General features: G+C 35.6%; 1 protein-coding gene across 1 annotated transcript; it reads left to right on the top strand.

Annotated features, from left to right (window-relative positions):
* The first annotated feature begins 547 nt into the window (after nt 1-547).
* LOC149528395 (NADH-ubiquinone oxidoreductase B18 subunit) lies at nt 548-43,002 on the top strand. The gene is made up of 2 exons (XM_089809827.1): nt 548-943; nt 42,715-43,002. The coding sequence occupies exon 1, from the start codon at nt 643-645 to the stop codon at nt 934-936; it is 294 nt and encodes a 97-aa protein (XP_089665953.1). The 5' UTR covers nt 548-642; the 3' UTR covers nt 937-943; nt 42,715-43,002.
* Nucleotides 43,003-72,089: the final 29,087 nt, after the last annotated feature.

Below are 72,089 nucleotides of genomic sequence, written 5' to 3' on the forward strand. Positions count from 1 at the left end.
ATGAGTGCTTTTTAATGACATCCATGAGACCAGAGCGGTCTAAGGCAGGGGCGCCATGGAAGGGGCTTGGGCTTTATTTTTATGGAGCGGGTGGCTTTATGATAATTTTTTTGGGGGGGCTAAATGGTTAATTGGAATAATTTTTCTACAAAATAGGAGCCCCAAATTTTTAGTCCTCTTAATTCGAGCGAGTGAAAATGGGGTGAGGTTGGATTTAGCCCCACCAACTTAGGGAGAAATTTTGCTATTTGTCAACAATCTACACTTCATTTTTCCACCAAACAAATTTATGAATAAATTTAATTTTTAATTTTTAAAAATTCACAAGACAAACAATTTCGTTGAATTTTGTAGCTATTTTTCTAAAAGCTGATTCACTTATAAATCTATAGGAGGACTTCCTTTTTTAAATATTTCTAAAAAATCTCAGCAGCACCTGCTCTATGTTTTTTTTTGAGGAAAAGGGTGCATGGGACCCGGCCTAAGGAACCGAAGAACAACTAGGAAAAGCCGAAAGGAAAAATAAGGAAAACTGTAAAACAGACATATTTACGAGGAAGGAAATGAGAGCGATGTCAATTAGAGGAGTCACAAGTGTGGGTCATAGAATAGGCGGGCGAGAAAATTTCAGAGAGATAATCTATGGCGGAAGAAATTCCCCCGAAGCAGCAAATTGCCACGCAGGAGGAGATGATGAGAGCGCGTGTACCATTGGGATTCAGAGACCAGTGCGCGCATATCCTTATTCCTCTGAACGAATGTAGGGTCAAGGAGTTTTATTTGCCATGGAAGTGCGAGCACGAAAGACACACTTATGAAAAATGCGAGTATGAGCTGTTCATGGAACGCGTCAGGAAGATGCAGAAGATCCGCAAGGAGGCTAAATTGCTCGGCAGGGATCCCATGGAGTTGCTGGCCGAACGCGCTGCTACATAATTCTTAGGTTAGAATTTTAAAAACATGCTTTCGAGAGAATATATTTGGTTCTTGTTTACTAGCATTGCTCACGGTTTGAATAGCAATGGTATGTTGAGGCATTGGCTAGGGTTTGGAGTCGTCATATTTATTTTCATACCGAAATTGTCGTGACAGGGCTGTAAATAGGATTTGGATACTTCGATTAACAATTGTATGTTCGAGCATTGGTTAGGGTTTCTAGACTTATTTTTTGTTGCAATACGGGCATTGTAGTGATCGGGCTGTAAATGGGATTTGGAGACATTGACTATTGACCGCAGAACAATTGCACGTTGGAGAATTAGTTAGGATCGAGAGACTTTCATTTCATACATAAATCGTCATGATTGGGCTGCAAATAGGGTTTGGAGAATCTTATTACGATCTGCAGAACGATTATATGTTTGGGCATTATTTAGGGTTCCGAGACACTTGTTTTTTAATATGGAAATTGTCATGATCGGGCTCCAAATAGGGCTTGGAAGCATTGATTATGGTCGGCGACTCAGCAGGACATTTATACGAATGGGCATTAGTTACGGTTTCAAGACTTTTCTCTTTTCTTTTTCCAGTATATAGATTGTTGTGATCATACTAAAAATGGGGTTTGCAGACTTTGACTGTTGTCTGCAAAACTATTGTACGTTTGGGTATTGGCCTGGATTCCAAGATTTAATAGATCTGGCATTAATTAGAGTCTGGAGATTTCAATTACAGTTTCAAGTGCAATTGTTAATTTGGGAGTCAATTAGAGTGTTTGAAATTGTTGCTTGGAAATTGGCTAAGGTCTGTATACTTTGGAAAATATTTTGCTGCAGAAATTGCTATCTTAAAATGAGTACATTTTGTGTGGATGTTATGCATTGATTATAATTTTTGAGGGATGTCGTTGACATTTCTTTTGTTCAGGTATAGGCAGTGTGTGTGTTATGGTTTCTTTAATGTTTTAAGAATACATTTGCTGTGTGGTTTCTTCCGTTGATTATGGTTTGTAAAACAATTGTAGCCGTAGGATTAGACATTAATTAGGTTTATTAGATTTTTTTCCTTCCAGAAACTGTTATGATTAGGCATTAATTATGATTTGGAGAATGCTTGTATGCTTGGGCATTACAGAGGGTTTATGAGAAGCTTATAAGACTGAAATTGATGATCTGACAATATTTAGGGTTTGAGGACTTTGATTTCAAACTTTCAGTCTGCACTTTTTTTTGTTCAGGCATTGGTGATGAGGAGGCAAGAGATTGGATGGACACAAACCCTTACAAGAAGGTCCCAGAGTGCTCTCTTACGCAATGAAGGGTGCATCCCCTTATACTCTTCTCAAACATGACTCATCTTGTCTACACATTGGTTTTTAGGGTACAAATCTCCTACTTGTCTTCAAAGGACTCCCTTCAACTTGAAAATGGATGTCCTAGGTCATTCCCCACTCTCTCCATCTTGAATCCCACGATGTCCTTATAACTCCTTAAGGAACCCTTTAATGCATTGGGCTAGCTTAGGAGTTTGAATGGCCCACCTACACCAACACTTTCCTATACCACTGAAGGAGGGTTTTTGTAGCATTTGACAACAGATGTAACTGGTTCCAATTTTCAAAAGTGGCCCTAACACCCGACTTTTGGTTAGGTTTCCTAATTAGGCCTAGTTTGTCAATTAGCTTTGCCTAATAAGTAATCTGCTTATAACTTTCCACACACAGATGATCCCAACAAACTAAGGGCACTTTCGGATACCCTTTTGGGCTCCTCAAACAATATTACAAATCCATGTTTAGATCAGATCAACAACTCGTTTAATGCTTATTCCATTTGGCCTAAAGGGCTAATTAGGCCTAGGCTTACACGGCAACACCAAGGTTTTGATCCTCCACAACCAAACCAATGTCTCCTTTGGTCTGTGATCCACTTGACAACACCCAAACAACCTTCTCCAAACATTCAAGCCCCTTCTCTCTTCCATTTAATCCGTTTTCAAATCTGATTGCACATCCTTTTGCCTGTCACATAGAGGTGCCAGGCCTAGGCCTTCCTGCCAAAAATCGGCATTTTGTTGGAGCACTCTGAGAGTTGCATGCTCTAACAAGGCATAGGGAGACCCATCAAACCCCACAGTTTCGAGGAAATTGGTTGCAGGATGATAAGCCAAAATTCATGACCTAGCTCTGTGAGGGTTTCAGATCATCCAAGAAAGATGTTAATACCAAATTCAGCCTAAATCACTTGAAGACTTCAAATCAATTGGAAATGAAAGTTAACACACAAGAGATTACAGATCTATAAATTGATCATGTCTGCCAATCCAATCAGTATGAAAAAACTACAAGGAAACACAGAAACTCTCAGAAACTTCAATGATTTTATTTCTCCAAAACTGCAACAACCAAACATGCCTTGACTCCTAAGGTATTTATTACCTTGTTTTGACTGATCACCAACTTCCTTCAACCAATTTTTTGAATTAGGTGACCATTATTAGTGATTTTGCTAATGGGCACTTAAAAGTTGAAAAGTTGTCATGATAACTTATTGAGTACTTTGCAACATTTTTACAACTCGCCCTTGGGACTTCTTTGTGACCTCAAAAACATCAATTTGACATGTTTATGATGGAAATGCCCTAATGTACATGTTTTTAAGTTGGTCTTCATCATTTGACTACTTTGACCCATAATTCACCAGAAATCCCTAATAGGTCCTAAAGCCCAAATTTTGCTCAACTTTGGCTTACAACATCTTTGTGTACTTACATCATGAACACATATGACCCCTTGGGTCTTATGACAACATCCCTACTCTACTTACATCACATGTGCAGATGTGCCTTTAGGCTTACATCAATTTTTAAGTTGCTCTTGCACCAATTGGTTAGGATTCGCAGACTTTCTCTTAAAACATAACTTGTTTTGAACCAGCATTAATGATGTGGAACAACTGTTATGTTTAGATATTCATTATATTTGTATAATGCTATCCCGAATCAGGTACCATGAATGGGTAGCCAACCTAGGTAGTCATACAGACAAAACATCAAGATATTCTTTTTTTTCCCTCAAAACTTGGATTATAGCCTTGCCCCTGGGCAGGCATACACAGTCTAACTGTCACATGTGGAATATTTTTCACATATCAAAAGGCAACTTGTTATGAAAAAAAATCTGAAAATACTTATGACAGTAATAGTATATGGGCTGGAGAGCCTCCAATCTATTTACCAAATTATCATCAATCAAGGCTTGCAGCAATTACAGGCTTCTCCAGTTTGGTTCTTTATGAGAAAATTCATACAACTTCAACTTAAAAAGTAAATAGTGGTGCCTCAGTTCTTCGTATGGCAGCCCATATTTTCTCATTTTGAATTTTAATTCAGAATTCAAACTCTTGCCTGTTTTCCTACCACAATATGGAGTTATTTTATGACTTAAAATGAGGCACACTAATAGACTGTTGCCATTATCAATGCTGTAGGATATCATCATGAATATCTAATAATGCTAGGCAATCTATTTGTTGGTGTTTGAAAATGCTGGAGGGTTTTCAATTATCCCGATGAGAACATGATGCATCTAGGGGCAGCTAACTCCCATTATCAACACATCATTTCAGACACCGGGCCAACTATAAGGCACGACCCTTCTTCTACTTCAGGCTCTGCTAAACTTAGGCGGGTAGACCTGAGATTCAATTGATACCGTACCAGTGCAAAAACATATCCCTGAATCTATTAAGCAGATGAAACCTTTATATCTCCTAGTTACTCCTGAAATGACACAGATCTATAGTAGCAAATTGCAAATCTAGAATATTCACAAGCTGAGTGAGGGTATAACATTTAGGTCCTTTAACATACAACGTAAAGATGATTTTGATTTGATTTTATGTGGGTGGGGGAAAGCGGATGAAAACCAAGCATAGACAACAACTTAATGACCTTGTATTTGATCAGTGCCTGATCCATTGGGCAAATTCATGAATCTCCCTCATGCATTTTGATATCTGATACTTATTCATATATTCAGATATATGATCTATCCATTCACCTTGCAAGTAGACATCAATGTTCATTTCAAATCTCATTCTTACCTAATATCCTTCTCAATAAACCTGCAACCTTGTTGAATCTTTGAAGCATTTACACAATTCCTTGAATCATCAGCAACAATGAAACAACATACAACCTTAAGGAACTGCAACTATGACCTAGGCTCATTGTTCAAAGATCATAAAACATTACAAACTCACTAAGAATGGAGACAAGATTTAAACTGAAACTAAAACCTTGCTGTTCTTTGTATTTATGTCCTTGAAATAATACATGAAAATGCATGAAATTAACTCACAAATCACCTAATAAACTAGACTGTATAATAACATATGCTGTCATACAAGAGAGAAAATGGCAGGAATGAGAAGCTGATGGGATGGGAAGGAGGTATCATAGCCAAAACAAAGCTTCATGGTCTGGAACCGGCACATCCCAGATCTTCCATCCAAAATGCATCAATTCCAAGGCTAGTTCTATTAACTATCTTCATTCCAGAGAAAACTTTCCAAAAATCCTAACCCTTACAAAAGAGAAGAAGAAAGCATAAATAGAGAGGAAGCAATTCCCGGATTCATTTTGCAATTGACATGTGTCCCTCAAAATTTCCTCCTAAGAAGATCAAAAACGTCTTTCTAACTTCTCCTTCTAACTGAAAATCAAATCTCCATCATGTTACCCTTCAAAGGCATCAAAATATCTCAAAACGTAATCATGAAAGGATGTAACTGATTTTGGAGTTAAAAGGAATTCACCAAAAAGTGAAAATCAGTTATAATGTGGCCTTCAGAATGCAATGTAACCTTTCATGCTTGTTTTCTCCACAGTCAGGCTCTACCAAGCCTTCAAAATTGCCCTGTAACTGATTTAGATGCTTAATAATCGAATCTGCTCTTTCTGTTACCAATGTCCCTGATTTCGCAAATTGACCTGTAGCTCAAATTGATGAATACTTGTGCATAATTTGACTCCATAAATGGAAAATTTGGATTTTTACGATTCCGACGGTATATGATAAGGCATATCTAGCCTCTTGGAAATGCTTGAAATCGTCGTTTGAAAAATGCCCTTCTGTTATGAAACTCTGGCTTCTCTGCAACATTTGATTTTAAATTTTTGAAAAATTTAAAATATTCTAAGGTCAGAACTTTATACTAAAGTCCATTCTGAGTTTAAAAAGAATTGCACGGGCATCCATTTTGCATAAAATATTTTAAGAATCATTTTTTAATTGCCTTCATAGCTTCCTTGCCCTTTGAATCTGAGGTCAAACCTCTGTTGACCGGATGACACGTGCCACTCATTTATTTGCTGGGGCTTGTACACATCATCGCTAACTCACTATGCTAAATCTCGTGCATCTTCCGCTTGGCGAGTTAGCGACGATAGCTAGATGTGCCACGTGGCACGATCTCATTGCGACTGATATGAACTTGCCACATCACCTTTGCTCGCTGCCACTTGGCGTGATCTGATTTGTTGCTTGCACCATATGCGGGACCCATGACCATCTTCTGTCTCTCGTTGGTTTCTTGAGTTTTCCGGCTAGTCGCTATCTTGCTAGCCGGAATTTCTTGGATTTTTCGGCTATGGATTTTTAGCTTTTTCAGCGACCTCATGTTTGCTGACGTCATCAATCATTGGACTGCGTCTTTGTTCAAAATTATTCTTTATTGTCCAGCTGACGTCACTCCTTCTCGAACCCCACCTGCGAATTTGGCTTTTCAAAAACCCTCTTGTTTTGTTGACATTAAGTCCATTGAGTGCAAACATATTTAAAAACAATAAAAAACCCACCCATGGACAATGTGGGATAAAGGGTTTGAAAGGCTGCTTTGCTCTGAAGCTGCTGATGTTGATCCCGTTTGTTGCTTTTGTGTAATACCACCATCCTGAACTTTGGCCTAAGCATTTGAATGTGAAACCCCTGCATTCGGATTTCCTCTAGATTGACCACCAGGTCCGTTATGTCGCTTGCCACAAGTGTTAAAAGTGCTATCAGGGGAAGGCCCTCCAACACTTCCTTATGGAGGATGAGCAGCAGCACAAGCGCCCGATTTTCCTCCATCACCTGTCCTTCTGATCGGGGCAGCATCGTTCTTCTTTGCTGATTGCGTGGGATATTTCTTACTTCGATCTGCTGTTGCAGTCTCTTGGCGTGATATCTTGTCTTTTACCTTTGACTGGCGTTGATTGATGTGGGCTACTTCTCTATAACGTGCCCTGTTCCTGCTTGCAAAGGCTGCTTTCTTCGACTGGCATGGCGTGTCTTCTAAACTTGGCCTGCGGCTTTTCCTTGAAACGTTGGAGATTCTTTGATAATGCATGGAGCAGCTTCCTCTAGAACATTTTTAATGCCTCCAACCTGGACCATGTTTTCAACCTGCGGCTTGGTGTTGCCGGGTTCTCTGCTAACTCTTGTGCGTGAGACGCATCTTAACAAGCTGCGGCTTCTTCAAATGCGTTCTCTGCCTCCTTTTATTTGTTGTTTCAATGCGTTTGCTTTGGCTGCATCTCTTCTGTTTCTACTACTCCATATTTGGCTATGGGTTGACTGGAGCTTTTACATGCGAGTTCTCCAGCAACTTCTTGTTTGCATATGAAGATTTAGAGGGGATATGAATTTCAAATCAACAGATCATCAATTATCATTGCTTGTTCATCTTTCACTATTGTGTCAATTGTGACTTGTTCTATGTTAATCAAAGATGATAAACCTTCAACATAGCCCATCTGTCCAGAGTTCAAAACCTTTTGCTCCATCTTCATAATGATAAATTTTGTTGTTATCAGGATGGGATCTTGGGGGCGTTAAAGATGGTTGTTCGCGCTTCTAATGAATTTAGCCGGGCCCCAAAGTGGGTCCGGCTAAATTTTTTTTCGTTTTCAAACACTTGATTATTTAAATAGATCCATTCATCATCTGATACTGATCCAAATCAAAATCCATCACTGAACTGCTAATTAAGACTCAATTTACCATTTTCTGCACACTGTCAATTTAATGCCAGAAGGTCCTTTGAATGGCCTTAAAAACTGACCAGAACACCTAATCGAGCTCTGAAAACTGGCAAACTGAATCTCTGTTCCGCATACTTTCACCCTGTCGAATCTCGTCTCATGACGACTTCCCAGTCAAAAGATATTCATCGTCAAAGTTGACCCTTTAGAATTACTTGCAAGAAAATACGTTAGAAAACAACAAATTGGGTTTGGATTTGGCTCAGAAAATTGGGCAAATGGGCACATGGGAAGACGAAAATTGGGGCGTTGGTTCTCTATCATGAGGACAGTATGAATATGCGATTTGGGCTCATGACGAATAATAGGACGCAAATGGCGGACGTTCAAAGTAGGCTACTTGGATTTTGCAAATTGGAAACACTGACAGAAAACATTTTTTGCGAATGGAATTGACCTAGAAAAGTGTGCAAATGGATTCGTCAATACATGCAAACTAACACACTTGGAGTATTTTCAGAGGACAACATAGGGGTACAATCCATTCGATCTTACGAATCACGGGTTAGGAGTTATGACGTCACGAACAAGGGTTCCAATCAATCTGCAAATACTGACACCAGTAAAACTTTAGAAATTCCATTTGGAATCGCATTTGAAAACTGATCAAACGGATTCGTCAAGAGTTGAAACTTGAAACATAACAAGTCTCTGATATCTACAATGCAATGCAACAGGAATTTCGACATTTCGGTCAACTGGTGAAAAGTTATAACACGTCAAACAGGGCTTCCCATAATTATGCGCAAAGTGCAAAAACATGAAAACAGTAAACTGCCAACTTTGAGGGATTCAAAACCTAGTCAAACGGACTCGAAACGACTCGAAATCTGAAACATAGGTTCTCGGGTATGGATACTAGGTACTCCCAAAGTGGCGGGTCATGACATATTTCTGGGTGCAAGATATTCAAATGCAAACATAGCCTCCTGTCGCTATTTGACACTTATGTGAAAAAGCAGATTTGGAACTAGCTCGAAACAGGACTTCGCCAAACAGCTCAGAATGATGATTTATCTTCATAGAACAGGTAGACGCACTAAATGGAGGGTGTTAGAAACATTAAACACCTAAGGGGCCTCATAGGTACAGCCGGGTACACATGCAATTATGGGCATTCATAGGGCTTGATTTGACTCAAAATTTTAAATGGTCGCTCAAAATGAGAACGCAATTTTGAGCACCAACACTATTGATGTCAACTAGATCAGGAGTGGATTTGGTGCAATAAGACTCCTGATTTTATCTTTTCTGCCCATTTAAAGGGGAAGGACTCGCTTCTTGTGAGCCTATGAGTCCACAACTCCATGAGCTGATAACTGTTCACCTGTTTCTAGCCAGCATAACAGCAAGCAAAAAGGAATTTATGTGAATTTAAACCATTCGTTAGAAACTTCTGCTGGGAATAATCAGAGCATTACACACAGTTTTGGTTAAGTCAAATGAGCCTTCAGTTACGCTAGTCAAAGAGGTAATAAATTAATAATAGATAATTTTATTGCCATGTGGAGTCCAGGAATCATCAGTAGTTGTTAGCTCCGTCAAAGTTTCTATATACCAATAACATGACTAGAAAAGGAGTTAGCTGCTTTAGGAAGATGGATGAAGGAGATCTCTTTAGAACAGATTAGTTCAGCACATAAAGACTAAAGAGCAATATCTAACAAATTTCAAACAGAGGAGACCATAAATAGATCCTGCAAACACAAACATAAGACAAGGAAAGTAGACCAGAAAAAATGAGGGATGATTTTTTTCTGATGTGCAGGATTGCCTTCAACTCAGATGTTCCTGCATCAATTTGAGACATTTTTTGCTGCCAAAATTGTTTTGCGTGTATTGAGTAGGTTTGGATACTTTGTAAACAATCTGCTACAGAAATTGATGTCTCAAAATGAGTGGGTTTGTTATGACGTGCATGCATTGGTCAGGAATTTTAAGAGATATTTTTGACAGAAATTGTTTTGTTCATGTTTAATTAGGGCTAAGATTAGAAATAGCCTTATATTCTGCTCGTTTTCTTCCATTAGTAGTGATATGGAAAATATTCAAAGGATAGAATCTCATAGAAGCATAATTTGTTTGGGGAAAAATTGGCAAACCAAATTAGGTGTTTTTTGGAAAAAATTGGGAAAAAATTGGTTTAATAAGATACATGGAAAATCGATGAAAAAGTCAATAACTACTTTGTTTAAAATTAAAGGACATTTCTATAGCATAGATGATAAATAACCTATATAAATGATTCAAAGCACTTGCACAACCTTCTTGTGATATATTTGTAACTTGGAGGACTCAGTTTTAACATTGATTTTGCTATGATTTGAAGTAGCACCAAAATATGATGTGGGTTTTTAAAGTTTTCAAACTCAGAATGAAGCTTTCTTTGCAAAATATGTCAATAAAAGAAAATCTTCATATTCATCCAAGTAGAATTCATTTTCTAGAATTCTCTCAAGTTACTTTTTTTTTTGAGCGAAAGTAGCAAGCCACTAATACATATTACTAACAGTAAAAATCCTGGTTCAAGAGCTCATGGAGGAAAGAACCAGTGAAGAAAACTTTCAATCCTTGCCAAATGCAAAAAAGTTCCATTCATGCTATCGGAATCTAATTCAACTGATAGATACATGCTGATGCAATACTACAGCTGTAAAAGGAGTATAAAAATGGCCTTACAGATGTGTAAAATATTAAAATACCCCTCCTACAAACCGTAGACAAAACTAAGCTATATCAAAGACACAAATAAACATCACCTACTAATCATTGAGATCTACTATCAATCACATTCAATACACTAAAATGAAACCTGAAGCTAAGGTTATTGATCTTTGAAAGGACAAAGCACCAAGTATGGAAAAGACAAAAAGGCCATCAAAACCAAAGGTCAAGCCTCCTTGGTGTCGCTTGTAAATTGTACATAGTCACCAACAGATGGTAGCCAATTTGCATGAGCACAACCGTTTCCTTAATACAACACCATCAAAGCCCCAAGGATTGAAGATTGAAAATTTCCGGGCAAAATTAGGAATCATATATCACTATACATCATATTGCATAGGCTAGGTTGCAAATGCATACTGATTTTGTATTATACCTCGCCTTCAAGATATACCCATGTATTAAAACTAAAACCATTAGAGGCTCTATTTTCAGAAGTATTCATGGAGCCTTAGCAAAAAAATGAGCAAAAATTTCAAAAAAGGTGCAGCTAGGCTGTTCAATCCTCCATTGGGGTAGTATCCCTACGATTATCCTCAGCACAAGGGTCATCAACATTGTCATCTATAGCCACTTTCGAAAATGTTTATGTGTCTACCTCCAGTATGCTTCTATGGGGAACCTCCATAAAAGCAATGACCGTCTGTTTTGAAGAGGGAGAGTTTGTAGATGGGCTGTCCTGTTGAGTGTTAAATCTTTGCCAGCAAGTACATTGGATGAATTAGGGAACAAATGATGAGCCTGGAATCACGTGCCGATGCCCTAGAATAGTAAGAATGGCATGAACCTTTGTAAAGATTTTACTCTTCAACTCTAACTTTAACATTATGCCATATGTGTGCACAGTTTGTAGAAAGTTCCAATTGCTCTGCTTAACTAATGATCTCTTTATGCTGTACACGATGGAAACATATTCACACTGTTCCTGCTGAAGGATCTCGTGCTGATGCCTGGAATCTTGTACATTGGATGAATTAGGGAACAAATGATGAGCCTGGAATCTCGTGCCAATGCCCTAGAATAGCAAGAATGGCATGAACCTTTGTAAAGATTTTACTCTTCAACTCTGACTTTAATATTATGCCATATGTGTGCACAGTTTGTTGAAAGGGCCAAATGTTCCTGCAGAAAGTGCCTTGAAAAAAGACCCCTGACCAGAGTAGAGCCACTCCATAGATCATAGCTTTGGATAAAGTCTATGAGTTTTTCTCCAATGTGGAATTCTTCTTTAACAACTTTAGAGACCATATTCTCCAACAAAGCAAAACATTGCAAGAAATCTATATGATGTTTGAGAGATAATTGGAGAGCAATTGAGATGGGAATATGGACCTTTTTTTCTTTAGGGTAAAGAATTTCATCCCCTTGAATGTGTGTTATGCTACGTTTGCAATACTGGCAAGCAATCTTGAAGGCTTGTTTCAAGATTATCTTCAAACAGCTGCTCCTGTGTTTCAATTTGCAGGCAGACTCTGTAATTCCTCAGACCATACGCCATTTTTGAAGCTCTCCTCAAGATGTGATTCTTCTGCAGTTCACCAGTTTATTCACCAATGTAGTCTGTTGAGGAAGTGCATTGAAAAATACCGCTGAATACAACTTTTTACACCTTCTGTCATATCTCCAGTATAATTTCCTTGTCATCATTACTTAACAGTCCTTCTCTGAAATAGCTCTAGTTATGGTACCTACCTGTCATGTTAGTAAAGTTACACACATGTTCCATTATTGAGCATACATATGCCCTATTAATGAAAGTTGCAAATTGGAGTAGTTTTACTGACATACTTGGGCATTGATATTATGGTTCATTAGCGCAGGAAATCTAATGTGACAGATAATAAAGGCTCCTGCTACCCGAACGAGCCGCAACAAATTTGATATGTTCGAAGATGCATATAAACTTAGGATTTCGTTTCTACTTTAGCTGCCTTCCTTTATAGATAAGTCTTATCCTGCCTCAAATTCTTTCCGCCTTACCCACATGTACTATTGTATGTAATATGTCTGCTTTTTGTAACTCGATTAAAGAGTCTAAAATTGATCACCGTGAAGTGTAGCTATAAATGTATCCCCATGAAGACTAGCTAAGTCTATACTTGCCTAGTGAAGAGTGGCAATCTTAATTTTCTTGGAATATAACACTATGTAAGAACTTATATGTCATAAATGGCAAGCCTAAAATGATTATAATGATTATTGTAGGATTCTTTCTTTTCTCCAAAATAAATAAGACAAAACTTTGTTACCCTGTTCTTTTTGATCATGCTGCAACAAATAGATAAGGCAGCTTTGTTACTGTCTTCTTTTGTTTCATATTGCAACAATTTAAATATTTGAAGTTTATACAAACAAAGTCAATGTTAAAATAGAAATATGGTCTTCTTTTGTTTCAGATTGCAACAATTTAAATATTTGATATGTATACAAACAAAGTCAATGTGAAATAGAAATAGTATGAATCAAGCTATATGATATATTCAATGTAGAAAGAGAGGAAAATTTTATTTGTAATTACCTCTCTCCCATGCTACCTCCCAAGTCTGCAACACTTCCAGACTTTGCAACACATTTAACCCAACTTTCCCAGTTGCGTCTTCGGCATCATGAGTGATTTTGTAGAGAATCACGTCACATTTTGTGGGTTTTTTCTCATCAACGTCACTTTTAGGGTTTCTGTGAGTTTCCTGCGATTTTTTGCCAATTATTTGCTTGAGAAATTGCAAAACAAATGTTGAAAGTTGTATTGATGTGATTTTTGTTCCACTACAAATGTAGAATCAAAGACTTAGTACCCCAAGATGAAATGCCAAATTTCCAACTCTCTCTTGAATAAGGATCCTTATATGCTAAACAATGTATATGAATTGTGTGATCAAATTAGACAATCTCTAGGTTCCTTCGTAATCGTGGACTTAATTCAGTTATAATGATGTGATATGCTGGTTATCACAAAGGGGCTTATATTATTCATTCAATGGATATCAACTACTTCAACTTCTTCCAACAACAAACTGCTAAGAGATGAACTGTTTAGAGAACTACTTTACTTCTAGAATGTAAAAATTGTGGATGTCTTTGTGACTCTACTAAACTCAGTTTAGCCGTTGACATCAACCAAGCTAGTGCAATCTCCTAAGGTAGATTTAAGGTGTTTAAACTATCACCATTCCATTAACACCATCAATGGATGCATATAAATGTGCAAGCAATAGTTGAAGTAAGCTCATTAAACTTCCAATTGACCACGAAAGGCAAATTAATAATCAGCAAGCAACTAGTGGTATGAATTAGGTGAGCTCCACAAAGATTGATTCACAAATACTTCCACTCAACTGAACTACTACTACACAACATGAAGTGAAATCCTCAGGTAAGTGAGGAAATGAAGAAACCATGCAAAACTCAAAAATGATACAAACAATTCACTATGAAGGCCAACAATGAATTAAGAACAATTTGGCAGTATCATAGCAACAATTTCAACAAGTCTCCTACTTTACAAATGAGGGGTGTGGTTTATATATGTTGGTAAACAGATTTGTCACTTTTAAAATCTCTATATTTTATGCCGAACCGAAAACAGTGACAAACTATATCAACAACAGATGAATAGATCACTTTGATGATCCTCTTGTGCATGTGAAGAGGCAGCTCGCTTGTTTGATTCAATTTTTAGTTTTTCTGAAAATAACTTATTAACTAACAAAGATTTGTTTCAAAAGTTTCCTGATAATGAATTTACAAACACCTATCAAGTACTCAATAAAAGAACTTGCTTGCTTTCACCATTGGGAACCACAGACTACACATAAATATATCTGTTAATTCTGTAACTCTGACATCATACTGGTCTGATTCTACAGATAGTACAGATCTGATAAAGCATGAATTTCTTTATATGAATTGGTCTTTAAGCTATACTAAATTATAATGCAGATCGCAATCCAATTGGGAACATTCTCTTAATTGTGGTTAGTTTAGCTAACTATTAGTCAATCCAATGGAGTCGCCGATCTTGGTAACTTAATATATCTTATGGAGAGCCGACCTAGAAAGGGTCATGTCCTTTGTAAGGACATGTGCCTCTTGGGTTTCTATAAAGAAGAGGTAAGAATGTGGATAGAAGACACTCGAATTACAAGAAGTCTGCTCCTCTAGCATTGCTGCCTCAAGCGACTTATAGCAGAGACAAAATAAAACATTTTCAGAATAATACCTCATACTCTAAGAACGCAAAATATTCTATCCTGAATATATAAGGATCATCTCCAGCAAGGTTAAGGTTTTATATCAGTATTGTGTCATCAGAATTTGCAGAAATCTTACATGGTATTAGAGCTCTGGTAGTTGAACCTAGGCTCTGCAAATTGACAATCAGATTTAAATATCTAGCAACATCCTTCTACCTTCAATGGCTAGTACAATCAGACCTGAAGATAGGGTTGATGGAAAAGAACACTTCGTTGCTTGGAAATTTAGAATTAGTACAATCAAATCTGAAGATAGGGTTGATGGAAAAGAACATTTCGTTGCTTGGAAATTTAGAATTATGATGATTCTTGAAAACAATGATGTAATACAGTTTGTCGATAAGAAATCTAAGCAACCTGATGCTGATCCTCATAAAACTATCTGGATTAAAGGAAATAGAAAAGCCATCCAAATCATATTAGATGGAGTTAATAACTATGCTAATGAAACATCATACAACATTTAATATGATGAGTGCATTATTAAATGCATATGAGGTTAACAATGCAACGAGAACCCTTGTACTAAAAAGACAACTAAATCATATAAGATAAGGAAGGGAGAATCTATGAATTCATACTTCCTAAGGGTGGCTAGTCTAAGAGATGAACTTGCAAGTATAGGGACCATAATTGAAGACAAAGAGCTATCACTTATGGCTATAGATGGGTTACCGGATTTGAGAAACATTCTCACAAGGAGTAAGTGCCAGAGACAAACTTCTGGACTTCAATAGACTTAAAGGAGATCGCCTTCAAGAATAATCTAGACAACTTAAGAAAGGAGGAAAATTAAAAATTGAAGATGAAGAACTTCATGTCCTAAACACAAATTCCTATAATGGTAAGAATAAACACTTCAAGAAGAAGGGTAATCAAAGAAATGACAAACCTAAGAAAGATTTATCCACAATAAAATGCTTCAAATGTAAAAAATTTGAACACTGTAAATCTAATTGCCCTGAGAATACAAAGCAACAAGTAAACTATACAAACCTTACTAGGAAAGGTGAAAACTATGATCCTGAGAAACGTGTATTATATTCAACGCTATCAAATGAAGTTTCAAGCAAAGCATGGGTAATCGATAGTGGATCATCTCGACACATTAAAGAATACAAAGAAGTACTAGACTCAATATCAAAAGAAGTTAATGATGAAGTTACCGTAGGTGATAATTCCACTCATTCTGTCAAAGGAACTGGGAATTGCACCTTGAAATTGAAGTCGGGTATTTCTCTTCATCTCAAAAGAGTACTCTATATACTAGGAATCAAGAGGAATCTAATTTCTATTACAACACTTGAAGATGATGGACATAAGGTTGCATTCATGGAGGGTAAAGTAATGATCTGGTCTAAGAACTCTTCATTTAAGAAATCAAAGTTGATTGGTCAAAGAAAAGGATACTTGTATGAATTAAATATAGAACCTATTCAAGCCTTAATTCATGAAGCTGCTGATATAAACAAAAATGTGGCATAGAAGGTTAGGACATCTTAACTTCAAAGCCTTATTGACTATGGAAAAGATAGTTATTGGTTTACCTAAGTTGAATAAAAATCATTGAAGCATATGCAAAGGATGCGCTCTAGGTAAGAACGCCAAAAGTCCATTTCAAAATAGAACTAGAAAAACTAACGATATTTTAGAATTAGTCCACTGAGATTTATGTGAACCTATGTTTGTTCGTTCTCTTGGAGAATTTTGCTGCTATATACTTTTTATAGAGGATTTCTCTAGGAAAACATGGAGTTACTTCTTAAAATGTAAAGAATCAAAAGAAATCCTTAAGAGATTTAAAGAATTCAAATCCTTAATTGAAAACCTATCAGGACACAAAATCAAAACTCTTAGGATTGATAATGGAGGGGAATATACTTTACATTTGTTTAAATATTTTTGTAAAGAAGCAGGAATTAAGAGGGAGTATACTGTTCCTTATAACCTACAACAAAATTGGGTGGCAGAAAAGTATAGAACAATTATAGAAGCAGCAAGAGCTACGATATTTGATCAAAATTTAGAATATTATCTTTGGGCAGAAGTCTCCTGTATTGCTGTCTAGATTCAAAATAGAAGTCCTCACTCCCATCGTAGAGATAAAATTCTTGAAGAAGTCTTTTCTAAGTTTAAACCAAATGTAAGTCATCTTAGAATATTTGGGTGCCCAGTATACATACATGTTCCAAAAGAAAAGAGAACTATGTTAGAACCTTCCGGAAGGAAAGGTATTTTTGTTGGGTATAGTGAAACATCTAAAACATATAGAGTTTACATACCTGGTTAGAAAAACATTTAGTAGGGATGTAATATTTGAAGAAGATTTAACATTCAAAAGAGCCTTAAGTTCTGAAGATCCTACACAAATACCTAGTTCTAAAGAAAATCATGAAGCTGAGTTTTAGAAGAAGAACATTGAAGAAATTGAAGGTGAAATTCAAAATCTTAATCTTGAGGAAACCCAAAATTCTAAGAAAAGACCACTTTGGGCTATTAAGACTGTAGAGGAAGCACAAGACTTTACTGCACCATTTGGAACTTTCAGAGAAAGCAAAAGACCCAAAAGATTTTCTAGCTATGCAACAAACATGAGTGATTTATCTAAATCAGAACCAACCAATGTTTCAGATGCTATTAAAAATACAACTTGGAAGGATGCTATGATGAAAGAATACTAATCCACTATTAAGAATGATGTTTGGGAAATTTTTCCAAGGCTTGAAGGAAAATTTGTTGTTTCTTCTAAGTGGATATTTAAAATCAAGCATACTGTTGACGATAGCATTGAAAAATATAAAGCCAAATTTGTAGTCAGAGGATTCTCTCAGGAGGGAATTGATTATGAAGAAACCTTTGCTCAAGTTGCCAGATACACCTCTGTAAGAGCAGTCCTAGCTATTGCAGTATTGAAGGGATGGAAAGTACATCAGATGGATTTGAAAACAATATTTCTGAATGGAAAGATTATAGAAGAGGTATATTTGGAACAACCTGAAGGATTTGAAACTCATAATCTTGAAATCTTTGTTTGTAGACTCAAGAAAGCTCTCTATGGGCTTAAACAGGCTCCCAGGGCATGGTAATAAAGAACTAATACATATCTCACCAATTTAGGATTCTCTAAGAATGAAGCTGATCCAAATCTCTAATATAAAAGGAATAAAGATGATATGATAATCTTGATACTATATGTTGATGATTTGCTAATAACAGGCGATGATCATCTTATAGATCAATGCAAGGAAGATCTAATCAAAGAATTTGATATGAAAGATTTAGGGCTCTTTCATTACTTCTTAGGACTAGAAGTGTGGTCGAACTCTGACAGCATCATACTTAATCAAGGAAAGTATACATTAGACATCTTGAAGAGATTTGGACTGTGGAACTGCAAACCTATGTCTTCTCCAATGTAGGTTAATCTACACAAACTTAAGGAAGCAACAACAGAACCACCTTCCATAGATTCTACTCTTTATAGACAGATGATTGGGTCTCTCTTGTACTTGGTAAATACAAGACTTGATATTTGCTATGCTGTTAATGCTTTAGTTTATGTGTGAGTCAAAGGAGATTCGCCTAGTTGCAGCCAAACACATTATGAGATACTTACAAGTCACTCTTAACCCAAGGCTCAAGTATGAGAAAGTTAACTTGGACTTACATGGGTTCACAGACTCAGATTGGGCTGGAAGTGTTACTAATAGGAAAAACACTTTTGGATGATGGTTTTTTAGTTTAGGCTCAACGATGATATCATGGATATGCAGAAAGCAGGCATTAGTAGCACAGAATTCCACGAAAGCTGAATACATTGCAGTAGCAATGGTCTCTCGCGAAGCAGTTTGGCTTCGAAAGTTACCTGTGGGATTATTTGGTCAACCCATGAATCCCACTATTATTCACTGTGATAATCATAGTTCCATTCAGCTTTTTGTGGATCCAGTTTTTCATGATAGGTCCAAGCATATTGAAATTCTTTATCATTATGTAAGAGATATGGTAGATAGGAAAACTGTCAAGTTAGAATACATTTGCACTGTAGATCAAACAACAGATATTCTTACCAAACCTCTCTCTCGAGTGAAGATAGATCACTTCAGGAAAAGACTTGGTATGGTTGAATTGTAATACATTTGTATTCGTTAGTTATTAATAAAATAATTTTGTGTTAAAATTGTTATTGTTAGGCTATTGATTGTTATGGGCTTCACTATTTGTATTCATTATCTAAGAGGTGACGATCTCTGAGATAATGAACACTTGTACAAAAGACATTATGAGAGATGACGATCTCTAAGATAATGTACTGAACAATAGAGAACTACTGTCAGATCTGAATGAGTTCAAGAGCACATTGTGATGTAGACATTTCTGTGCCTATGAGTCACAACTTGGATAAAGGAATAATTTAATCATTCTCTGGATTTTATCCTGTGTACTGGTAGATCTTAACTCAGGATCATATTGTGATATAGGTCTGCTAGTACCTATGAGTCCCAACTTGGATAAAGGAAGAATTTAATCATTCTCCGTATTTTATCTTGTATATTGCATTCCATGCAATATTGTTATCATAAGTATAAGTGATAAGTCATATCACAAATATAGTAATATGACATAGTATCATATGTTCAATGATACCACATGCTTAGAAGATTCAGATAGATATAAAGTATCAATCTATGCTTATTCATCTTAATTGATGGTGCTAGATATGTTGTCTCTCAATCTGATTATCAGTTAAGAGGGGGTGTTAATTCTGTAACTCTGACATCATACTGGTTTGATTCTACAGATTGTACAGATCTGATGAAGCATGCATTTCTTTATATGAATTGGTCTTTAAGATATACTAAATTATAATGCATATTGCAATTCAATTGGGAACATTCTCTTAATGTGTCTCTACAGATTGTACAGATCTGATGAAGCATGCATTTCTTTATATGAATTGGTCTTTAAGATATACTAAATTATAATGCATATTGCAATTCAATTGGGAACATTCTCTTAATGTGTCAACAGGCTAATTGTAGTTAGTGTAACTAACTATTAGTCAATCCAATGGAGTTGTCGATCTTGGTAGCTTAATATATCTTATGGAGGGCTGACCTAGAAAGGGTCATGCCCATTCTCTTAATGTGTCAACAGGCTAATTGTAGTTAGTTTAACTAACTATTAGTCAATCCAATGGAGTTGCTGATCTTGGTAACTTAATATATCTTATGGAGGGCTGACCTAGAAAGGGTCATGCCCTTTGTAAGGACATGTCCCTTGGGTTACTATAAAGAAGAGGTAAGAATGTGGATAGAGGACACATGAATTACAAGAAGTCTGCTCCTCTAGCATTGCTGCCTTAAGCGACTTATAGCAGAGACAAAATAAAACATTTTCAGAATAATACCTCATACTCAAAGAACGCAAAATATTCTATCCTGAATATATAAGGATCATCTCAAGCAAGGTTAAGGTTTTATATCAGTATTGTGTCATCAGAATTTGCAGAAATCTTACAATATCCAATGATGAAACTCTGATATCATATCACTAACACATTCCTAAGATACCAAAGAAAGATACGTGAATTGAACAATAGTTTTCTTTTGTGAAAAAGTACAGATCTATCAGTTTCCTTGTATCGGGGAAAATGCAATTTATGGTTTAAATTGATGCAAATTCAATCACCTTTACGTAGGATGAAAAGCACTTCCTCATTGGTAGCGAATGGTCATCAATCCATTGAGCGAGGAAAAAAAGTAATTTTAAAAAACATAAAGATTATGTTTATATTGCTGCGAGAACGGACAAAAGGTCAGCTATCTTGCGAACTCTCACAAACAGATGTCGTTACTGTGTCTATAAATCTTTAGAGTCTTTGTAATTCGGGGGGGAAGAGTAGAGCTAGAGATGGTAAAATATACAAGTTACCAAATACTCATCTCATATCTTAGGGCTCCGGCGTATAGAGAGGACCTTACTGTTAGAGAAATAACCATAGAAACGAAGAAATCCATAAGAGAGTAATAAAAACCAGAAGTTTTGACAATTTGTCTTTATGAACTGAGGCAAGATCCATAAAAATTGCTGCATCCTCATACCATGACCATAGAAAGAAAACACAAACATATAGCAAAGTTGTAAAATACTTTTCAAAATTGCTTTGTATTCATCTATGAAGCTATACCACTTCAATTAAAATTGCTGCTTCATAAGTTCACAAGGTGCCAAAAGTTCTTTTCGCAATGCTTTAACATCCTTGGACCTTATATAGACACAATTTTTAGTAACTAACTAATGGTTAATAACTTTTCTTTTCACGAGTTTTGCGCGAGGTTAATTAACTTCAAAATTCTACATAAAAGGGAGTTGGTTAATGAACATCCTCAATACTAGCCAAAAATAAGGATAAAGCATTACGGAAAGCCAGCATTTCTAAAACAAAGACAATGCTGTTCTGATTTAAAATTTTGTTGGAATGATAAAACTAAGCTTTTAACCATGTGAACTAGCTGATTTGCCTTTGAAAAGTCTGTACGCATTGAGAATTTCTGCCATAGGCTCATAGCTGGAATGAAGACATTTTCCATCCTTAGCTTTGCAGTGTGTAATACTTATCTGGAATTTCCTCCAGCTCATGCTGATTAGCTGAAACATTACAATCTTCCGAGATAACTGAAACCAAGCTAAGTTTCTACATGGTATCAGCATCAGACACCCTGATCTCTATCTTTGAATAAATCTTGTTAGTAAACATATCTAAGAGGACGTGACAATCAATATGTTGGAGGTCATTTACTGTTATTCCAGCTGCAATGATTGTAACAACTCTGTCGAATACTTTCATTCACACTTTTTCACATGATGCCAATAGTTTTTCATGCTCAACCAAGCCTCTGCTGATATTTAATATTTTCTAGTTAATGCTCTTGCTCCACATATTTGACTGGTTATCATTCGGATCAGCAAGAGCTTTTTCAGTGACTAAGGTATTTATAACGACTTCTGATATTTCCTGTAGTTCATCCGCTACACCTTGCCAAGCAACCTTCTGTTCATTTGTTGCTTCAAGTTCCTTTTTATTTCCTGTTCTTGTATAAGGATCTTCTCACAGACATCGTTCCCTCCAATTACAAAATTTGAAGCATCTTCCCTCATTTGATTGATCCATGCTTCTATCATCTTGCTATGAGCTCGATGTTTGATCACGTTTTCAACAACTTTCTTCTCAAGGATGTCTTCTAGACCTGTACAGGTTGGTGTAGTAATTGTTGCCGCATGTACATCAGAGAAATCAACTACAAAATTTATATAAGATACCAATACATGTACTTGACTTTTGAGTTGTTCCTTCGATTGCTTTTCTTTTCTGGCCCTCTGTAGTTTTTGTGTTGCAAACAACTCAAAATTCTGTAAATCTTCATCTGCAGATGGTGGACCTAGATCTACCTTACTTTGGCTGAAATCTCCTTCGTTAGCCTCTTCAATATTCTTTTCTATGGTTGGTCTTGCTATTTCAACACAAAGATTTCTTGATGTTTCAGCAATTGCAAGTGTGGACATCACTTTAGTTTTCTTTACCTTTGTTGGTTTTTGAGGAAAATTAGCAAGTACGTCCAAAGCGGGAGACACCACCTATATCACTCTTTCCTTTTTCTGCAGGCTTTTTTGTAACCATGAGAATCAAGTGGCTTGTAGAGGTCCCTGTATGTCGATAGATTGCTGAACCAGTGACATTGCCACGTTGGATGGTGGTCGCATTTGATCATCATCCTGAGTAATATCAGTCATTTGTGTTTCATAAGTAATGAAGTCATTATGCAGAAGAGATGCCATAACAATTCATGATGAAACAATGGGAATATTCTATTTTGTCTCTTCTCCTTGAGTTGCATTAATCACCTTTTTCTTGGATTTTGTTCTCTTTTTCCTAACTGCAAAATCAACTTCACACGCTTTTAAAAGATCACCTGGTCTGTTTTGATCCTCACTGATGCAGTACGAGGCAGGAGAATTTCCAACGGAGATGTCCTAGCCCCCAACAATAACCACACTTAATAACATGAAGATTTAGACCATAACAACACCAATTAACATAATAGAATAATCAGATTTTTATTCAACATGCCCAACTGTAAGGCCTTCTGGGTTACGACCAAATACATAAATAATTACAAAAACAATTTTGCAAGACCTCGCAAGATCTAAACTCTAACTAGCCCAAACCCACAATTTGGTAGAAACTTCGAGCAGAATCTAAACTTGTGCTTGTAAGCCACCAAGTAACTTTCTCGTTTACCAAGTGCACACTTAGCTATTAGCTTTGCTCAAACTTCGCTCCTCTCACCTACTCTTCTCATGCTGAATAATAATCCCCCAAGACATCACTAGACTCCCCTACTTATATTAAACCAAGCCACAAGTCGGCCTAGCAAGTTACATTATGTAAAGACATGAAATAACTAATTACTTAGGACAAGCCCCAAGTTTACAAAGCATAACTAACTCAAATGACAAGATAAGAGTACATGCCTTTAGGCATAGGTCCATGTGTCATCCGATGATCCAAATCCAAGAACGCACACGATAACTCCCACAGATCGAACCTCATGGAAACAATCTCCAAGGCCTGCTAGTAAATCATAAAAACACGACCAACAATCACCAAAACAGCTCTAACTCCAAGACGATAATTCCAAACTCTATGCGCACTTAGGACAAGGTTCCCCAATGTGCCTCAAATACATCCCAAACCGTGCGAACCATAAAACCACAAATCCGAGCTTAATGCTCCTTCACATAGGATTGCTGACTTCCATAGGATGCTCCTGCTTCAGACACCCCATGTGCGAAGAAAAGATGTTCTTAATAGTTGGAAGATCATCTTTCAAGGTTCAACACATAGACCCCAAACCCGTTCTTCACATACATGTCCTCCACCACATCAATTTGCACTCTTGCAACTCCTTTTCTGCAGCTGTCCTCTCCACATCTGTCTTTGGTGTGTAACAGGTCTGTTTTCCATGTTGATGTCTAACCCTTTTAGAATCCGTCAACTCAACTTGGCTACCGAAACTTAGGTTCCTCCTACCAAGTTTTGCATTTAGCAAAGGAATCAGGGAACACTCCCTGCCACCCTTCTCAATAGTAAACACATTCTTGACACAATCATGCACAACTTTACAATCATACTACCAAGGTCTACCAAGTAATATGTGACAACTACTCATGTCCACAATATCACATGACACTTATCAACATACTGTCCAATTTGAAAATTAACAAGACACTGCTCCCTCACATCCAAAGCATGTTCATCTTGTAACCAATTGATCCTATAAGGACAAGGATGTCTCACTCTCTTCAAACCAAATTTCTAAACCATCTCTTCAGCAATTAGGTATCAATACTAACACCATCCACAATCACATTCCAACATTTGCGTCAAACTTGCAATGAGTTCTGAACAAATTTCTCCTATGACAAGGTTCCAATATTTTCTTACCAAGCAATACTCGCCGAACCAACAAGTTCCCCACGTTAGGTTCATTCATTGAATCCACATTCTCATTCACAACAACTCTTTTATCACCAACCTTCTTGTTAGTGTTGGGACATTCAAAAGCTCTATGCTTTTCTTCACCACATTTGTAGCAAGTACCTTTAAATGCAACCTTACCCTTTCTTCTCTTTTGCTCAACAGGGTTTGGTTCATACTTAGCAATTTGTTTATCCTTTACTTGCTTCTCCCTCCCTCGAGAATTACTTTGATGTCTTCTCTTCAACTTCTCCTTTGCCTTTAGAGCATACTGATAAACATCCTCAACCGAATCAATCTTCAACATACCAATCTCATCTTGGATATTGAATCTTAAACCATTAATATATCTAGCCACCTTTTCCTTAGACAACTCTTTATACCCAGATTGAATAGTCAACTTATAGAACTTCTTAGCATAATCCTTCATAGTTGTATCCTTCTATTTCAGATTTTGCAACCTCTTAAACAATTCAAGTTCATAATCAGCAGGAATGAACTTAGCCTTCAATTTAGTCACCATCAATCTCCATCTAGTAATCGTCATTTCACCTTCGGCTTCTCCATCCCTTTGCAATTCTTTCCACCATAAAACAGCATGTTCTTTCAACTTAGTTTGTGTCAACCTCACTCTGAGGGGATCTCCAATATCCTCTATCTCAAAGTAGTCTTCCAATTCACCAATCCAATCAATTTGGTCTTCAGGATTCAAAGTACTTGAGAAATTAGAAACATCCATTTTGTGCTTCAGCTTGAATTGAGATCCAGATCTATCCAACCAACTAGCTTTGTCTTCCATAAGTCTTTCCATGCAATCAGTTCTCTCTTCTCCACCAAATCCAACAACTTCAAAGTCTTCAACGACTTTCTCATAACTTTCTTTAGTACCCACATTCCTAGATACACCATCAGTAGTTCTCATGATCTCATTCTTCATTAGCTCCATCTCAAATTTGAAATCTGATCTAATCTTCTCTAAAATCCTAGTCTCCACAACATCATAGAGATCATCAATTGCCCTAGGGTCCAATCTTCTCGGAGGCATCTTCCAAGATCTTCACATACCCAAAGCAACAATTCCACGATATTAACCAGATCCAACCATGCTCTAATACAACTTGACACAATATAAGGCAGGAGATTCCCCGATGGAGATGTCCTAGCCCCTAGCAATAACCACAACGAAATATAAACAATAACACAAAGATTTAGATCTAGAATAACACCAGTTTGCATAACAGAATAATCAGAGTATCATTCAACATGCGTGATTGTAAGGCCTTTCAGCTTATGATCAAATACATAAGCAATTACAAAAACAATTTTGCAAGACCTCTCAAGATCCAAACTTTAGCTAGCCTAGACCCATAATCTGGTAAAACTTCAAGAAGAATCTAAACTCGTGCTCGCAAGCCGCCAAGCAATTTTCTTGTTTCCCAAGCCCACACGTAGCTACTAGCTCTGCTCAAACTTGGCTCCTCTCGGCTACTCTTCTTTTCATGTTGAATAGTAATCCCCCAAGGCATCACAACACCCCCCCCTCCCCCCCCACTTATACTAAACCAAGCCACAAGTTAGCCTAGCAAGTTACAGTAATTAAATACATGAAATAACTAAGTACTTAGGACAAGGCCCAAGTTTACAAAGCATAACTAACTCAAATGACAACATAAGAGTACGCGCCCTTAGGCATAGGTCCACGTGCCATCCAACAATCCAAACCCTAGAGTGCACACGCTAACTCCCTTGGATCGAAGCTCTTGGAAACAATCTTCAAAGACCTGCCAATAAATCAGGAACACACAACCAACAGTCACCAAAACAACTCTAACTCCAAGACGATAACTTCAAACTCCATGCACACTTAGGACAAGGTTGCCCAATGTGCCTCAAACACATCTCCAACCGTGCGAACCATAAGTCCACAAATCTGAGCCTGATGCTCCTGCACACAAGATTGCTAACTTCCCTAGGATGCCCCTGCATCACTCACCACCACCATTGTTTCCTGAATTGACATATTTGAATTTTTGTACTTTAAGTTGGCTCTGTTGCAGTATGAGAAGGATGACCTTGGTCGCTATTTTTCCTCGTGGAATTACTTTCTTTACTTGGAGGTTGCGTAGCTGTATTTTGAGCCTTTTTTTTCTCACACATTCTTCAGTTCTTTTTATCGTATAAGCTATCCTCTCTTTTATATTTTTCGATTCAGGAACAGACCAATCTAATGGTTGTAGTTCAAGCAGCTGTATCTTCTTGTAATAGAAAGGATCTATCAAGGAAAGCTCATCATTCTCAATGTTGGTTATGAACTTATGTCAATATCCAGTTTGAAGTCAATGACCTGTTTCACTGTGAGTCTCATCCAGTCACTTCTGCTAACGTCAAAATCATTTTTACAATCTTCCTAGAAGTCTTCGAGGCCAGGGAAATGGTTAAAACTGGAGCTGAGTTTTAACTCATTCACTGCATACACTTTACTATCAAAAGAAAACCTTATAGTATATGCGTACAAGTTAATCTTGGCAATTGATCTTTCAATGTTTCTGGCATCGAAAATTGTTTCACAACTGTAGTGACCAATGCCTATTGGAAAAGGAATGCCATCCATCCGTTTATTCATGCAAAGTTTGTTAATCTAACTGACTTGCCTGTAAATTTCAATCAGTGTCAATTTGTCATAAACAAACCTTGATAGCATGAGAGGATAACCATCATAACCTGCCAACCGAAAGTAAATGAACTTTGGAAACTGTATAAAGTAACTGACATATCTGTGAATAACAACTGCTGACTCGGTTGATATTCTGAGCCCAATGTTCCCATGAAGTTCTCTAATTGTAAGCATACTATAAGCAATATTTACCTTCACGAAATGATGTAAACTCTTTTCATATTCAGCTGTGAGTGATAATTATAGATCAATATTGAATCATCATGATTACTATGCTTGTTAAGTCCCAACCAATTCTTCGTTCCTGCAACGACAGAGAAAAGATAAGAGGTCATATAAAAACAATTATTAGTTTGGAGCTCGAATAATTGATTATGCAAGCAGTCACTGATGATTTCTCCCCAGTTGATGAATTGAGGGCCTTTTGCATATCATATTAATAAACAGGAACATCCTGTCTTCAAATTCACAAGAATCCCTGTTTCCCACCAATTTGCTTAGGAAAATCACCATATTTGCAACATCGTCCTTTAATAATGACCGGTGAATTGACTTGGATAGCTATGAGTTCCCTTTCCTTGGCTGAGAAAGCCAAGATCTAGCTATGATATTGATTGTTATGGACGGAGTATTCTTTTGCAAAATCCTTATCAATGTCTGAAAGTTGTTCTCTTAGAGGCAGCCGGAAAACAATTGCAATGGGCATCTGGTCAAGCCTGGCTACCACCTTGCCACTAGTTGTAATCACTTCTCTGATATCAGGCTCATTTGCGAGATCTCACCCACTCTAACACCAATTCTGGGCATCGTTCAGATATTGGAAAATCACCTGCTCAAGCAAGACCCTATCAAGGACTTGTGTAGCCACTGTGGTTATTTCCTGGGCTTCCATTGATAATCAAAAACCTTCATACCAATGCTACCCAAAATTGTGTCACCAATCTCTTGAGAATAGGTGCATAAATATTTTTACTTTGTTGTACCTTATTGCTCCTCAACTGGCTTTAAATAAATATATTCTCTAGCTGCGTTACTATTTTCCAAATTATTTCTCCTCGAATTTTACAATTATTGCATTTCCTGAGATTATCTCACTTTTGACCAATTCTCAACTCTTGATTTCATATCTTTGACAACATCATATCTATGTGTCTTCAGTTTCAAGACACCACATCAACTTCCATTTGCTAATTTTTTCAATTCAACACGTATCAGCAAAACAATTTTTTATCTGTTCCATAACCATTATCTGTTGGAACATTTTGTCAACAATATATGAGTGTCATTTGTGAAGTTATAAGAATCTCATTGATGCAAATTGAAAAAAAAGTAATTTAAAGCCAGCTGAAATACTATATCAGTCATACATCCCTTGCATGTGAATTGTTTGATGAAATTCCTTGAGCTTTCATCAGCATTTTTGAGGGCAGATTTGAGGAGGGTTACTATAGTGGTATCAGAGCTTGCTTGCAAAGTGTTTGACGAAATGTCAAACAACTGAAGTATAGAGATTTTTGGTGTTTGAAGAAATTATAACCTATTGGGGTTATTACAGTGGTATCAGAGCTTGCTTGCAAAGTGTTTGACAAAATGTCAAACAATTGAAGTATAGAGATTTTTGGTGTTTGAAGAAATTATAACCTATTGGGGTTATTACAGTGGTATCAGAGCTTGCTTGCAAAGTGTTTGACGAAAGGTCAAACAACTAAAGTATAAATTTTTTTGGTGTTTGAAGAACTTATAACCTATTGGTTATATTATAGTGGTATCAGAGCTTGCTTGCAAAGTGTTTGACGAAATGTCAAACAACTGAAGTATAAAGATTTTTGGTGTTTGAAGGAGTTATAACTTGTTGGGGTTATTACAGTGGTATTAGAGCTATAAGTCCTGCCATCCTGTGGAGGTCTTATAGGGAATTTGGAATAGCCAGATAAAGAGAAAAATGTTTGACAAAATGAATGCTGGTCCAGATCAGGGAATGGAAAGATTCTTACAGTTATTAGACACCTTAGCACAGGGACAACGATCAACAGAGCAGAGAGCACAGGAACAGAGTCAAAGATTGGAGCTTATGATGCAGAGGATGGCTCGTCAAATGGGGTTGAAAGCAAATGTGGGCGGAGGAAATAATCAGAATGGTAATAACCAGAGTGGTAATAATCAGGATGGGACACATAATGGAGGTGAACAAGTTGGGAACAATTTCGGTCATGCACCCCAGCAAACTAGGACAGTGAGTTCGAGGCCCCTTATTCCCACATTTCCCCCTAGAGCTCCAGAGCAGCCCGTACTAGAGCCCCAGATCACTGATATACAGGACCAGTTGAGGAGAGATTGGTAAGATGGAGGTCCAGATTTTATTGCTGCAATTACCTTTAGGGAGTATATAGATGTGCGGATGAAGCATATGCCACGTGGACATGACAGGAAGCAGAGCTATGAGCTACGGAAGAAAGTAGGGAAACTTCAGTTACCATATTATGATGGCTCGGGGAAGTCTACAGCAAGAGCTTGGGTTCAAAGGCTTGACACATACTTTCAAATGAACCCTATGCCTGAGGAAGAAGCTATTAAGTATGCAGCAATTCACTTGGATGGGTTAGCACACAAGTGGTGGCATCATGGTATGGTCACTATGGGTCATGCACACATTACCTCCTATGTGGAGTTTAAGGAAAGACTGATTGAATGTTTTGATAGGCCTAAGGATCGTACCTTCCCTATGACAGGCATAAATTTGTATGAGGAGTTTAACAGACATGCTGATTCAATACAAGGAGACATTAGCACATCTTCAGGTAATGGTTTATTTGCATCATCTTCACAGGTAGAAGGGGTTACAGACATTGTGCAGGTTGAGCCAGAAGGTGATATCACAGGCACACTGGATTGTGCGATTGACACAGATAGTGATTCCAGTACAGTTGGGCTAGATGAAGTTACAACAGTTGAGGATACTATCATGTTTGAGGATAGTACAGTTGATCAGAAAGTGAGCATTCAAGACTTTGCAGAAAATGAGTATCAAGCACAGTTGGATGCTTCTTCACATGAGATAGAGGAGAGACAGAAAGGAGTCACAACAGGTTCTTCTTGTGACGACTTACAACAGATCAAGGAAGATGCAATGAAGAAGGAGGAGGAGGTTGACTGGCTTTTTCATGAGCTGGAGGATACTCGAAATTCCTTGGTGTGTACTCGGTTGTCTCTCCAGGATTTTGTGAGACACGTGGACGAGCTTTGTCTTGAGGTGAGTTCAGTTACGAAGTTAGCGCGTATAGCAGGGACTCAGTTTTCTTTTACAGTCGAGTCACATGATGATGATATGAGTATGTCTAGCATTCACACTCCGGATTCAAAGATTGTAGACAGGTGCGTGAAGTCAGTTGGTATTGTTCACATTACTCAGGTGAGAAGTTTACTTGAATTGCCAGCTGGTTTCCGTTCATGGATTAGATGTTGGGATCCTTATCTTAGTACTTGGGATCGTTTTGACCAGAGATATCTATCATTCCTTGGTAGTAGTATCTATTGCACCATCATGGACTTGATTAGTAGTTTGCCAGGTGTAGTTCTCATCCATGCCAGCAACTTGTTTGATGCTGGAATTAGTTTTTACACACCTGTGTTGGGCATTGTTCATATATCCAGTCGACCATTCTTGTTGGAATGGGTTGATGATCTCTCAGATATGACAGAGTTTACAGAAGAGTCCCAGGATCTGAGTATTACAGATGATAGCTATTCCAAGGTTACTCCTTTGGACAGTGTACCAGGGATAGAGTATAGGAGTTCGACTAGTCGGCACAATCATGTGTCCAGTCAGCTGAGAGTTGGCGAGCGAGACATTTCTATCGCTTGCGAGCATTTCAATGCTGCTCGTCAGTTGTTAGCAGTTTATGGATGGGGTTCTCCTACTAGTGATGAGCAGGGAGGAAATTATCTTTCCTTGACAGACATCCACTCTTTATGGGAGGCTATCCGGATTTTGAGACAAAATTATATGCAATTGGTAGAAGACAGAGATTATCTTATGGAGTGGGGGAGTACAACATACGATGCATTATTGGCCAAGGAAGATGAGGTGAGTGAGCTTACTCAGCAGCTCGAGGTGACTTCTGAGATTCTTGAGAGTACACAGTTGGCTTTCGAGGAGTCACAGTTTCATTTGGCTATGGTGACCATGGAGTTAGAGTGACTTCAGTCTTTACCAGATTCTGTACAATCATAGACCGTGGTGTCTGGTGATTCGCGGATGTCCATGGTCGAGGTTGATAGAGGTAATGGAGATGAGGATATATCTGTCCATGACACTACTATTGGCATATTTGGTCCATTTCCACTGGAGGCAGGTTCAACTGAGTTGGGCGCTGCAGCTGAGCATTGTGATATGTTTGACTTGGAGGGCACAGAGACTAGTGATGTTGTTGATTCTGCACTCTTGCCTATATCATCCTCTGACTTAGCTGATGATCAGTTACAGTTGGTCATATCACGTCTGTAGGATGAGTCTTTGACTGAGATTGGTTCTTTTTACCGGCATTATACTAAAGGATATGTTCATCGGTTTGCTTTTGATCCATGTGTTGAGGAGTTGATGGCAGACAGGTTTGGACTGGGCTCTCATTTTTGCTATCTACCGTGTAATGACTATTCACCATCAGCAGTGCATGGGTGTTATGGTTATGAGACAGTGGCCGGTGATCTGCAGAGTTGTGTTAATTGCAGTAGGTGTGCAGTGTGTGGATTCTTTGTATTTGGTGCAGTTTCATGCGGGAGTATTCATCGTTGTTGCAAAATTGTATTGTACATTCCACATAGGCTAGTGGGATGTGTTGATGGTATTTACTATGTTGGTAGTTTGGGTTATCTACTCTACTTGGGTTCTGATATTTCAAGAGCTTGTTTCTCATGGGTTCTTGACTTTGGAGTTTGGGTGAGTTGTATTCGCCAATTTGATTATGGATTCCTCTTGGTTAATTTTCAGAGGTTGTTGCAGGAGCCTATGTTGACTGACAGCAGCATAGTTCATGACTACATTTGGGATCCAGGTGGATTGATTGGGTTGTTGTTCGGCCATTGCTTGGGGACAAGCAATTTTGGGAAGGGCGGACTGTAATGTCCCTTTTTTAGCATTCATAGCATGATGTTGTCGTTAGCCTATTTCCCCACAGTCCCGTAGGCTAACCAGGACATTAAAGGGGCTTAGAGGCCATTTGGCCTAGATAGTTTCAGTTGCAAGTCTTTCTGAGGGGTTTTGAGGCAACTTTGGGCATACTTACTATTTATAGTAAGTCATCTTGGGCATGAGTGGACATCCAGTGGCAGCGGTATGTCGATGGTAATTGTTCAAAATCGGCAAGAAGACTTGTTTATCATTGATAAGATTTGTTTTGCATTGATAAAGCTATTTTATAAAGTTAAATTTAAATATTTAACTTTATTAATGCATAAACTATAGTTTGTGGGAAATATTTAAATTAAAAGAGTCCCCTTTATTTTATAACACATTGGAGACATAAGTTACATAAAGGGAGTTATGTTTTATCCCACATTGAGAAAACGAAGGATGAAGCTCTTGTGAGAACACTATAAAATAAATGGAAGAGCTTTTTTTAAGCATGCTTGGAAATATCAAAGAAATTGGGTAATTTTCTGGAGGTTATGTCTCAATAGTTTGAAGGACGAAATCCCTTCAAGCTGGAAATCTTGACGCCATTGAAAAATATGGTCTTGAGATTCAACATAGTAGCAATCCGAAAAAGCGGAACCGAAAAAGCAGGCTGAAAAAGCGGGTACGAAAAAGCAGTCCGAAAAAGCGGAACCGAAAAAGTAGGTTGAAAAAGCAGTCCGAAAAAGCAGAACCGAAAAAGCAGGCCGAGAAAGCAGTTCGAAAAAAGCAAAGCAGAAGGGGCAACATTGAAGGAAATTATTAAAGCCATCTATAACCAGGTTCTTTTGTTAGTATTGCTTTTTAGGGTGTTATAAGTTTTAGCTGTAAGTGTGCATTATACCAGCATTATCATTTTGTAATCCATGTAAATGCCAAAATCTTGGCCATATTTCATGAGCATTGTATTTTTTCATTGCAATTAAGAAGATAATAGTTGCTGGTGTTATTTAAGCAATTCAATATCATTATTTATCAGCTAGTTAGTTTGCATACCAACTGTTTGTAAAAATGCCAGTTGGCTGTAGGTGTTCATTTCTTATGCTTAGATCATATATATGCACTGAATATTGTCAAAATTAGTAGCACACTCATGTTAGGCCATTGTGTAGTCCATTTGGAGTCTTCTAGCATAAGAATCTCATTGATGCAAATTGAAAAAAAAGTAATTTAAAGCCAACTGAAATACTATATCAGTCATACGTCCCTTGCATGTGAATTGTTTGATGAAATTCTTTGAGCTTTCATCAGCATTTTTGAGGGCAGATTTGAGGAGGGTTACTACAGTGGTATCAGAGCTTGCTTGCAAAGTGTTTGACGAAATGTCAAACAACTGAAGTATAGAGATTTTTGGTGTTTGAAGAAATTATAACCTATTGGGGTTATTACAGTTGAAGCCTTATTGTGGATAGATTTTGGCGCCATTGACAATTCATAGTTAAACACCTGCTTAGCTGCTTTTGTGTCTGTCACCTGCTTTTTAGATTTCTACTGTCACAATGACCATCTTTACCTTGGCCTTAGCATGAGAGCAATCTATCAATGGTTTTCGATATAGCGCGAGAAGGTATGCCAAATTTCATTCTGTAAAAGAGTTAACATGTTAATACAAACTCCTCCTTTGACTGGTAAGTTGTGGTGGAACTCATGATATTGACTTTGGAATTCTGTTAAACATTTAATATGCTTCCATATGTGAATACACTCTGTGCATACATGCATTATTTACAACTGCAACACAACCTTTGACAGTGACACATCTTATTGATTAATTGAGATAAAAAAACTGCACATTTTACATGTTTGTCAACCTTTACTAGAAACTTATACTTTTGCATATGAATGAAGCTTTGAATGAGCATTCTGTCAACGAGTCACATGCTTACAAATTCTCCAGCTCAAGATTTCTTTACAGTCCATAAAATGTCTGCATATTTCCTTATTTAAAAAGCTCCTTTACCATTTCTATAAAAAAAAGTAGTTATAATGTAAAGGTTAATGAATCCCTCAAAAACACATTTTCTTAATGAATTGCTTAACTGAGAGGTTAAGCAATAATTACTTTTGACATATGTCATGAAAACATTTTACTCTCATTATTTATATTTTTTGTCAAAATTTAAATGAGGTCAATGAATCAACTGAAAATACATATTTGGGCACGATTTATTAACCTCTCTAAACATTTTTTGTTTAATGAATCAAAAGGAAAAACAGGAAAAAGATGGCTGCACTTATCCTATGATATCTTTTGATCCAGACAGGATTTTTCCAAAGTTTGAAAATGCAGTACGAAGCTGAGAAACAAGTAGAGGCTTTCAAACCATAAAACCAATGAATTTCTGATAAAACATTAAGCATTTTGAAGATGAAAACTCAAGGTTTTATATCTGACTACAAACCAAAAAAGATGGATTTTTGAGACATTTGACATTGGAAAACCATGGGAGCAAAGAATAAAATTTACTTGATGCAAAATTTTAAAATTTAGGTTTGACAGATACTAGGGCAACGATATAGGAGCCCCAATTATAATGAATGGCCAAGATTGATTTGAAATCAGTGGCCTTGATTAATCCATTACAAACCCTAATTATGGCAAACCAAAAATAGCCAATAGAAATGGAGCACCACAAAATAAACTAATTAAAAACTTCAATGGCTCGAGATCCAATAGGAAGCAAGGAAGCCACCTAGTCATCATACAACTCATCTTTGTCTTAATTCCACTTCCTTATCTTTAGGAACTCTTAACCAGTCTTGTATTTCTTTCTTTTGAATGTCTTGACTTCATAATACTTGAAACCCTTCATGTTTCTACCTTCATTGTTTGGAATTCTTCTCTGTATTCTTCATCTTTGGACTTGATCCTTGGGGTAATCCCTTGAGTACATTTACATCTTCCTCAATCCATTTCCTTGAATGACTTGATCAGCATGGTATCACTCTCTTGGTAGGAATCTCGTTTTTGAAATCTTTCTTGCTCTCGAACTCAGACTGGTCCTTATGTCCTTGCCCATGTTCCTATGCTAACTTTGGTGTTAGAATTAGCCTCGAACATTCCTTGGTGCACTTGTTTGATTCTTATGGAAAATTGATGTGAATAGGGACAAGTTGATCTCCTTGTAAGATAGTCCTTATTCATCAAACATTTAGGAAAGTGAAAATTGACTTGCATAAGGACACATGAATGCCCATGAATTGTATCCTTGAACATGTCCATAGTCTCCTTTAAATCCAGATCTGTCCCATGTCCTTGCTTAATGAAGGCTTGATCTTGAGATAATTCGTTTAGCGCGATTCTTGAAATTTCTTTCTTCTGTCCCTGCTTTGAAGTGCGCCTTCTTGAAGTGTTGTGTTCCTTTGATCATGACTGTTTGAGGTGAGTCCTTCATCGCTATCCTTGGCATTGAGCTTGAACTTGTCTTCCACCTTTCTCTATTCACTTCCTTGCGACTATCCCTGCTTTTGATCTGAATGTGATTCCATGTACAAAGCTCAAAGTTAGTATGGTCTTAAGGGACTTCAACAAAATAATAATTCTCAAACTTTTAAGTCCTTATATTAATCCATAAATTCCATGCAATGATCTAGTAAATCTATCCATCGAAGACTATAAATAGAGTATGCATTTGAATTAGAAACTTAGGACAACGTAGCAATTGACACTTAGCCATTAATAATGATAAAAGCAGACCCTTATTGAATTTTTCTGAGGAAAGTTTGTGGATATGTCTGAAAACAAGCTAGAAATCAATCCCAACTCATTATGTCATCACACATCATGATCCAAGGATTTGCTTTGAATTAAGAGTTAAAATTTTTAACTAATACATGCTCAAAATCAAGCTTTATTGTGAAGGCTACTCAGATTTTCTGAGGACAAAGCTGCAACTATGTTTCTCTCGATGAGTTCAGTCCTCAAACTCGGTGATTTGTGCACACAATGACTTCTCAATTACTCAGCAAAAACTACTTTGAAGGTCGGGTAAGTTAGTGAATTATGAGAAATTTCCCAAAATCACCTCTATTTCAGACATTTTCAGACTTGTTTCTGCACACACTAGATTTCATGCCCTCCAGTGGCTTCAGAATTGATTGAAAATAGTCCCCCAAAGGTCTCCCATAGCATTAACGATCATGAACAATAAGGGATTGTTTTTTTTTTTTTTTTTTGCAATGAACTCTTTAGACATAGTCTGCAGAGTTGAAAACTCACATTTCAGCCCTTCTCTAGCACCTGAAATCAGTCAGAAACATGAATTTTATCCCTGGTATTGATCCATGATCAAATCTTGAACCTTGGAATTTGTGAAATTTACATTGATATTTCAAAAAACAATCACTTAATATAGATAAGGTTTCACACCTTCGTCAGAAAACACATACCTGGCAGCAGCTTACCACCTCCAAATTGATTTTCAAATCGGTAGATTAATCCCAAAACCAACCTGCAATGGTCCTTTGATGAATTTGTTTGCCTTTGATTTCTAGTTTTTGTTTTGTAAAAATCGCATTATGTAGGCAAAAATTCAGACTTGGTCTGAAAATACCTTATGAGAAAAAATTCCAATAATGTTTTTGGCCAAAATCATCTCTCATATGAAAATTCTTAGACTTAAATCTGAGGACATGATATTGGCAGCCAACTAGTCTTAACCTTTTGGTCTGCTATTATCCAGCAATTACTCAGATCAGATTGGCCAATGATGGTTGATGCTCCCTATTGCTTGATCTCCAGCTCCTTAGACTTTTCCTCTATCATACACAGCCTCTTGCTTATTTTCTTTATTTTCTCTAGTGGTTGTAGCTTCTCTTAAAGTGATTCTTAGTTGGCCTTTCACTGGAACTAGCAATTTGGGATAAACCTTCTTGTCTTCTAGAAGCTTGTAAAACTTTATTATATTACCCTTTCTAAATTAATTTACTAAAATAAACAACACCAAGGGAAAATCAATCCATTTATGGACATGCAAAAATATACCAAGTCTCTTTTTCACCACTCCAAAGGAAGAATCCACACTTCCATAGCACTAATCCACATTCTCTTTCTCACTGTCCATGTAGGGGAATTGATATATGTAATGATAAATCCTTACATTTCTTTCTTAGAAGTTCATGCCTTTCTTTTTCACAAGTGGGGAATTCTGATCATGTAGGGATAAGCTAGTTCCCATGCTTAGAAATTTTTCAATATCCTCAGTTATTTTAAAGGGGATAGTCCATTTGTCTCTCGAAAAATCTAGACATTTGAAGGGATAATCCCTACATTGGGAGCCATAATGTGGTGAAGTATAAAACCCAAGGAGAAATTTGCCTTGCATCTAGACTCTTTATTCACACTTATTATCCTTAGTTTCTAGGTGGGAGAAATTGATCAATATTTTGACAAAATCTCGACACTTACAATTTTTTCAGAAAATGACATCTAAAGTGGGGAACTTCATGCTATGTCCAGATTTTGATCAATTTAAGTGGTAAATTTCATGTTATGTCTGGATTTTGACTAAATTAAGTGGGGAATTTCATGGCATGTTTGGATTTTGATCAAATTGAGTGGGGAAATACATAGTATGTCTGAATGTTGATCAATTTAAGTGGGGAAATTTATAGTATGTTCGGATTTTATGTATTTTTATAAAGAAAATTGACTTTCCTTGGGATTTTGACAATTTTAAGTATGGGAAATTTAAATTTTATAAGGATTTTAAGGCCCCTATGCATAAAATATTCCTCTATAATGTATTTTTAACTATTTGACTAGCCAAAATATTAAAACACTTGGGAATTTAGGTGCAACCCACCACAAGTTGACTATGGAGGACTTCAATTGCAACATTCCCACTTTAAATCACCATTTGACAACTTGATTTCTCAGTCACCTCTCAATCATTTTATGCTCTGAACTGCCAACTCCATTGCCAAAACTCTTAACGATTAACAACTACAAGCAAAAAGAGGGGGTCCCCATTTGCAGTGGGGTGATGGTGTGAAAACCTCACAATTTGTTGACAAAAAAATCCTTGTTTTTTTGGGAATAAATTGTTGTACATGCTTACTCTTGATTAGTCTTGTATAGTCATGATTGTTTGTCATTTTCTGAATCTATGATTAGTATATATTAGTAGTCAATAATAATTAAAATTTAAAGCTACTCTATACTATTAATCATAAACTGTAGGGGTCTTCTGCTTCCCTATTAAAGGGCTATTTATAATATTGCATAATACTTATTATTTTAAAATTAGTGTACAGTATTTTATTTTCGCATTGAAGGTACTCATATGACCCCAACCAAGTGCCCAATTCACCTTACCTTGGACTTACTTGTTGCCAAGTTGGGGTTGTGAAGGGGCAAGTTGGGGTGGGAAGTTGACTTGGCATGTACCAAGCCACATGCAAGCCAGGTGCATTGGGTGAATCGAGGCTTTGGAGTCAAACTTGAGACCATTGGGGAGCAAACCCAAGGCCCACACCAACTCCACTACTTGTGTGGGCTAAGATTAGTGTATAATATTAATGCATTGGGTGAGTCAAGGTGTTGAAACCAATCTCGAGACCACTTGGGAGCAAATCCAAGGCCCAAGCCAACTCTGCTACTCTTGGGGGTTACAATTAGTGTACAGTATTAATTATATATCTGATCTCATTAGAATCCACGAAGTGAGGCATGTAGAGACCTCAGGTATTGAAACCACAATTTAGAAAACTCTCATAAGCTGCTTTGACACTATGTCACGTGCCCCCCACAATTTAGGATGATTGAGACCCTTTCAGATTCTGTTAACAAACCACCATTGCTCCTCTCGCTCCTTTGTTGAGGGTTTTTTAAAGGCTGGAAAGAACACTGAAGGGGCAAAATAACAATTTTTTTCCATGCCAATTTTTCATTGACTTGACTTCCTTCCTTAATCAACCCTATTTCTCAGTGATTCGTTAATTTTGTGAGTTTTTGTAGGGCTTCATAGGTCTTTGCATTGATTTTTAACCCTTTTTTTGCCATCTGTTATGGATTTTAATACAATTTTAATGTGCTTTAAATGCAAAAGGTGATTGAAATTGGGTCAACAACTGGTCAACAAATTTTTCATGATTTGGGATTTTTTGATGGAAACAATTGACTGGCTGTAGGATTCAGGATTAATTGAGTATAATCGTTTTTTTTTTTGCAGATTTCTGCTTCTATGGCCCTCAACGTTAGATTAGTAATTAGAGTGAGGAGACAATTTTTTTCCAGAAACCACTATCAGCAGACACTAATTACAGTTAGGAGAACAATTATTTGTTGATAAGTACTTATTGTAGATCTTTATTTTATATGGAAATTCTAATGATTGGATAACAAATCAGGTTTGCAGACTTCCATTACATTTTCCAATATTCAGGCATTAGTTACGTTTCCAAAACTTAAGAAAATAGAATTGTTAGGGTTTAGAGACGATTATATTTGAGAACAGTTTTATATTTAGCATTAGTCAGGTACTTGAGATTTTTGTTGCACAGAAATTGTTATCCTTTAAGCATTGACCATAGTCTATATACCGTGGCAAACAATCCAAGATAGAAAGTGTTGTCTCAAAATGAATACATTTTCTGTGGATGATCAAGCATTGATTAGGATTTTTTAGGGACATCTGCATTATGCAGCCTGTTCTGCCTTTTTTCTGATTTGCAAATTGTTTATAGAAGAGAAAAGAGTGCAGAATATATGCATGATGATTTAAATATTTTCAGCAATCAAATATCTCAAAAGTGTGAACAATCTGTTGTGAGGTTTTCATACCATTGCCCCATTCCAACTGGGGACCACCTCATTTTGCTTTAGCAGGAGTAGTAGTCTTAGGTGCTCTTAGGTGGTCCTGGTAGACGAAGTGATGAGTTTGGGCAACTTTGGTTTGCTGGATGGTCAAGCCTGTTACAGTTGTGCACGGAACCTGAGCCTAGTCAAGGAGGTGAAGTTGAAATCAAAGGATTTGTGATGAAATGAGTTAGAACCTCTTGAAAATCCTTGTTGAAAAAAATGACTCAAAAATGCCCAAGTTGAAAGACAAAACGAACTAACACTTGGAGTGATTTTGGCTGAATGGACAATCCTCTAAATTTTAGAGGTACAACTCCCTCTTATGATAAAATTTGGATTTCTTGGGTACGCTTTAGCTAAAAAGCAATAAAGGCAACTAACATCTTTTCGTAGCTATGACATAGATTTGAATAAAAGCTTAGAGTAGAGATATGGATGTGATGCAACCATTTCAAAAGGGTCAGATATCACAGAATATGGTCATAATATAAAGTTTAGTCTATAGCCAAGGAAGAATATGACAAATTCACAGCTTTGCATGCATAAACTCCTATTAAATGATAATTGCAGCTAAATTTATGATGCAAAATTCATTTCATTTCCACCACCAAAAATAGCTACATCAAAAGTTAATTTCTTTCCCGTTACCCTCACTTCTCATTTTGACCATCGATGCCCATATATACACATACAAGAACAAAAACTGTTCGTAATATAGAGTAACGGTCTTTAAAGTGACCGGTATCAAGAAAAGACTAAAATTAGTAACAGTGACATCGTGCCAAAAATTACCAACTACCAAGATTCTACACATACTAAAATAGGCAAAACCGTTACTTAGATTGCAGGGGCTTGTTCAACTTCCAACGGAATCTCCAAATCAAAAATGTCTCTGTGATACTCCACGTAGTTTGTCTTTTCCTTCCATGCCAAATGGTGTATGTCGGATGAGTCGGGGATCTGATATCAAGTTGGTCTATAGTGTAGGCTTCAAAGGCTCCAAAAAGGGGTCAAACTTTGATCTACTGGCGCATTGCGAGCTTAGACTGTAGAGAGCTTCGAGAGGTTTCCAAAAAGGGGTTATAATAGACAATCAGGTCAATGGGTCACAAGATATGACCTTTTGGAAGTTGCACTACTTTGGAAGAAAAAATGAAATATTTTAAAACACTCCTTTGAGTTCCTAAACCCATTTGAGGGCATATTCTCGATATATTCAAATGTGGGGAAAAATATAAAAGGATGGTTGGCCTCAAACTGGGGGACTACGATTTCGAGAACTTTATAGGGCCGTTCAACTTCTGAATATAAAGAAGACAAGTGGGGGTTCAGTGGTAGTTCCTTTGGTGCATATTGTGGCTCTAGCTTGTAGATTATTGTAATGAAAAATTCCCATTTGTCCATGGCATGTTATTTTCTGAATATTGTAATGTCATTTCATTGAGATTAATGGAAAAGAAGGGTTTTTGTTCTTGAAATTGGTCGGTTCTTGCAATTTCCTGTTTATTTCTCTCTTGAGTGTGTGTTTGCATTAGTAAGGGGGCACCCTTCATCAAAAACTCTTTGTACTCCGCACATTGTCAAAACCAGAAAGTTTTTAACAGTGATGAATTGGTTGTTGCCGATGTGTTTGCTGTGGTGGACTGTATGTTTACCCTTCTGTTGCAAACAGAAAACTTGTTATAGTTGGTTTTCCTATCAGGTCTGATACCTGCAACTTGTTCAGAGTTTGACACCTGCAATCAGGTTGTAAATCAATCTTGCATCACTCCAAACCCCCCTACAACTTGACGAGGGTACTGATTTTCATGTAGCTTGACCACTGGCACTATTAGTGACAACTTTTACAGGACCTTTCAAAATGGAACAAATTACCCATTTTTTGGATCACGAAGACTATCATAAATGAAATATCTATGTCTGCATTTCTAAAATTTACCTGGATTTAAAGTCTGAAACACCCTCAACTAGCTTGGAGGTTATTTAAGGAGAAAATCACAGAATGGTTGAAGTGAAGCAAATTAGGAATGGCAATGAACAAATTGATGAGCGAAATGCCCCTTTAGTAGATGAAAAAGAAGCACCAAAACACAGGAATGTTTTAATAATAATGGAAGCATTTTCGGAATCAGCAACCTTATATGTACAACTAACCTTATGAATAAACTGGCAAAAAAGGGGAGACATTTTAAGGCTTACATTTGTAATCTTAAAAATAAATAAATTGAGTGATATATAACAAATATTGTCTGTCTCTCTATATAGTTATATTATGTCTGTAATTTTATATATGTATGAGCTGTACATGAATGATAAAAGTTGACCTTGTCACTAAGTCATTTTAAAGTTGTCATACAGAATATTCTGTCATCTTTGTCAAGAACACTTACTTTGTTGTGGATTATTTCCCAAAAATTAAATTTGTATTCATAAACTGGAGTTCTTTTGTAATTTTGAAAATTTCTTATATATCTTATGTGCTAACCTAACCTATGGAAATTAAAGATTTGGATCTTCTATGTCTTGCAGGTAATTTGATTGCTCGGGATCCATCTCATAGCATATTGTTTAAAGATGGTTCAAGTAAACTGCATTCTGAGTCTGTTCAAATTAAGGTAGGAACTTGACTTGATACCTTAACATTGAAAATTGGAAATGGACTGGATTTTGTGACAAAATAAGGTGGGACTTGAGATGATCTTGAAAGCTACTTATGAACTTATTCAGGAAATTTGAGAACACAGTGCTTGTTTGTGTGCTACAAATGTACTTGCCATGTGGTAGAGTATTAAATGGGAATTGTTATTTTCATTGAAACATGTTTTTATTTTCCAAATATCTACATGTGAATCAATCTGCAGCAATGAAACCTCATTTGGAGCCTTATCATGTAGAATGATAATATTGTGCTATAAGCATGGAAACTTCTTTATGTGGGATTTTACACTGATTCTTATGTAGTGCTTTGGTTATTCTGTGTCGGTCATGCCAGTATATGTTTAGTAATGCAATATTGAACTCATTATGCATCCTGATTGCCTTGTACAATTTTGCTAAGAGTGTCGGGTGACTACATATTATGTCTGGGTTAGATTACTGTTTGGGAGCTGAATTTGACAATTTGTACACATCTTTCAATGCAGATGTTCTTATACATGGGTATGCATATAGGCTGGATTGATTAATGTATAGTAAATATAGCTAAAATCCATGTGCTAGGTCTATATTACAACAGTGACAAGGAAAATGCTTAGAATGGCAATGTTTTCAGTTCATGTTAATAAAGCATGATTAGTGCCTCCTTGAGTGAGCTTGGTCAAACAAAGCCAAGGATTTAGTGTGCCATTTTTTCTCTTTAGAGTCCATGGTAACACCTATCATATGCAAATATAAGCAAACTTGCATGGCTGTCATAAATATGGGAATCACACATCTTATTTGCATGTATCAAGTTATACAAAGATGACAGAAAGTTGTCCGTTGTCACACCTACAATGAGGTATTGGGTGAATATTCATACACTGGTAGGAATGATCTGTCTGTATCTTCTCCATACTTCCCAAGGAGAATGAACAAATAGAAATCATGTCAACTTGCAATTGCATCAATTTGTTGGTGGCAAGGTATTTATCTAGATTATCTTTTTGTTCTATTACTGTATATTTGGAATCAACGTATAAAGCACGGGTGTAATTGATACTTGCCTGAAGAAATTTTGTTTGCAGTCACCTTATTACAATGAGCTGATAGATGGCAGATGTGCATGCATGCTTTGCATATTACTGATGTTAGATGTAGTAAGGAATGGCTTCCAGGGTTGTACATCAAATACTCAAATTCTGTATGTAGTTTTTCACCTGGAAGTTGTTTTGCAAACTTGCTCCTTAACACATTTTTTAATGAATTGGACATTACAACAATATATGAGAATTCATGCTTACTTATTCACCTCTCAATTTGACCTCATTGCCAATTTCTAAGATGGAAAAAGAACAGCCACAATGCACTTTCATATCCTAGTGATGATGTGAGTTTTGTGTTGCTACAAAATGCAAAACTGAATACTTAGTATCCCAAATGAAACACCAAATCTCTAACTCTCTCTTGAATAAGGAAGCTCATATGATAAACAATGTATATGGATTGCGTGATCAAATGACACAACCCCAAGTTTCCTTCTTATTGTAGTCTTTCACTCAGTTATAATGATGTGATATGTTGCATATCACAAAGGGACTTACACAGTTCAATCAATGAATATCAACTTGACTTTAACTTCTTCCAACCAATAAATTACAAGGGATAAGGTTTTAGGGAATCAAATCAAACTCTAAAAATGTAAGACAATGTTGATGATGGGGTGAGCTTCTAACCGACCCTTGTTTTGTTGTGTCAACTAGGAATAGGAGGGAGCTATCTTCTAAGGATGTGGGGGTTATCACATTGTCAACATTCATTCAAATAGCCTACACAGGCACAATCTAAATGAACATTTCGTATAGAAGTTGAACACTTGCAAATTAGGCTCAGACTAACCATGCACTGTTACAATCAACAAGTGCACCAAAAGATATGGACACTATTTCCACCACTAATCACCATTTAACAATATATTCCATTCATCCACTTCTACTTAATATGAAATAAAATCCTACTCGAAGTGAGGAAACGTAGAAATCATGTAATACTCCAAATCTCTCGACATTCACCATGAAAAGCAATAGTGGAGGAGGAATAATTTTGGTAGTATTATAGCAACAATTTCAACAAGTCTCCCTCTTAGATAATCTAGTGTCTAGTCTAATCTCCTAATCTTGTAAGTTACCTATGAGGAGGCCTTGACCTTTTATTGTTCAATAACAATGAAAGGCCAAGATTGATTTCAAATCAGCCTTGACCTTATATAGTTCAGTAACAATGAAAGGCCAAGATTGATTTCAAATCAAGGGCCAAGATAAATCTAACATAGCTCTAATTAGGGTTTCATAACCTTCGTTAGCAATTATTAAATGCCCACTGAAGACAAGGAAAAAATTGCATTACTTTTCCAGGGCCAATGAGAACATGCTTAGAATAAAACTTGTAGAAGTAGCCACTCCTTTAATGAAACAATAAGAAAATGCCACTTGTATTTATAGTAAGTCATCCTTGAGAATATTCTTTCCTTTATTCTTTTATCTCTTGGTACATTTAATGAATCTAGACATGATATGATGAAGCATCTCCATTAGCACACTTGGTGTGTTTTGATTGGTTGAAGGTGCACTGGCACCACTGCAGCATGTTTACCTCATAGACTTGTTAAATACCCCTAGATGATGAGGAAATATCTCTTGGTACTCAATGTTATCAAACCTTGGATTGATTTTGCATGCCCAAGTTGTCTCCTCTTCATAAATTTCTTCTACTTTTGGAAATTTTTTCATTGCCTTGTCCTAAATTTTTTGATTTACTTTTCAAGGGCCAATGAGAACATGCTTAGAAGAAAACTTGTAGAAGTAGCCACTCTTTTAATGAAACAATAAGAAGATGCCAATTTTAGTAAGTTGTCCTTGAGAATATTCTTTCCTTTATTCTTTTATCTCTTGGTACATTTAATGAATCTAGACATGATATGATGAAGCATCTCCATTAGCACACTTGGTGTGTTTCGATTGGTTGAAGGTGCACTGGCGCCACTGCAGCATGTTTACCTCATAGACTTGTTAAATACCCCTAGATGATGAGGAAATATCTCTTGGTACTCAACATTATCAAACCTTGAATTGATTTTGCATGTCCAAGTTGTCTCCTCTTCATAAATTTCTTCTACTTTTGGAAAATTTTTCATTGCCTTATCCTAAATTTTTTCATTTCTCGTTAGATGTCTTAATCTTGCACTTTTTATTATAGACATGCTTTCAAACCTGTAATTGACTTTTCACTTTGTCTTGGAACACCCTTGTTTAGGTTTGAAAGGCTTGTAGCTGGTTGGTGCATGAAGTCTTCACATTGTACTTTGCTTGAAATTCTTGTCACTCTTTCCATGTTCTTGAACAGCTCGAACTATCTGGCTTTTCTTGAATCCTTGAAGTGGAAGCCGGTCTTCATCCATGATCTCGCCATAATCCATATTGCCTTTGGGCCTCTTTGACCTACATGAATCATCTTTGATCAGATATGAAATCTGAAATTTCCTCTAGAGATTGGAAATTTATTGCTGAGAAATGAAATTCAAAACCATGATATTTCTACCTTGTGAACAACTTTCATTAACTCGCGGAAGAAAAAATGAACTGTCTCCTTTCATCTTAAAATCTGGTTTCAGTCTTTTATCCCTTAATGTAAATGAGGAACTAAATGACAATGCATAAATGTAAATTTCACTATTAAGTTCAATTAACAGCCTATCAAGTTCGACTCACTTAAGAGATGAAAACCCCCTTAATTGTCAATACCTACCTTACAGGCTGATGTCCAGATCTGGGTGCTAATGTCTAAATTCTATTATGATCTGGGCTTTCTTGTAGTCTTAAATGGGTTTGAAGTGTCTGAGATCAGCATGACAGTAACTGGTAATCGCTGCAACTAGTCTCTTTAACAGTAATTTGCATGAAATTTGAGGAAAACTGTTTTCCATCAGCCTCTATGCTTATTTCTTCCACCAAAATGATGAAAAAATCTCTCCACTTTGCCTCTTGGTTGGTCGAATTTGTTCTTTGATGACCTGAAAACAAATTCTTGAAATGAACTCTTCAAGTTTGGGTGTTCGAAAAAGCACCCAAGCTTATATTGCTTGCTCCTCAAATCATGTTTTCTCCTTTTGGCTACAAAAATTGATTCAAACCATTTATAATTTAACGGTTACAATTATAACTGATGCCTTTGCAATTATTATCCAGCTCCCACTAAATTTGACCCCTTCCGTTATTTGAAATTTAAAATGTCCTCATATTTGGATCAGACAACCTTTTTATGTATAGGTTGATACAACTTGTTATTAATTTTGAGCTCTCATAGTTAAATTCGAGGCCTTGTATTGAAGTTTGAGGCCATTTTATTTAATCTAGGCCCACACATTTGAATTTAGACCTCATAGTCCAGTTCTGAGGTTTATTCATTAAATTTTAGGGCACATAGATTTGAGGCTCAAGTCATTAAATTGTAGGCCACATGTTTGATGTTTAAGGCTGTGCATTTGAGATTTGGGGCCAAACCTCTTAATTTTCAGTCCCACGTCAGAGACTTAGGACCATACATTGAATTATGAGGCCACATGCTGAGTTCTAGGGCCTGGTTTAGGTTTGATCTCATTTGAAATTAATGTCCACACGTTATAAACTAGCACTCGTTTGTTTGAATCGGGGGCCAGATTTATGCTTTGAGTTTAGGTCACGACCATTGGGTTTATGGTCCAAATGCTTGAATATAGGGCTGCATTCATTGAGTTCATGCCCAGATTTGTGTCCTCTTCATGGAGTTTGAGCCCACATGCTGTCATTAAAAGTTCACTGTATCAGATGTAGGGCCTCATCATTGAAATCAAGGCCACATGTTACCCATTGTGGGCCTACACAGTCAACTTAGGTCCCAGCTCAGAGCATTGGTTCCACTTGTTACTGCTATAAGGCTGTCTTAATTGTGCTTGAGGGGGTATATCGCTCAACTTAGGTCCCAGCTCAGAGCATTGGTTCCACTCAATACTGCTATAAGGCTGTCTTAATTGTTCCTGAGGGGGTATATTTGGCTGCAAGGAAGCAAGTTCAAACTTTGAAATGGGGCCACATGCTGAGTTTTAGAGCCCATACACTGGAGGTTTGGGCACATGATTGGTTGTAAAATCTCCCCACTTTAAATTGCTTGTTGATTTCATAATCTCCATCTCAAATCGATCTCTTTGGTTTCATTGTGCAATAAATGTCATTTCATTTCATTTCATTTCCTTTTAAGACGGTGGATTCCACTTATTTATTTGTCAGTGTTACCACTTAGGGTGTGGATTCCACTTCTTTATTTGTCAAGTTGCCATTTAAGGTGGTGGATTCCACTTCGTTTTTTGTCATTCAAAACCACACGTAGAGTTGAATAACATTTCAACCTTCATTTTTCCTTATGGCATTTTAAGTTAAGACAATTTTGCAAGACTAAGGGATACATTGGTTTTGATTTTTGGAAGTTCACCACTTAAGGAAGTGGATTCCACTCCCTTGCCTGGCAGGCTGCCACTTAAGGTGGTGGATTCCATTAGTCTATCTGGCAGGGTGAACCAACTTTCCTATCTAATCAGGCAATTTTTGAATAGAGCCTCGATGTTTCGTCAATGCCACTGACTACCTCATTTTAACATTTGACCATTGCTATCTTGCTCTCATACTTGGCCAATTTTGCCATTTCTCATTTTTTCAATACTTACACTTAAAAGACTCACAAAATTTTAGAAATTGCATAGAACAGATATTGAAGGGACCCAAATCCCTTAACAAGATGGTCACATAAAATATTCCACCAAAGCCCACAACAAGAAACTGGACAAGACGATGAGGGTTTTATCAGCAGGTTCCCTCAACCTGAGACAAATGCTGCACAAAAGAACCAGCACGCAGCCAAATAGTAAAGAGGGGCCCAGAGAAAACTCCAACCCTAACACTCACAAACCATTAAGATTTTACTTATCTTAATTCTTTTTTACTTTCATATATTCCAAGTTTCATATATTCCAAGTTATTATTTGTCAGGGTTTTCTCACCATTTAACACTCACTAAAATATAATTTTGTGCATCGAGCTTTACACTGTTTTATGTAATGTTATTCTTTGGGATTGGCTTCCTATTAATATTGTTTTGTTCATTATGATTATTAGCAAAAACTTAAGCAAATACTGTGGCTTTTTCATGCTGTGATAAATCAAGAGTTTTCAGTCTAATGGTCCCTCAGCAAAGGGCATCCGCATTAATGGGATCCATATTGTTTTGGGATGGAATGCATGTGAAATACTTCACTTCATTAAAGCACATTTCCCAGGCTAGTTGCTCCCAGTGGAACTGAACAACGAATATTATTGAGGTAATGCTCTTTATCGCCCATTGTCACTGGACTAGAAAATATTGTGCCACAATGAACCATTTATCGGGGCCTTAATTTGTCATGTTTTTTGAAGAATTTGGCTGAAACGATTTATTTATCTTCAAGCTTGGATAATTTTCCGTTTTATGTAATTGCCATATGGGCTATCAAGCTTTGGGGCAAAGCACTTAAGCCAGAATTTAAAACAATATATTGTTATATCTGGGACTGATTATTTACCCTTATATCAATCTCAGTAGGGTGTTTTAAATGTTTACCTTTGCCACCATGGAGCTCTTTCTTGGCTTTTGGTTCTGAGAACAAAAAGGCAAGACTCAAGTATATACTGCTCAAAATGATTCTTCAGAAACGCATTGCATGCCTGAGCTAGTGCATGTAGATATTTTATTTTATTGGAATTAACTTTATGCAATATTTAAAATACAAGCAAAGTTGCACGCACACAGATGGATACAAATGCGGGTACAGTATTGGATATGGATACAACCATTTTAAGATCCCTAATATGGATATGGCATTCATAAAAACACATTTTTTATACTATTTTTTGAGTTATTAAAGGAGATTTCTCTACTTGAAAAGCAATATAGACACATAATTTGCTACATAATCAACCACAAGTTGATTTAGCAATATGCAGAAATAGTAGAGTTGCATTGGAAGATAAATGATAAAAATGGGGCACTAAAACAGAAAACATTTCACTGTGTTTCTCATTTGATGCAGATCTTGTTTATACCAATATTGTTTTTAAAAAATTGCATAAGCATTTTAAAATTAAATTTAGGAAGATTTATGTTGAATTAAAAGAAATCAAAGCACATAGCATTCTGGAATCTGCATGATTGGAAAATCAAGATTTAATGGGCACATTTAGGTAATGTATCTTGTGTGTATCCATGTCGAATCCCATATGTATCTGTTTTGGATGTGGAAATATACATGCGCTCAGGGAGGGACAATGAGTATCCAGCTACTTTGAATAGGAGTCGTCCTGTGGCACATCTCTCACCAGTAATTTCTTTTACGACCTTTACAACTTGTCCACTGGCGATAACTAGTGCAGTTTTAGGTTGTGAACCATCACAGTCAAGTTGAATACATTTAATTCATTCAATATGTGATTTTTAATGAACTTGCTGGTTTGTTGAATGGTTCTGGTTTACATAAAATAAACTGTGCTCCAAAGCTGAGAACTTAAACAATCAGATTTGTGGAATTGATTCTTTCTTTGATTGTGTAAGTAGAGTTCCTGCGCTCCTTATATGCGCTTCTATTTGTAATAGAATTGTATAGATGACCTATGAGAATTATTAAAAGAACTAGAATCTAAGAGGCTAGTTCAATAGATCTAGGCTCTCACAACATTTTTTACAATACCTCATTAAACATCATCTTTCATGTTTTTCCTAATAGCACAAGGATGAGTGAATTGGGGTTCAATATATGAGAGGAGGTTTATCACGCAATTTAGAACGTATGCTATTTATCTTGGGGTTCAATATATGGGAGGAGGTTCATCATGCAATTTAGAATGCATGCCATTTTATCTTGACATATTTTTTGTCCCTATCATATCTTGTGAAGAAGTCCATTATTGAGGATCTTCATCTTTTATTCAAAGTAAATTCGATAGGATAAGAACCCCAATAAATAGTAAGGGGGAGTGTTAGATTATGGGGTAATTTATAAAATTTATCTTATTGTAGTTTATAAAGTAAATGTATAATCAAAATTTTATGTGATGAAAGCATGTGACCTATTACCACCTCTCAAATCTCGTCAAGTAGAGAAAATCATTTAAGTATTAAATATGTTAAAGAAGTGAAACAAGCATGATAGTTATAGTAGGTTATGTACATACCATTGTCAACAAGTAAAATGCTAAAATATACCATATAAAACATACTATTATCAGATATGTTGTGCATGTGCATATGAGGAATTATGAAAAGCAAGGGAGGAAACACATTTTATTATTTATGTTCTTATTATGTTTGTATTTATGCAAATTTAATATTGAGGTTGAGATTGAGTTTCACTTTATCTTCTGGTGTCTCGTCTGCTATGAGATCAGAGGGAGGTACCACTGCTTATTGAGAGAGTACATGTCCTTTTCGTCCTTCTTCAACTACATCAACCAATAATGCCTTTCTCTTTACCTTCAAGAGGCCACGTGGCTTTGTGGCCAAACCTTGCAGATTCTTTTCCCTTTGAGGTATTTCCGATCAACTTATCACTTCCCTTTTCTCGTGGACATCCCCTGTCTAGTGCTCGAAGTGACAACTTGATCCTCCCATTTCTAGTGACTCTAGGTACGTGAGTCGTCGTAGTGGGTATTTTCGACAACAACACTCTACTTCCAACAATACTCTGCGGTGGTCGAGAGTTCTTCCCAACCCTGGACCCTATCCTTGAGCGTTGGACTTTTTCTCACACTGAAAGGATCCTTAGTCTTTCTGCTTGGGTTGTTTTGTTTTCCCTTTCCTTTTTTGTTTCTTCTTAGACACCATTTGGTGTTCTTGTTGTTGGCGGTTGCCCTAATTGTTGCTTTTAGTCCCTTAGAACCATTGTAGTCTCTTGTTGCACATTAATAAATTCATTTTATCTTATGAATAATGCTTTGCTGTGATTTTTTTTTCAACGAGTGAAGTTGACCAAAATTGGGTGGCCTCACCATCGATGTAATTCACGACCAACAACCTAACATTAACACATGGTCGTCGTACTCTTACACATGTAATTTATTTCTCAATGGGTGAAGTTGATTGAAATTGGGTGGCCTCACCATCGATGTAATTCATGACCAACCTAACATTAACACATGGTAGTCTTACTCCTCTTACACATCCATCCTATTGTGTCTTTGCTGCTGCCATTAGGTGTTCAATGTTGTAATCTCAGACACCATGTTTGTCACCTCTGTAACTACCCCTGCCAAAGTCATTATCACCTCACCATTGTAACCGTTGCCAATATGTACATCTCAATTGTTGTAATTTCCATAGCAACTACTAATATCACCACCACTATCTCTTCAATCTCCGTAACATTCATCTCTTGTTTACCTTCTCTCCTATATCTCAATCACATACACCTTCTCCTCCACTTTTTTTCCATTACACTATAGGGTCAAACTCATTTGTGAAATAATATTATTGGAATACAAATGGTATAATATGCTTTCTATAATTTAATTTAAGTTATATATTATTATAAGTAATGGTTAGTTTTTGATTATGGAAAATAGGTTTTGAAGGGTGACCGAAACCCTTTACACAACACAAGATTTTCAATGAAGCCCGAACAAAAGATACAACAGACCAAAGGTGATACAGTTCACCAACCAAAATAAGGTGACTAGGGTGGCCTCACAGATAACACAGTACACTTTTGTCACTAAATAAGCTAAAAAAACGCATTTAAGGCTCCCTACTCCCAAAAGAGAGATTTAAGAAGATGATCAGAGGACTGTTGGGAACATTTATATTTTTTGCCTTTAACCTTTGTCCAACCTTCCTCCACCTGAGAAGCCTCCTCCCAAACCAAAGCTCCGCTCTCTAACCCAATCGAAGAACTAGGTAAGATCACACCCAAAACTTTGTCCACAGGAACCTGAGCTGTAGAGGGAGGGGCAACCACGACAACCATATCCAACAATAGATCAATATCTGGTTTAGACGGTGCAGAGCTATTGGTACCATCAGCAACCACAGACGTGGGGGAATCCTTAAGAGCAACGTCTTTAAGGATAGTGTAATGCTGAACCAAAGTCTCAGACCAGCAAGAATTTCTTTTCTTTGATTTTTGAACTTCCGCAGGACAGCGCACAACAATATGTCCAATCTTGGAGAAGACCCTACAACGGAAAGGAATTCCTTCATAGTCTAGAGTTTGAATCCAAGAACCATTAGAGACCTCAAGTTTGATCTTCTTAGGTAGGCCCTTTGATGTGTCAACCACCACGAGGATGCGAGCGTAAGTAGTATGCAAGATATTAGATGATTTAGAATCCACCATTTGGATGTCACCAATGACATCTCCCACAACTTCGAGGATCGAATCTAGCCATAGGTGAAGGGGAAGATTCGAGAGCCTGACCCAAAGAGGCATATGAGAAAAAGATTTCGATGCAGGATTGAAACCTTCATGCCAAGTTTGGCCAACAAATGGTAACGATCCTCCCAGTTAAAGCGACTACACAAAATAACCCTCTTGTTAACATCAAATTTTACTATGAAAAAACCCCTACAAGGTAAATTTGGACAGATTCAGAAATCAATGGGTCCTAGTGCTTAGATATCCAAGCATGAAGAGCTTGTAGGGAAGGCCAGAAGCCTCAAAATCTGAAAATAGCTGCCCTCTCAGAGAAATCCTTGATTGTATGAGCAATTTCTTCGACTATAATGTCCTCCAAAACCAATTGGATAGGATTGCAAATTGAGACAAGATTCACAACCGTGTTAAAAATTGGATGATCCACAGATGGAGCCTCCATTCCATGGACATTAGCTTCGAAAGTTACCACATTCGCAAAAGAGGCAGTGTTATTGAAGAATGTCTACAAATAGGAGTATCGTAGAAATATGAAAACTTCATATTCTAAAATAAATGATAATAATTTTGGTTTTTATGTTAAGACCATATATAGTTTTGGTTTACTTTGTGCTAGGATAACCTTTAGGAGTTTAGAATAAGGTTACAACCACAAATATATCCATGCTCGTGAATTTTCATTATGAAATTGATTGAATATTTTTCTTTACTTAATGTATCTACCATTTTAAATTCTCTTGGTATCTAAGGCTAACAACATTTCTATCTATAATATTGAAAAGTCAGTTGGGCTTTTGAAGGTTGATGATACTACTTTCATGGGTCATTCTACATTTGCTTGTATTTTAATCGACATTAACATCTCTATGTCTCTACCTAGGGATATTGTTCTTATGGTTGGGTATACACCATGGTTTCAATTGTTGGTTTATGAGGGCCTCTTCTTTTGACGCTATAAAAGCTTCTAAAGTCACTTAACTTCAATTGTTCTCTCTTGTGTTATAAAGGTGTTGCTACATGTCAGAAGGAGGCTAATGGTGTTGACTATCTTGGGTTTCAATTCTTCTTTTGATGACTCTTCAAAGGTTAATGATTACTCCTCCCAAGATGATGTTGGGTTGCTTCTTATTGGTTTGGCTTCCTCTGGATCTATGGACCCTTCTTCACCTCTTGCTACTAGTGCACCCTCTTTTGGGCATGTGGATTTTATTCCAATTGTTCCTATTATGCTTTAGCCTTTGGTGGTTGATGGTTAACAGTTTGCACCTAGTAGTGATAGATGCTCTAAGGAGAATTCCCCTCTTGACCCCACTTGGGATGAAGTTGTAAACAATAGTATTGCTTGGATTATTGTTAGTTGTAAGAAGAGAGGTAGTCCTTCCTCCCAAACTCTTCCTCGAAGTGTTGGCAATATTTCTTTCCACCTTTGAGGTGGGTTCCTAATTGTTTTGCCAGTGTGCTATAAGTGGCTTGTTTTCGCTTTTTTTTGGTAACACCGATTTGTCCACAACTTGTTGTATGTAGTCAGTTCAACTTGGTTTTGTCTAGGTTGATCACCCTATAATAAAAAATAAATTTTATAAATAGACAAGTAGGGAAGACTTAGTGATTCACCTTTGTAAGCATCATCTAGATTCAATGAGCGTTAAGCGCTCCATTCATTCTCATGAGAAACAGGTTCTTGTGAACGACTACTCAAGAAATGTGGGTGAATGAGTTTAACTCAAAAGATAATGCAATGAAATCCTAATAGCAATATCATGATTTTATAAATACCTTAGTAATGTTGTTATGTAACAAAGGATTGTTCTATCAGATCAACCTATAGAAACATATATACAAAATTAAAAAAAACATCATTTCCTAATTATGCATATATTGAAAGGATGGTTATTTAGTATACCAAATTATATATATATATATAACAACATCACTAAGGTATTTATAAAATTGTGATATTGCTATTAGGATTTCATTGCATTATCTTTTAACTTGTTGACCCACGTCTCTTTATATATATATATATATATATATATATATATATATATATAACAACATTACTAAGGTATTTATAAAATTGTGATATTGCTATTAGGATTTCATTGCATTATCTTTTAACTTGTTGACCCATGTTTCTTTATATATATATGACCTGTAAATATATTTTTATATTAGATATAATATAAAGTTATATAATAGTTCATACCAACATATTAAAGTTTACGAGTAGAAACCACAAGCAAACGATTTGAGGTCCGTACAAATAATACTTAATACCTCATACCAATAAAAAAAAGAGAAAAGCGTTGACTTATAAGAATAAATTGATCTCAGTCCTTCATCCAAGTCATCCATGGGAGTTGTCCCTTAGACCATCTGAGTCTCATGTCCCCATCCTTGATCATAATGGTCGGAAATTTCATAACCATGAAAGTGTTGGGGCATGAGGGATGGCGCTTATCGTTAAACAAGGGGTTCTCCCTTCATTGAATTCTTCCATAATTTTCATAAACACAATTTCCTGTTTCAATACTCTTGCCCAGTTTGGTTCCGCTCGTACTAGCCCTATTAGAATTAGAGCTCATGCTAGCTGGGTTCCATGTTTCACATTGCTTGCTCAAGACCGCAAGATCTTTTACCAACTTGATTTTCTCCAGCATTTCTTTAAGGGTGCCCTCAAATGTGAACAACACATTGCTCTTTGCTTTCACTTCACATTGGATGTTCTCATCCTTAAGTACCTTAGTGCAGACACTTGTGAGCCTTAATGCCTATCCTTCCTTCACTTTGTAGCTAATGGAAACCTACAGACATTTTTTATGCATAATGAGTCTCTGCAGAGACTTAGTAAGGATTCTACTCCTATCTTTAAATACATCATCATTCCTAATTAACCAAATGGACCAAAGAAAATAAGAACAAAAGGCTCAGAATCTATTAAGACATCTGGGGAGACTAGGTATAGCTCTTGTAATAGCATAAAAGGTGAGGATATTAGTGCTAGATTGGATTCCAAACCAATTCTAGACCCCTTTGGCAAAGTTACAATGAGATAGAAGGCGAGACAAAGTTTCAGGTTCCTAACAGAAAGAATAGGGGAGAGGATCACCACTAACATTGCTCAAGGGTAGACGATGAAGCAAGGCTTGCCATATAAAGCATTTAATTTTAGGTTCTACATTCCTATGCTAGATAGAGGAGAAATGCTTTAGCCAACCTTTAGGCTCCAGTTGAGGTACTCAAATATATCATTGCTGTCAGCTAGCAGGTTGTACAGGTATTTAGCCTTGGTGGAGGAGAGGCGTGAGCCATCTGGCCATGTAAGGAGAGGAAGTCTATCAATCTCATCACACATTTTTGGGAAAGTTTGGCACTTACTTTTGAGGACAATAAATGTTCTCTTTTATGAGTGGGAAAGATTGAAACTTGAAGCCAGTTCCTCCCAAGATACAAGTCTGTCTTCATGTATGAGATCACTGAAAGCATGTATACCTATTTTGTCCCATGTCCTGGCTGAGCACCCTTGTAGGAGAGCTAGGGGCTTGCCTTTTCTTTCTAGGTTCCACCATGGGAATTTTTCTCCACAAATGTTGGTCTAATGGTTTATTAGTTCAACCCCTTTAACCCATTTCTTACTTTTTCCCATGCCTTCCAGATAGTTTTAAATATTTCCAAGCCTTCCACCTTTATCTTCCATTTGCCTGAGAGGAAGTCATGGATATGTAGACCCTTCTAAGATTTACCAATACAGGGAACACCCTGAGCAATGTTGTGCCTAATCAGGACCTTCCAAGGTTCATTTCCTTTTGTGGATTTGGCAATCCATTTGGTAGCAAGGGCAATTCCTTGTAACGTTAGATCTTTCAGACCTAGTCTTCCTACCTCTTTCCTTGTATAGCACCAACTCCATTTCACAACATGTCTCTTCCTGTTCCCTTTTCCATCTGACCATAAGAAGTTTTTAATCACTTTTTGAATATAGTTAATATGATTTTGATTGAAGAGCCATGCATAAGAGTAATAAATTGTATAAGTTGATAACACCTTTTGACAAACTTGTGTTCTTCTAGTAAGGGACATATAGTTGTTACTCCATCTATTGAGTTTTCTTACAATCTTTTCTTTGATCAATCCCACATATTGTTTAGGTTAGGAGATACAAAGAATGGTATCCCTAGATACCTAACTATACGCGCAGGACCACCCAAGAGAATCCAAACTTATAGTACCATGAAGGAGGCTACTCTGCCCATCCTAGTATAATGGACTTAGCAACAGACACTTTGCTACTAGAAGCTTTGTAGAAGAGGTTCAATTTAGTAGTCAAGTTGGCAACATTGTTTTCAGAGAATTCAATGAGGAGTGATGTATCATCATCAAATTGCACATTGCTGATCTAACTTTAGGGGATATAGAGTAATCTCTAAGAATATAATACAAGCTATCTGTAGCAATGATAAACAAGGGGCTAACAAACACTCTTGCCTAATAGATCTAGAAAGGTCGAAAGAGTTTGATCTCAACCCATTAACCTCCACTATTGCTTAAGCATTTACCATTAATGTGAACACCATCTTGATAAAGTGTGGAGGGAATCTCGAACCTTCTAGCATCATCCTTATAAATTTTCGTTCTATTCTGTCATATGCTTTTTCATAGAGAATGAGGAGTATGGTTGCTTGTTGACTGGAGCTTTTAGCCCACTCCATTGTTTCCCAACAAGTAATGAGATTTTCCAATATATACTTCTCCTTTACAAAGCCAGTTTGAGTATGATTAATGGCATAGGGTAAAACCTCTTTGTGTCTAAGAGCCAATATCATATAGGAAACATTAAGGAGTGTGATAGGCCTCCAATTTTTAATCAGGGTCTTGTCCCCTTCTTTGGGAATGAGTTTGATTAATCTAGAGCTAACTTCAACCCCTAGTGAACCATGCTCAATGCCTTCTTGATACAATATTAGGTCTTGCCAAATCCATTCTATGTGAGTATTATAGAATTCCACAACAATTCCATTTGGCCCTGAAGCCTTATCATTATTCATCTATGAGATGGCCTGTACAATTTCATCTTTAGAAATAGGTTTATCAAGCGTACCCTTGTCTTCCTCTGTCATTTTACTTGGAATCAACTTCCTAATTCTAGTTCTTTCACTTTCCATATCCGAGCTATGCTCTTAAGATGTAAATAGATTGCTATAAAAGGAGGCAAAGGTCTTTATTATTTCTATGTTATCATTAGTCAATCTGTCACCATCTCTAATCGTTTCAATCTTGTCTCTGGCTTCCTTAGTCTTAAGAATTTTACAAAAATACTTAGACCCTTTGTCTCCAAGATCAATCCAATTGATTCTTGCTCTGATCTTAGCTCCTTGTATTTTAATTTGTTGGATCCTTCTTAGGGCATCCCTTGCTTTAGCTAGGGCACATTGTGGAGAGCAATCCTTGGGGTTAAATTGCAAGGTTGTTTCTGTCAACACAAGGGTTTGATGTAGTTCTCCTTTTTCCCTGTGTCCTTAGCTCTCTTTTTACCCTTTGTTTGAATTTTTTTTCTCCAACTCTCCATCATAGTAGACTACCTAGAAGTTACATTGGGATGACTAGCAATATAGTGGTTAAACCATCTCACCATCACTGTAGCAGCATTAAGATCTGCATCTTTTAATAGGGTAGTGGTAAGGGCAAACCGTGTAGTCTTAGGGACATATGAAGGAATCTTGTCAATCCAGAAGATATTAGCAATGATGGGGTGGTTATTAGATAACATATATGGGTATACACTCACATTGGAACTCTCTTCTAACAACTGAAAGCTGAATGTGTTCTTGTTGACATAGTATCTATCCAATCTACTATAGATCGTATTGTTACCCTTTTGAAAGTTGGTCCAAGTGTACCAAATGCCTTTATGCTCCTCCCTTCTCCCAACAAGGGGGTCAAATAGTAAGTGTTTACTCATCCTATTCCAAAAAACCCTCTCCTCTCCCTTCCACTCAAATTTGCAACCTCCTACCTTGTCTTGCTAACTTTCCACCATAATGAAGTCACCAGCTATTATCTAGGAGATATTGTGAAGCTAAGATAACCAATTCCATAGGGAAATCCTATTCAGATGATCATTAGGGGCATAGACCGAGCATATTCTAAACACCTTCTCTTGATGCTTCATAACCACCCACACCACTCTATTGCAGGGTGAGGCTCCCCATTTGACAACAGACTCCATTCACTTAGGGTTGACAAGGGTAATAATCCCTTCACTGCCTTTATCATGTTTAGTACAGTAAGCCTTAGCATCCTTCCATATACAATTTAGGGCTATGTCTAGTTGGAACCCAAATGCTTTAATTTCTTGAAGTAGTAGAAAATCAATGTACTTATGAGCCTTAAGCAACCTCTTTATAACATATTTCCTATCCGGAGTCTCTAGACCCCTCACATTCCATGAGATGTATTTGGCTATTACAACTGGGGTGGTAGGGGTTGTTTCTCTTTAGGAGATTCAAATCTCTTGAAGTATTTGGGTAACTCATCTTTTTGAATCTTATTAAGCGTAGATGGGGTGATAGACCATGGAGGTCTAGCTCTTTTCCTCTTTACTATTTGCTCCACCTCTTTCTGTTTGCTTTCAACATCTTTCAACTCCTCCACTCTCTCTAACAAACTCCTAGGTATTTTGCCCGTCTTCTTGGCAGTGAACACAAACCCATCGCTCTTCTCATCTATATTCCCCATAGGAGCTTCTACTATGTTTGCTTGGCATTCCTCCATCACTAGATCGTCAATCTCATCTTCACTTGGGATTCTAACTTCTGAGGCCAGTTTCTTCTTCCCTCACCAACAACAGGGGAGATACGAGGTTCTGATTTGGATGAGATAATTACCAAGTCAAAACCCTTAAGTTTGTTTGCAACATCATAGGAATCCATAGTAGCTTCTAGTCCATCGCTCTTACATTCAACCTCATGGTTGTTTTGTGATTGATTGACATTTGTGAGTGGACTTCTATCTTGAGGTTCTAGACCTTTCAACAAGGCTTCCACCTCATGAGAGGGGGGAAGAATAGGGTACCTAATTGAATTCCTCTTAAATTTGTGCCCATAAAGTTTATTGATCTTCTCTAACACAATCTGTTGGGCATTCATTGTCTTGTGTTAGGTTTCTCCAGTATGAACCCTAAGGATTTTGAGGATGGAGCTTGTAACTCCAAATTGAATGACTCCTGGGCAATCACAATGGGGTCCTTTTCAGTCGGGGGTTTGAATGCAGCTTGAAGGGCGTCCAATTCACTATAGAGATAAGCTAATAGGCGCGAGGTTTCGACATCAAGTGAGGGAATTTCCTTGGTAGGATCCTTCCTATTTTTAGCAACATAGGTGAATTTCTCTTTTAAGGTTTTATGGTTACTTTGCTTTCCCTTATTTCCAGTAGGTTTAGCCTTTTGAAGAAGAGGATAGTTTTTCCTAATGTGTCCATCTTTCCTACATAGGAAGCAGGAATTGATACCACCTACGAAGGACATAGGACAAACATAATTACCACCTTGAATAAGAAACAAAACATCTCTTGGTAGGTCTTTACTCGGGTTGACTGTAATCAACATTATTGCACTAGTATGAGTTAACAACATGGAGGACTTATCTATCTGAATAACCTTGCCAGTGGGGTCTAGAGTGTGAGGAATCAGGTTCCATAGGAAAGGTGAAATTTTTCCCATCAAAATCCAACAAGGTGAGAGGGCCAAAATTTCATCATTTACAGCGTCAGGGGACCGTGGAATTATACAGAATGCGGAGTTACTAATTCTCCAAAATTCTCTTTCAACTACACTTTTTTGGGACTTGGGGTCTTCAAAGAAAATAAGGAACATACCGCTTTGAATCATTCTGAAAAATGAGAACTTCAACCCTAGTTTTTTGGATCAGTTATTACGCAACCAGTCATTAAGGTATGCCCTAGCAAGTAATTTCTTTAAGTCTTCAAAGGCTAGGACAATTGTAGTCTGAGCCTAGAGATTTCATTCTTTACTTTTTTCATCCGCAAATTGGGAACAATCACATAAGAAAGAGAAGAGGAATCCTTACTTGAATCTCCTGCTCGGTTTGCTTCACCATTCCCTTGTCTCACACGTTCAAATCTTGCTCTATTCAACATGTTTGGTTCGTTCCTCAATGCTTGGGCAAATGATCTAGAGGGTGCAACAATTTGGTTGAATGAACTTTGGCATTTCTCAAGTGGTATTTCAATACCACCTGAAGATGAGGTGCTCATTAAATCTACCAAAGGTTATGTGCAATAAATCCTCTAGGGTGGGGGCAATACGATCAACCTTCTTGGGAAAGCCATAGGCGCTGTACACCTCGAAGGCCAAGTTGCAGAACATAAAACCCAAATTATCTCGACATGTCAATATTTTAATTATTTATAGAATGAAAATTTTAATTGCCTTTAAATATAAAGACATAATAACAAACCACAAATTTGTTTTTAGTCAACCGTAGGATTTTTTTCACTAAATTTATAGTTTAAAATTTAAATTGGAGAGGATATTCTATGTCTATGAGGATGTCCTTGTCATTAAATCATTTCAAGAACATGAAAGAGTCCAATTAAAGTGGGTAATGCATGTTAAGAAAGGTGTTTCAACATTTGTCAAATTATAATAAGTGCAATTTTAAGGAAATAAAAAAGAATAATTGAATCTTATAACTATAAAATTTTATTTGGGTGAAATGAATATTTTAGTTTACTCAACATTACCAATGGGGTTCATGTTGCTAGCGTCTCTTTGATATGTATAGTTAAAAGGAAAAAAATGTCTAATAAACTTCTTGCATCAAATTTATGAAGTAAAAGCATGTTGGACACAAAAGATCTATAATGAGAAGTTACTCTTATCAACCAATTTATGCTATATATATATCATGAAACATCTTAAATCATCTTGGATAGGATAAATTTGATGAGTGGTTATGGTAAGTGAATGGAAATTAGTTTCTAGATTCATCTTGAAATTTAAATTATGTGAAACACTTTTTGGATGGTTTAAGCTTATAATTTTTTATTACCATTTAATCGTTCATTTATTTTATCTCTTATATACGACGTGTTTGAAATGGTGGTTGTGTAAGAGCATTGCAAACAGGGGTACACTACTAAAATTCTTTGATATTTTTGGTTGGTATCTCGTGAAAGCTCATTTTACAAGCATATTGTAACCACATTACGTACTATATAGTATATTGGTCTACTTTAGATTGTAGAATTCTTCCCTTGAAATGGTTTTCCATATATACACTTATATTACAATATATTTTTAATTTTATATAACTGTTAAAATATTAAAATTTACACAACATTCTTCAAAATTATACTTTTAGTAAGTGTTTCTATATATTTTTTGTTCTCTTAAATCTATGTATGAAAATATATGCATATACTAGTATTATAAATAAATAAATAGTGACAATATAAGAATGAGCAAATATATAGACAAGGTATTAAATAAATATATAAGAAATTAAATTAACATAAGTCAAATGATAGAAAATTACACGTTATCTATCAAACTATGAATTTTCTATTAAAATAAAGTAAATCCAAATAAAAACATAAATATACAAATTGCACCCTTTCTTACGAGAAATTGGTGATATATTGTCTAACATATTTAGCAAGTTCTAATATTTATTGTCTAGAGATATGAAGAGATGTCTATGCCAGGTTTTTGACTTTATGCTTTTGACTTTCAATCTTTATTATTATTATTATTATCATATGAAAATGCGTGGGAAATGAACTTCTATTATTATCATATGAAAACACATGGGACATGAAACATTCTTCTTAAATTGGGTCAACTATATTGTCCCTATCCAACCTAAAAAAATCTTGAATTATTTTTCTCTTTGTTGATCTTCCTTGTTAGGAAAAAACACCACATAACCAACCTTTTTGAAGATTTGTAATCTCGGTTTTACATCATCTTTTTAATGGAAGAATCACAAACTTTTATGTGCAATTGATTTTTCATAAATGTCCCATCTTTCTCTTGTATATTCAAGATTACCAAAGTCTTAATAGTGATGTAGTAAAGATTTGACTGATTTTATTATTGGATATATTAAAAAATATTTAAAAAGTTAGCAAAGTGCATGAGCAAAGATAGAATATTATTAGTGCCCATGGAGCAAATAGGAGTAGAAAATGATCTTTGTATCCCTTGACAATAACAAGCTTATGAATTAAAATAGTTGTATGTGGAGTCCATGAAAATTTCACATTATTGGCATTCCCTATCAATATCTTAATTATGTCATGTAAAGTTTCTATATTAAAATAATTGTTTGTGGAGTCCATTGAAACTTGGCATTATTTGCTGTCAAGCTTTCTTTCCTTATCACATGATGTTTTGTAGTTGGGCACATTTTGTTGACGGTATTGGCCGCCCATGAAATATTTTATTCATTGTCTATATAATTTATAAACTAAAAATCTTAAAAAATAGGTTTAAGAAAAAAGGCTGGGTAGTTAGAAAATTGTGTTACACCACTCCCAAATAATATATAAAAGTACAGCTCGTAAGATTATTTTATAAATAAACAATACACTTAAATATATTTAATTGAAGGAGAAAATGTTTGATTGATGTAAATTTTAACTGTAACTATTACCATTCATTGTCATGTGCATCTTATTTGTTATATTGTTTCTTTCTTAAAGAATGTTATTAATATGGGCATTGATATCTATAAAATTATTAGTCTATATTTAATTATGAAAATGACTATTGAAAGCATGTAGCTATTGTGATCTATAATTTATGTTTTGAAAATTAATAATACAACGTTGAAAAAATAAATTGTGTAATTGTGCTCAATAAGAATAATAATGTTCATTGTAATAGATTTAACATTTCATTTTAGCATTTAATAATATTAGTAATACATTTTTAAATCCTCAAAGAACATATCTTATCTTATCAAATACAAAAAAAAATATTAAGCATGAAAAATTGTGTCATTCCTCATTATAACTAAAAATTACATTATATTAACATTTTTTTGGGTGATTAGAATCTCACTTTCATAATTTATTCATCAATAATTAATTACTTAGACTCTTATTGCTTTATTACACTTAAATTAAACATATGAGTGCTTTTAAATTATTACTAAAAGAGGGGTAAGAGTTTATTCAAACACAAGAGAGATACAAAAAGAATAGTGTCCAACATAGAGAGCACTACGAAACCTTGTCACTATCCACTAGCGGATTTGGCATATGAGACATATTGGGAGACAATTGTCCCTTATCCACTATATTCCAATCCTACATTCGATTCAAAGCCCATTTGGCTAAACAATTCACAACAATATTTCAATCCCTAAAAATGTGCATAAAAGTAATAGATTATAAGGAGCTGCACAATGGAGAATATGTTTAATAACTAAAGCTAAGTGCCAACTAACACACTACAGTAGCTACCTAGTTAACTAGGTCACCATCACTTGAGAATCAAACTCAAATATAACCCTTTCCAAAAAAACAATGCTCAACAACATGCAAAATACCAAGAGCCTCCATTAAAGCATGCATGAGGCCCTTATAAACAATAAGTAAATAAAATTAGTATCACTAGAGCCATCTCAACTCCACCAATGCCACCATGCTTAGGATTCTTTTGAGATGGACCATCAATGTTAATTTTTAAAACCCTCCTAATTGATCTTTTGCAAAGGATGTTTGCACCTACTACTTTTGACCCGATCCACAAACACTAGAATACCCCTTTGAAGAGAAAAGGCAAGACAATTGCAATTAACAACATCTCTAGGATCCACATCTATAGCCATTTCACACTTGCCCAAAATAATCCAATTAGGTGAGTGAATAAATCTCCACCACAAGTGTATAGATAAGATAGATAAGATAATAATATTAATGTATAGAAACAATCATAGCATCTTAGAAAATCTTTTGATTCCTATCCAACCAAACATGTAAAATGAAATAGGTTGTAGGTTATGCTATCTCATTACGTAATATGAAGACACTCATAATTCTATAATTTAACCATCTCCTAGGGTTTTCATTTGGGGTTCTATCTTTATGCTTTTAGAATCGTTCATTTTAGTATATCCAATTCAATCATCTCAACATAAGATTTGTATTTGAATAAAAAATCCTCAAGGTATCTTAACACCAATCACGACTTCTTCTCTTTAGATGTGATATGCCTTTTGGTTGATCATGGTACTTCTAGGAGTTGTGGGGTTAGCTATTGATGCCAACATTGTATCAAAGCACTAGATCTATGGAAAATGCCCATTTTTTGAAAGATATAACCTTAAGGGAAATTGACAAATCCTAGATAAAAATGAGAACTATTGTTGAATCCAAAGTGATGGACAATTGTAAGAGTGCCTATTGTTCCAAATTGAAGCATAAGAAAGAAAAAAACAACAGATGGATAATCATGCACAAAAATCCATTCAAACACCACTACTTATTACTCAATTTGCATGAGGATACACCATTTTTATAATACTTGTGAACTTGAATTTAATGAGAAATAATTTGTTAACTTTTAGGATATGAAGATGAATGAAAAAGTGTAGCATTATAGAAGGTAAAATGAAGTTTCAAAGATAATTAATAATGAAGTTGAAGCAATGTTTGTTCTTATGGAGGGCACAATGTTATTATTATTTTTGGACAGTATTGTAAAGAAGAACACATAAAGAGAAGAATGAATAAAAAATGTTAAGGGTAGACAAAAAAGGAAAGAAGCTGACTTACTAATGTCGATTATAACAATTGAGAGTTTGTGAGTTTAGTTGACAACCAATGTATTAAAAGTTAACATAGAGAATGATGAGGTAAAATCTAATTCTTATGAATTCTTTGATAAAGTTAATTTTTACATGTAAATGAAAAGGTTGGGATAAATTAATATAGGAAATATGATAAGGATGGTTCAACAATAGAGGACATTGAAAAAGGAATTGATATGGAAACATAGAATTCCTTAATTTTCACAATTTCTATTTACACAGTTTAATGAGTTTGACTCAAAAAATGACTAGTTGAACCTTGATAGAAATATCACAACCTTGGTGGAGTTTATAATATATATTGAGTTTAATAAGAAGGCAAAAAAGAGGGGAAACAGAAGATAGACGAGAAAACCTAATACAAAGTAAGACGAAGGAGAAAGAACAAATGAATAAAGAAGAATGGTGGATCCAAAAGAAGCACATGGTATTCAAATTTTGATGAGTTCCATCTCATGAAACATTTTTGCTTACTTGATGTGTTTGATGCATAAACATTTGCACTGAACAAAAACAAAAAAATGAAATGTTGTGTAAATTTAGCCAATATTCATAAATGACTTTTCTAGGAATAACATTGGACATGAGAGGCAGATTTGATAACAATTCTTTGAGATTTTTAAATCTTTTCCTTAGTTGTGGAAATTTTCTTTTTAAGGTAGTTCATGAGATCTAATTTGAACTTCCTTCATATCTATAGCATGTTGTACGTTTGAAAATTTATGTTAACATTTTAAATCAATTTATATATAAGAATAGGTTGCCTTAATTTAATCAATTTTCTTTTCTATATGCTAAATATTTTGTACAATTTTTTGGGTTGGATAAACATTGTTAGAGAGCTACAATAATTGACTGTCATTTAAGGTTCTTTTTATTGGTCTTGAAATCTTTACTTATCTAATATTATTTTGTATTTAGAGAATGAATAATAAGTAGAATATGGAGGAACTTAGAAAATGGACACAAAAATAGTGAGAAGTTCATGACAATATTTCCAAGAAGAGTACATTGAAAAGTTGATTCATGAAAAGAGGAAGCTGCAATAAAACATGTGGTAGATTAAATCTTACTTTACATTGTAGTAGTTGAGAAGGAGAGAGTTGTATTATAGGAGTTGGAACAAAAATTGCAGTCGACAACTATAAGGTAAAACTTAGATTTTATAAATTCTTAGTGATAAATATGAAAGAATTAATATGAAGGGATAGGGGAAGATTGAAAAAACTGTTGCAACAATAGAGACAATATTTCAAACATAATTGTTGTTTTCTCAAATTTTGTTCATGTTCTTGTTGAAGTTGATTTTGTTTAAATGAACTGGAAAAATGACATGAATACAAATAGTTGGAAGGGTACACCAACAAGGTGCTATATGTAAATATAATTATCAATTTCTATGAATTTGTTGGTGTTGATTTGCATTTGGGTGTTGAGTATGATGGAGTAGAGTGGGAAGACGAGTCATGGTGTAGTGAGGTATGTATTGTGAGAGGGATAAACATATAAATTATGAAGCGAGAGATAATAGGCTTCAAAGTAAAATAAATAAGAAGAAAATTCAAGTGGGTAAGAAGAACTATGAATGAAGAAAAAGTATATGATTATTAAATACTTACAAGTCTTAACTTATAGAACATTTAACTTACCTTGAATGTTTCATGTAGGAGCATTTGGGGTGTCAATAAATATTGCTCATCCAAAAATAAATTATTTATTGCAGTTCATGTTGTTTATTGCTGTAAGCAGATCAGACTCTAATTTTGACACACTTGTGAATCTTTCCTTTAATTATTTAATTTTTACTAGGAAACACAATGTTTTAATATCTATCTATGGGGTAAACAAGAGGCTTGATATTCTATAAGTATTTAATTCTATTGGCACATAAACTATGTACATTGTTAATTCGTATAATGCACATTAAATATGCCAAAATAGCAAAAAGGTGGTAAAATAAAATAGGACATCAAATCTTGAGAAATAATAACAATATATTAAAATATATATCCCTTTACACTAAATATAATGTCATTTGTGCCAATTAGAAACTTTAATTAGGTTGTAGAAACTCCAATAGTTATTAGTTTGTCAATGCCATATATGTAGTGATTTTGGTTATTAGTTTGGAGAAACTCCAATACTTGCTCGTAGATAAGGTAAGATAGGTAAGATAATAATATTAATGTCCAACAAAAGACCACAACAAGGGTCTATGGGACTGGAAGCTTACATCAAGAAAATAGCAGACAAACAGAGCACCAAACACAGATAAGAGGACATTGTTTTAAAATTAAAATTAGGATTAAAAGATGGATTTTGTCCTTGATAGAACCACAACACATAGGTGTCAATAACTAAAACCCATATAGGCATCAATAGAGATAAGAAAATATACCAATATAAGGTGATGACTATTATAAGGACATGCAATAAATGATACACTATTATAAGGCTATTAACCCACCTCAAGAGTGGGAAGACAACTCAAAAACAATATGGATAAAAAATGAGAGGCTAAAGAACCATTTTTTTATGTTGTCAAACCATTGTTAAGGTGAATTTGTCACTAGGATCCCCTCCACAAGGGGGAGAAAGTAACTCTATTTGAAAAATTGTATGAACAAGCGAAAAAGTGTGAAGAAAGCTATACATTGTCAACCAAATATTAGAGCAAAGGAGTACTGGACAAAGAAGGGTTCACAAGGGAATAGGGAGTCAAACTAGCAACAATAAGAGGAGTAGGATCCATGGGGATTGTAGAAGCTAAATTTCTAGTAGAAGAAGCATCAAGATTTACAATAGGAGCCTCATCAAGAGGGGTGTCATCATCGTCTTGTGATGCATCATTATCGGAAGAACTAGAATCTTGAATAATTTAATGTATCTCATTAGCATCCTCCCAGTAAGTGTTAATGCCTTTACCTTGCAAGAGAGAACAATCAATAGTCAAGTGAATAATAGAGGGACATTATGAGAATGAGTAATCCAATGATAAAAGTTTGGGGTTTGTGTGAGATATATTTGAAGTATAATTAAATTGCCTAGGTGAAAAAATGTAGAGATTTATGACACCATTGATTTATATGTTTTTAATTTCATATATGTTTTAATATGTTTTGATAAGAAAATGAAGATTCCAAAATTGTTATGTAAACTTTGAAATCTTTTTTAAACTATCAAAGTGTTATGATTAAAAATCTACATAAACAATTATTAAGTTGATAATTTTTATGAATTTAAGTTTCATTTCTATGAAATTTATTGAAAAATACTTGCGAGTTATTAAAAAGGCTTATATTAATTTTTATAATTGCTCATATGTGTTGTTTAAAATGGCCCCATCCTTGTATTCCATCGCTTACCTAGTCTAGATTGAGTTAAGCTTTTTATCACATTAGCTAATCTAGTTAACTCAATCTATTATGCATTCCTAGCTTTAGTCACTTCCACTTTCATTCATGTCTACTTTTAATAAAGTTATCACCTTTCATGCATTCATTTTCTTTATATAAGCATAGATCTATTTGTATTTGGTAACTATTAAGAATAATTCTATTAAAGTTAATCAACAATATTACTCCATTATCTTTTCATGTGATTCTTATTTGATTTTATCTTTAGATTTAAGCAAGAGGTCCTTGTGGTTTAATAGTTATTTAGCTATGGAATATTTAATGATTCTTATATTTATAATATATAAATTAAATATTTTATATTATGTTCTACTTTAATATTTTACACACTAAATAATATAAAGTATAATATACAATTTCACTAAGGAAGCACATAGATCCAAAAGAATATTATTTATAAATATTATAATTGTATAGATCCAATAAAAGCACAAGTTTTATAGATACAATTTCACTAAGGAAGCACATAGATCGAAAAGAATAAATAAAATCTCCTACTACAAAGATGCTTTTGTAAATATATTATTATAAAATACTTGGAAGTTGTTAAAACAAGCTTTTATGAATTTTACACGGTTGGTTAAAAAGACCCCATCCTTGTATTCCACCACTTACCTAATATAGATTGAGCTATACTCCATTGATTACATTAGCACATTTAAATAATTCCATGTAATATACATTCCTAGGTTTAGTTAACTCCATCGTCATACATATCAAGATTTAGTAATCTATCATCTTTTGTGTGAATATAAGTATAAATCTAATTGTCTTTTGGAACTATTAAGAACAATTTTGTTAAACTTAATCAACAATATTATTCATTTTTTTTTTTTTTTGGCATGTGAAAATTATTTGCTTTTATCTTTAGATCTAAGAGTAAGGTTCTTGTCATTTTAAAGCTCTTTGGTTCTTTAAAATATTTCATGTATGTTACATATATAATATATTTAAATTTTCATATTAAATTTTATACCTAATATTTTATTTTAAAATCTTGTACATCAAATAATACATATAAAATTTAAATTTAAATATGTAAATATATTATTTCTTAACTATTTATAACTAACAATGCTTAATGGGCACCTCTACGTTAGCTTGCAAATTCAATAAAAGCACAAACTTTACAAAAAGTCTTATTGATAAAGCATATAAACTCAAAAGTGATCAATAATATTTTTTTACTATAAAGATATATGTATAAATTTCAATTATGTATATCGATATAATAAATTATCTAAAATATAAATTCTATGATTATAAAAAATACATTCAAAACTAATTAATAGAAACTCAAATTTCATTAAGCATAAAATAATTTAGTATTCAATAAGCTCATCATTAGTAAGATGCTATAATGACATGATTTACATTTTTAATACATTAGACTACTTAAATACACATACCTAAAAAAAATTATGACCCAAAGAAAACATGTTACAAAAGAAAATTATAAAAATATACAAATGTCAAAATTGCATAATACTAAAAATGGGTTTCCCTTAAAATTCTAATACTAATGTGAATGCAACATTAAGCAAAGAATTTCTTTCCCACACGCCTCAAAAGAGATGAGCATTTAGGAAAGTTTGAAAGCCATGGGTATCACTCTATTTGTGAGAATTTGCATTATTTTCCTCATGAATATCCAAAGCTTTTGCTCGCCTCTAATATTCCCATTCTCATTGCATGCACTAACTTTTTGAAAGTGATTTGCCAAGGCCACCAATAATCCCTTCTTCATGTGCTTTACACTTGCTAAGTTAGGTCTTTTTCACTTCATTTTATTGTACGTTTCATTCTCTTGTGTCTTACTTCAAATGTACTTGTTATTCGTTCTTTTTCTTAGTATGCTTGGAAGCAATCTTTTTGTGTTTGTACTTCCTATTCATTCATTTTCTTAGTGGAAAAATTGCTTAATATGTATGTGGTCCTTAATTTTGTTTTTGTTTTTTTAGCACAATTAAGGATAAGATTCCATCTAGAAAATTCATTATTTAAAAGGAGAGTTTTATAAGTAAAGAAAAGAATAGAATATGATATTAAAGTGCATTAAATAGGATGAGAAGTGGAAATATATTCTTTTCAACTTTTAGTGTTGTATTTTTTTTTTTGTGTCATAGTAGATTTTTTTATATAAAAATTTAATTAATATTTTTGAGTTTTTAAGTTTTGAATAGTTTTTTTTAATAAATATTTTGGCAATTACTCATTTTTAAAGGTCTAGTGACGAATGTGAATGGTTTTAAATGTGCTTACCAGACATCAAGTCTAGAGAAATGAGGCATGATAGTCTAACAAAAGGATAAATTCAAAGGATACGAAAAGAAGAGTTAAAACTATTATTGAAAGGGTATGGTATGCTCTAGATGCATGATATAATAATTTAGGATAAATAAATTGATCTAAAAATATAATGTATCAATTAAGTTCAAAATGTTTTGTCTAAATGCACATTGGATATCAATGTATAATTAATAGTGACTATATGTAACATCGCACTCGAGAACCCAAGATAAATTAACCTAT

This window comes from Cupressus sempervirens, chromosome 11 (assembly GCF_028749045.1).
Source record: "Cupressus sempervirens isolate cs-2001-9-10 chromosome 11, ASM2874904v1, whole genome shotgun sequence".
NCBI lineage: Eukaryota > Viridiplantae > Streptophyta > Pinopsida > Cupressales > Cupressaceae > Cupressus > Cupressus sempervirens.

Bases quoted from the DNA above. Each gene is read 5' to 3' on its own strand.
- LOC149528395 (XM_089809827.1), top strand. From the start codon at position 643: ATGGCGGAAGAAATTCCCCCGAAGCAGCAAATTGCCACGCAGGAGGAG.